Consider the following 72,089-nt stretch of genomic DNA (forward strand, 5'->3'; position numbering starts at 1 on the left):
AAGAGAGACCATCAGCAGAGGTCCAGCAGTGCCAGTACAACTCAACCAAGGAAGGTGTGTTAAGCTGACAAGAAAGGCCTGGCAGGGATGGACATGACTGAGTGTTGAGCAGTATAATGCTTCTTTTGAGCTTATTCTACTTCATATCCTCAAAATAATAAGTATTAACATCTCATACATGAAACATCATGAAAGAACCTCCTGAGAACTGTATAAGACATAAACCAAGGAAATGCCTAAGCTCCCAGTGATTTAACACTTGGCCATGTTGTTATCACTCACTTTCCTTATGGAGCACCATTGCTCCCCTTGCCTCATTCCCTACTCTAACATGTAGCCTAAATGAGTGATTTAGGACGTTTCCTCCCTTGCCATGGCACCTAACACTGGACATGCCAGTCACAAAGTCCTAACACCCTGGCCACACAGATTGGTTCAGAGGGTGAGCACATGGCTTAAGTCAATGCAACCAGAGTCCCTTGCCATGCTTGTTTAAGCTGAGGTAGGTGATAATAAGCTCTTTTTCTCAGGTGGTGAAGCTGGAAAGACATGAGCCTAGAACTGTCAGCAGCCAAGGTTCTTGACTTGTGGAGAAAGTCAGTCTGGAAGATGGATGCTAACATGATGAGAGAAACAAAAGCAAGAAACAGCGTGATTCCTGCTCATCCTGTGGTTCCCTATATCAAACATTACCCCTATTTCTAATATGGTAATAAACTTGGCATGTCCAAGGAACTGAAACCAAGTGCATGAGGAGACAGTGAAGCAGATTAGTAGATCTCAACAGTAATGAAATTTTGTGTATGTTAATATATGTCCATACTGGGTAAATATTAAAATCATCTGGAAGGTTTATAAAAACATCAGTATGGATTTTCACTTATAGTAATGCTGATTTGGCAATTCAAATCAACCTTCCCTCTTCTATTCAATATTCCTCTGGAGATTCTAGTAGTGCAATAACCTGAGAAAAGAAATAAAAGTCATTGAGACTAGAAAAGAAGTAAAACTCTCCTTGTTTGCAAATGACATGATCATCTATGTGGAAAATCCAACCTCTTCTATAAAACAGCTATAAAACTAATATGTGATTTTAGCAAGTTGCATTATACAATAACAATTTTCAAAAATATCAATCATACTTCTATACGCTAGCAAAAAATTGAAAAACTTTTAAAATGCCATTTATAACAATATCAAAATATGAAATATAGAAATAATATAACAATTGTAAAAAAAACTTGTACACTGCAAACTACAAAACATGCTATGAGAAGTTAGAGAAGACCTAAATAAATGGAGCAATAAATCATATTTATGCCAGAAGACTCAATATTGCTAAGATGATAATTTTCCCAAAAATTACCAGTAACTTTTGACAAAATCTCACCAGGTTTTTGGTAGAAAGTGAGAAGACAATCCTAAAACTTATGTGGAAATTGCAAGTAGCTAGAGTAACCAAATTTTTTTTTCTAAAAAATAAGAAAGTTGGAGGACTCACATTGTCTGATTTCAAGACTTACTACAATATAAAACAACAGTAGACTGAAAACTATAAGACATTGATGAAATTGAAGAAGACACAAATAAATGGAAAAGTATTCCATGCTAATGGACAGGAAGAATTAATATAGTTAAAATGTTCATACTACCCAAGCAATTCAGTACAATCCCTATCAAAATTCCAGTGGCATTTTTTTTACCAGAAATAGGGGGGGAAAGTTCTAAAATTTGTATGAACCACAAAAAGCAAATAACCAAAATAACCAAAGCAATCTTGAGAAAGAAGAACAAATCTGGAGACATCACACTTTCTGATTTCAAACTATATTCAAAGCTATAGTAATCAAAACAGTTTGGCATTGGCATAAAAACAGACACATAGATCAAATCAATGAATAGAAGGACCCCAAATAAACCCATGTATATGTATATATGTTCAATTAATTTATGACAAAGAGGCCAAGAATATAAAATGGGGAGAGGATAGTCTCTTCTATAATGGTGTTGGGAAAACTGGACAGCCACATGCAAAAGAATGAAACTGGATGACTATCTTTCACCATACATAAAAATCAACACAAAATAAATTAAAGACTTAAATTAAGACCTTAAACTATAAAACCAGAAGAAAATATAGGAAGTAAGCTCTTAATATTGGTCTTTGTAATGATGTTTTGGGTTTGACACCAAAAGCAAAGGCAGCAAAAGCAAAAATAAACAAGTGGAAACTATGTCAAACCAAAAAGTCTCTGCAGAGCAAAGGAAACCATCAGCAAAATGAAAGGTCAAACTACTGAGTGGGAGAAAATATTTGTAAATCATATATTTGATAAGGGGTTAACATCCAAAATATATAAATAAGTCATATAGTTCAATAGAAAAAATTCAATTTAAAAATGAGCAGAGGAACTGAATAGACATTTTCAAAAGAAGACATATGAATGACCAACAGGTACGTGAAAAAGTGCTCAACATCACTAACTACCAGGGAAATGCAAATCAAAACCACAATAAGATAACATCCCATACCTGTTAGAATGCTATCATCAAAAAGACAAGGGATAAGAAGTGTTGGCAGTGATATGGATAAAAGGGAGCCCTTGTGAACTGTTGAGGGTGGTGCAGACACTATGGAACCAGTATGGAGTTTCCTCAAAAAATTAAATATAGAATTGTCATATGATCCAGCAATTCCACTTCTGGGTATTTATCCAAAGGAAATGAAAACATTAACTCAAAAAGATATATGCACCGCCATGTTCATTGCAGCATTATTCATAATAACCAAGATATATAAACAATGTGTGTGTCAACAGATGAATGGATAAAGAAGATGTGGAAGGTATATACAATGGATATTATTCAGTCATGAGAAAGGACGAAATGCTGTCATTCGTGACAACACTGATGGACCTTGAGGGCATTATGCTAAGTGAAATAAGCCAGACAGAGAAAGACAAATACTGCATGATATTACTTATATGTGGAATCTAAATTTTTAAAAGTCAAAGTCATAGAAACAGAGAGTAGAAAAGTGGTTGCCAGGAGCTGGTGGGGGGGTGGGAAGTGGGGTAAATATGGAAAGGCAGGTAGAAGGGTACAAATTTTCAGCTATAAAATGATAGGGTCTGAGGATCTAATGTATAACATGATAAATATAATAAATAACACTGCGTTGTGTAATTGGAATTTGCTAAGAGTGTACAAACATAAATTTCTCACACACAAAAAGATAAGTATATGAGGTAATGGATGTGTTAATTAAGTAGATGAGGGGAATTCTTTCACAAAACATACATATTTTAAATCATCATGATATATCACAATTTTGCAAAATCAGAAGCACGCAACATAATCACAGTAGTAAGTCCTTATATATCAATAATCACTCTAAATATAAATGAGTTAAACTCACCAATCGAAAGGCACAGAGTGGCTGGATGAATAAAAAAATAAGACCAACTATATGCTGCCTCCAAGAGACTCATTTCAGCTCTAAAGATACATATAGGCTTAAAGTGAAGAGATTAAAGAGGATATCTTTAAAAGTGCAAACAAAAGAAGGTGAGTATAGCCATACTTATATCAGACAAAATAGATCAAGCCAAAAATGGTAATAAGAAAGAAAGAAGGTCATTATACAATAATAAAAGGGTCAAAACATCATGAAATACAAGAATTATAAATATATATGCACCCAACATCAGAGTACTAAAATATATTAAGAAAATGCTAACAGATCTAAAGGGAGAAAGAGACAACAATACAATAATAGGACAATACAATAGTAGGACACTTCAAAACCCCACTGTCAGCAATGAATAGACCATCCAAACAGAAAATGAACAAAGAAACATTGAAATTGAACCATACTCCAGAACAAATGGACTTAGCAGACATATATAGAACATTCCACCCAACAGCAGTAGAATATATTGATACATTCTCCTTGAGTGCACACAGAACATTGTCAAGATAGAACATGTGATAGAACACAAAACAAATCTTTGCAAATTTAAGAAGACTGAAATCATACCAACTATATTTTCTGACCACAATGGTATAAAACTAGAAGTTATCAACAAGAGGAAAGCTGGAAAACCCACAAATATGTGGAAACTAAACAATACCCTTCTGAACAACCAATGGGTAAAAGAAGAAATCAATAGAGAAATTAAAAAATTATCTCAAAACAGATGAAAATGGAAATAAACATATCAAAATTATAAGATGCAGCAAAAGCAATTCTGAAAGGAAAGTTTATAGCAATAAATACATATAATATTAAGAATTAGAAAGATCTCAAATAAACAACCTAACTTTACACTTCAAGGAACAAGAAAAAGAAGAACAAATTAAGCCCAACATTAGCAGAAAAAAAGGAAGTCATAAAGATCAGAATGGAAATAAATGAAACAGAGACCAGTAAACAATAGAAAGGATTAATAAAACCAAGAGCTTGTTTTTCAAAAAGATAAACAAAATCGACAAACCTTTAGCTAGACTGAGAAAAAAGAGAGAGAAAACACATATAAAATTAGAAATGAAAAAGAAAACATGAAACTGATACTATAGAAATTCATAGGCTCAAAGAGACTATTATGAACAATTATATGCCAACAATTAGATAAAATTCTAAAAGCACATAACCTGCCAAGACTGAATCAGGAAGAAATAGAAAATTTGAACAGAATGATAATTAGTAAAGAGATTAAATCAGTAATCAACCTCCCAACACAGAAAACTCCAGGACCAGGTGGCTTCACTGATTAATTCTTCCAAACATTCAAAGAAGAATTAACACCAATCCTTCTCAAACTCTTCCAAGAAATTGAGGAAGAGGGAATACTTCCAAACTCACTCTATGAGGCCAGCATTATGCTGATACCAAAGACAGATAAGGACACCACAAGAATGAAAACTACAGACCAATATCCCTGATTAATATAGATTGCAAAAATTCCCAAAATATTAGCAAACCCAATTCAAGAACACATAAAAGGATTATAAATCATGACAAAGTGAGATTTATCCCTGGTATACACGGATGGTTTAACACACATTAATCAATAAATTAATATATATCACATTGGTAAAATGAAAGATAAAAATCACATGATTATCTCCATAGATGCAGAAAAAGCACTTGACAAAATACAACATTCTTTCATGATAAAAACCCTTGGCAGACTGAGTATAGAAGGAACATACCTCAATATAATAAGGCCTCAAATAATAAGGCCATAATAATAACCTACACCTAATATTTATACTTAATGGAGAAAAAATGGGAAGCTTTTCCTCTAAGATCAAGAACAAAACAAGGATGCCCACTCCTATTCAATATTTTACTGGAAGTCTTAGCTAGAGCAATTTAACAAAAGAAAGAAATAAAATGTATCAAAATCAGGAAGAAAGAAGTAAAACTGTTGTTATTTGCAGATGATATGATTCTGTACATAGAAAATCCCAAAGACTCAACCAAAAAACTGTTGGCACTAATCAAAATTTCAGTCAAGTTGCAGGATACAAAATCAACATACAGAAATCAGTTGCATTTCTATACACTAGAATGAAACATCTGAAGAAGAAATAAAGAAAATTATCCTTAGAAAAAGAAAGCAAAAAAAAATCCCATTTAAAATTGCATCAAGAAGAATAGAAAACACAACATGTAAGTCAACTATACTTTAATAAAATTTTTTTAAAAAGATAGAATATTTAGAAGTAAATTTAATCAAGGAGGTAAAAGACTAATACTCTGAAAACTATTAAATACTGATGAAGGAAATTGAAGATGATATCCTGTGTTCATGGACTGGAAGTATTAGCACTGTTTAAAATGTCCATACTACTCAAAGCATCTACAGGTTTAATGCAACCCCTATCAAAATAACCCATGATATTTGTCACGGAACTAGAACAATAATCCTAAAATTTATATGGAACCACAAAAGACCCTGAAATGTCAAAGAAATCTTGAGAAAAGAGAACAAAGCTGGAGGTATCATGCTCCCTTACTTCCGACTATACTACAAAGCTACAGTAATCAAAACAGAATGGTATTGCACAAAAACAGACACATAGATCAATGGAACATAATAGAGAGCCCAAAAATAAACCCACACACTTATGGTCAATTAATCTATGACAAAGGAGGCAAGAGCATACAGTGGAGAAAAGACGATCTCTTCAATAAGTGATGCTGGGAAAACTGGACAGCTACCTGTAAAAGAATGAGATTAGAACATCATATCCAAAATAAACTCAAAATGGATTAAAGATCTAAATGTAATAAAGCCTGAAACCATGAAACTCCTAGAAGAGTATAGGGGCAGAACACTCTTTGAAAAAATTGCAGCAATTATTTATTTTAGATCTGTCTCCTAAAAAAAGCAACAAAAGCAAAAGTAAACAAATGGGACCTAACTAAGCTTAAAAGCTTTTGCACAGCAAAAGAAGCTCCTGACCAAATGAAAAGACACCTACTGAATGAGAGAAAATATTTGCAAGTGATATGACCAATGAGTTAATAACCAAAATATAAACAGCTCTACACCTCAATATCAAAAAAACAAACAATCCAATTTAAAAATGGGCATAAAACCTGAATAGACAAGTTTTCCAAAGAAGATATACAAGTGGTCAACAGGCACATGAAAGATGACCAACACTGCTAATCATTGGAAAAATGCAAATCAAAACCACTATGAGATATCACCTCACACCTGTCAGAATGACTATCAGCAAAAAGTATACAAATAGTAACTGTTGGCAAGTTGTGGAGAAAAGGGAATTTCCTCACAAAACTAAAAATAGAAACTATCTTGTCATTTGTAACAACATGGATGGACCATGAGAATATTATGCTAAGTGAGATAAATCAGAGAATGACAAGTACTGTATGATATCACTTATATGTGGAATTTCAACAAGCCAAAACTGTAAAAACAGAGAATAAAATGTGGTATTAGGGGATGGGGGTTAGGGGGACAGGACAGATGTTAAGGGTACAAACTTACAACAAGTAGTAAATAAACCCCAGAGATCTAATACGCAGTATAGTGATATTGTATTATAATCATCAAACTTGCTAAGAGGTTAGAATTTAATTATTCCAACTACTAAGACGAAGAATAATTGTATAACATGATAGAGGTGCTAATTATTGCAACAATGGCAATCAGGTTACAATATATAAATATATCTAATCAACATATATATATTAAATTACACAATTTAAATTTATATATACAATATATTTAGATTTAGATTTTTTAAATGAATAAATGAATATCTTACAACTCTGTTTGCCAATCATACCTCAATAAAGCTAGAGGGAGAAAAGGAATTGATCCACTGTCAACCAATCAATCAATAAAACTACAGTAATCAAAGGAGTGTGTGGTATTGGCAAAAAGATAGACACATAGATAAGTGTAACAGAATAAAGAGTCCAGAAATAGACCTACACAAATATAGTCAACTGATTTTTGATAAAAATGCAAAGGCAATTTAAAGGAGAAAGTACCGATTCAACAAATAATGCTGAAAAATTGGACGTCCATAGGCAAAAAAAGTAATAATATTTGTAATACATATCTAAGACCTTACACAAAAATTCTCAAAAATGGATCATAGATCTAAATATAAAACATAAAACTATAAATTTCTAGAAGAAAAGCAATTAGAAAATCTATATGCTTTTGGTTTGGAGATGAGTTTTTAGATATGAACCAAAAGCATGATCTATTAAAAAAATTTGATAATCGACTTCAAAAAAATGAAAAATTTTGCTCTGCAGAAGACACCCTGGGGAAAAAATATTTTAACATATTCAATAAAGAACTTGTAACTCAACATCAAAATATAAACAACTCAGTAAAAAGTGAGCAATAGAATCTGAACAGATCTATTCAGAAATAGATCACCAAAGAAGATATACAGGTGGTAAATAAGCACGTGAAAAGACAGGCTTGCCAGCAATAATATTACCATGATGTTCTAATGGTGATTTCCATTTTTTCATTCTTTCTATATTTATTAATTGCAATGCTTTAAATAAGATTTATCCTTTCTCCTTTCCCCCTATTTTTATTCATATCACATGGACTCAGAAATATTTATTTTATTCTTTAATTTATAATTGAATGCTATCATTAATTTTAAAAATTGAGTTAAAATTCACATAATATAAATTTACCAGTTTAAATATTTTAAAGTGTAAAGCCTTAACTATACATTAAGTAGGCAGCCATGTGGTAATATTTGAGATTAGAAAAACTTTGTTGCTAGAGTTAACTCCAGGTGCCATGGTCTTAAAATCCTACCACTGAAGACATATTCTTTTCAATTGATTTTTTTATAATGTAGAATGCAACTAATCCACTTCAGTGTCTTTTAGTACATTCACAATGTTATGCAACCATCATCATTATCTAACACTAGAACATTTCATCACCCCAGAAAGAAATCCTATACCCATTAAGTAATCACTTCCTATTTCTTCTCCCCTCACCTAACATCCTGGTAATGACTAGGCTACTTTCTGTCACCATGGATTTACTTATGCTAGACATTTCATATAAATGGAATCATAAAATACATAGCCTTTGTGTCTAGCTTCTTTGTCTTGGCATAGTGATTTTAAGGTTCATTTATATTATAGCATATAACAGTACTGCATTACTTTTTATGGCTGAATAATATTCCGTTGTGTGGCTAAATCACATTTTGTTTATCTATTCATCAGCTGATGGACATTTGGGTTGTTTCTACTTCCTCAGGATACTTTTGCCCTATATATCAGGGGTCCCCAACCCCTGGGCCGTGGACTGGTACTGGTCCTTGTCCTGTTAGGAACTGGGCTGCACAGCAGGAGGCGAGCAAGCAAAGCTTCATCTGCCACTCCCCCTCGCTCGCATTACAGCCTGAACCATTGCTCACATTACCGCCTGAACCATCCCCTCCCACTGTCTGTGGAAAACTTGTCTTCCACAAAACCAGCCCCTGGTGCCAAAAAGGTTGGGGACTGCTGCTATATAGAATTCTTAATCAGCAGGTTTTCTTCTTTCATCATGTTGATTAAATCATCCCACTGCCTTCTGGCTTTTGTGGTTTCTGATGAGAAATCAGCTCTTAATCTTATTGAAAAATTTCTTGTATGTTTCTCAGCATAAATCTCTGAATTTATTCTATTTAAGGTTTGATCTTCTTGGATATGTAGATTCATATCTTTCATCAAATATGGGAGATAAACTTCAAAAAACCCTTGAGCATTATCTACTCTAGTTGAACATATGTATACCCAATGACCCAGAAATTCCACTCCTAATTATATGCCCCAAAAGAACATGTGCACATGTGTACTAAAAGACTTGTTAAAAATGTGTTATTAGGCCTTCCCTGGTGGCGCAGTGGTTGAGAATCTGCTTGCCAATGCAGGGGACACGGGTTCGAGCCCTGGTCTGGGAAGATCCCACATGCCGCGGAACAACTGGGCCTGTGTGCCACAATTACTGAGCCTGCGCGTCTGGAGCCTGTGCTCCGCAACAAGAGAGGCCGCGATAGTGAGAGGCCCGTGCACCGCGATGAAGAGTGGCCCCCACTTGCCACAACTAGAGAAAGCCCTCGCACAGAAACGAAGACCCAACACAGCCATAAATTAAAAAATAATAATAATAATTAATTAATTAATTTTAAAAAATGTGTTATTAATAAAAGTCCAAAACTTTAAACAATTTTTTATTGTCCACTCAGAGTTTACACAAATGTTTATTGCAGTCCTATTCATAATAACCAAAAATAGGAGGAAAAAATAAATGTTCTTCTACTGGTAAATGGATAAGTAAATTGTAGTTTATTCATTCAGTGAAATTCTATTCAACAATAGATAGTAGTGAACAATATGCAACAATATGGATGAATCTCAAAAACATGCTGACTGAAAGGAACCAGACACCAAAAACAAAACAAACAAAACACCAAAAAACATAATGTACAATTCCATTTATGAAATTCTAGTGAGTATAAACTAATACACTGGCAGAAATTAGATTAGTGGCTGCCCAGGGCTGGGGTTGGGAAAGGAGAACTGACTAAAAGGGGATACTAGGGAACTATTTGACATAATGGAAATGTTCTATACCTTGACTGTGATTATAGTTACATGGGTGTATAAGTTTTCAAAATTTACAGAAATGTATGCTGAAAATGGATACATTTTTGTATGTAAATTATACTTTAATAAAGTTGATTTTCTAAATAGATCATTCTGGCTACCACGAGGAAATTGGATTTTGGCCAGACAATGGTGGAAGCAGGTACACTAATTAAGAGGTTATTGCAGAGATAATAGTAGCTTGGATGAGTGTGGTAATCACAATGATAATAGTTAATGTGTATATGACATTTATTATGTGCCAGGCACCGTTCTCTGTACTTTGTGTGCCTTGGTTTATTTCATCCTCCCACTAATCATATGAAGTAGGTACTGTCATGATGTTAAAGTACAAAAAGCTTAAGTGACTTGTGTAGTAAGTAGAAAAGCTGGTAGTCTGGCTTTAATTCATACACTTAACCATTATGCTCTACTGGATAGATTCAGAACAAATTTTGAAGGTACAGTTGCCAGAAGTTACTGATATGTAAGATGTGCTATGCAAGCTAAAGAGAAGAATCAAAGATGATGATGCCATAATGGGATGAAGAAAACTGGGAAAGTATCATGATTGAAGGGTGTAAATGAAGAGGCCTCCATTAAGCAAGTGAAAGCAAATCGGACTCTTGTGTGTATTAAGCAAAAAAGAGCTTTGTTTCCAGGTGAAGCCTCTGAAGAAAACAAACCACTATCATTGGGGTTTCCAAGAGCAAGTAGTTCAGGAAATGGTGGAATATCACAAGTGGGAGCATTTAGGGATTGACTGACCTATATAGCCCAGAGTATGGTCATTGAAGTTAGGCTGTTGCTGCTTGGCTGGCTTTTAAAGGTGTAAGTCCTAGTAGGAAGCTGTCACTGATCCACTGGGATGGGTATAACATCTGATCTGCTGTTACTGTTTACTGTGACCAAAGATCATCCATTTCTTTCTAAGAGAATAAGAATGTGTTATTGTCAAGAAATAAAAATACTTAAACTCTGTTTAGGGCATGTCAGGTTTAAGATACTTAATAGCCATTCCAATAAAGATGTCAAGAAGATAATTAGGTCATATCAGTCTGGAATTCCAGTACATACACATCAAGTCTGTGAGTCATCAGCCAACAAGACTGGATGAGACCACCTTAAGGAGAGAAAGGAGCTAAACAGAGGCCTAGATGGGGAGAAGTCTCCAAATTTTGTAGATCAGGCACAGTAGGAGGAAATAACAAACGTGTTTGAGAAGGATTCACCAGGAGGTCTGAAAAAATTTCTGAATATTCAACAAGGTATTTATAGAAAATATTTAAGTACTTAAAAGGATATAATTGGAATAACTTTACCTGAAAAATTCTGAGCATTCCATTGCAAATAAGTTATAAATAAAGAAAACATGTTTATGAAAATGAAATATAATGATATCATTGAGTTCCCACTCCATGTCTGGCATTACATAGACACAGAAAGAGTGAGGTAAGTGAGAAGGTTTCTCTCAAAATGAAGGCTTGAATTTAGCCTTGCATTCATTCTACCAAAAAAAATATTTAGCAAATGCCTTTGAAGTACCTGACACATGCTTGATTAACAGAAATATAACTGTGAACAAGGCAAGCATACTCATGAAACCTAATGGAAAAGACAGCATCAGATACACCATTTTAGTGTATAGAGTGCTTTGGGTGCTTAAATCATGGAGAACTAACCTAATCTAAGGGTCGTGGAAAGTCTCTCTAAGAAAGTAAAATTTTAGCTAAAACTTAAGAGGTGAGTAGAGATTCACCAAAAGGGTAGAAAATCATGTCCAAGGCAAAAGAGAACAACATGTGCAAATAGTTGGGGAGGAGATTCTCAGGCAGACTAGTCTCATCAGAGTGGGAGATGTGGCTGAAGAATTAAGTATGTGGATTTTAATGGGGTGGGGGCCTTACAAGTCTCACTAAGGATTTTGGACTTTATCATAAAGTAAATGGGAATAACATAATCAGAGCTTGTTTTCAAAATCTCACTGTTTTGAGTGATATAATCTATATAATTAAAAGTGTCTGTGGGATCACAGAAGAGGAAAAGATCAACTGATCAGGTAGGCTCCCAAGAGAAGAAACATTTGAATTGAGTTGTGAAGCATGGGAGAGATTCTACCAGGCAGCAAAAGAGAAAAGGCATTCCAGGAAGGGGAAGCAACAAGGGCAGAGACTCCAGTATACAAAAGGAGCTGGGCATGCTGGGGAACAGGAAGCAACCATGAAGGACTACAGCAGAAAGTGGAGAGAACACAGCAGAAAATAAGGCCAAGGGGCTCGTCCCTAACATCTATGTACTAATGGTACAGTATGGAACAAATACCATATATTTAAATATTTAAAAGTTATAAATCATGCTAACAAACTATTATATAAAATTTGTTCTCCTCTCTACATACCTTCATATTCAAAAATATGGCGAATAAGAGGTTGTTTAGTGTAGGTGAATATGGTAAATTTACATTCATTCAGGCCTTTATTTACACTTAACAGTCCAAGTATTATTACATCTTTACAGGAAGTTTGCCAAGTCACCCAGTTCTAAATCAAAGTTCATTAACCTTATGACTAAGAAAGTTACATAAATCTTGCCAAATAACAGTAATTAACAGGCAAGCGCTGGGTTCTAGGCCTAGTTGCTTTTTTTTTTTTTAAATGATTCCAGTAGTCACAGCATATCTGACAAGAGTAATCAGATATGGATATAAAACTGAAAAGTTTGTCAAACTCTTTACTAAATGTAAAAATTGTAAACTGCTTTTGAGTGAGGTTAGTCCCACTGGAATCTTATAGGATCTTACATGGCATAAAAACAAATTCTTTACTATGTAAACACAATTATTTAATGTTTTGTGATTCCAAAGTCTAACAATATCACAGTTTCCTTCATCATTTCTGTTGATTCTTCCTCAAAATTCAATATTGCATAATGTCTGTATAGAAAAACATTACAGCACTAATTTAAAATTTAAGAATATTTAAAAATCAGAATTGTACTAAAGTTTGCCTTTGCTACAATATTAATAAAACTTAGTATGCATTTTAGAGGTATAAGCAAGATTTCAAGGGAAAAGATTAATTTCCTGACAAAGAATTGATTAAAATCATTCTCATCATACCTAGCATAATGTATTGTACATAGTGGGAATTCACAAACGTCTATTAAATGCACGGCTGTTGAGTGAATTCTTATTCATTGATTAGTGAATATGTAACTCCTAAAATAATAATGCTTTCATACTGGGGTCTTTAGAGATCATTGGTTCTAACACTTTCACTGTCAAGATGCAGATGCAGAAGCCCAAAGAAGTTTAGTAAGCTGCTCAATATCATCCTTCTAGGTTTTTCAGAATGTTTAAGTCACAAGTTTCAGTTTCTAAAACTACTAGAACAATAAAATAGGTGTGTGTTAGGCCACTGTTAGCCAAGTAGTACAAATTTTGGGACATAATAGGAAAGAGAGCATATGTAGCAGAAATCTATTTATTTGTTTGTTCACCCATGATTTTATACATGTTGCTCCCTTAGAAGCTACCAGCCATCTCATAACCACTGATTGATCAATCTTGAGTCCTGAAACGTATTACCCCAATCCTTGGCCATAGTTGCTTGGCTTGGTTGTTGGGATCTTGCCCAAGCTAGGTCAAGCAAGTTTTTTCTCTGAGACTGTTTTAACTTCTCTGATGGAATAAGACAAAAGAGAGCTGTTGGTTACTACATTAACCATCACATGAAGGAAATCTATTTGAATTAAGGGAAAAAAAGTGGTCTCAGACCAGTAGTGCACCCAGATATCTGAAAGACACAAATATAAATCCTTTTTAGAGGAACTCTTTTTAAACTAAGACTTCAAAGCTCTTCTGCAAATAAAGGGAAAATGAGCAAATGAAAGTCAAACATCTCTAAACATAAAGAAAACAAGGCATCATGAGTCAGAGCCAATGGAAAAAATAGTATAATCAGACTCACAGAAAATATTACTATTGGAATGAGTGGACACAGAATACAGACCTAATAATGTTTAAAGTATTTTTAAGCTTAAACAAATAAAGGGTAGACTTAAAAGACATGAACAAAAGCAAGCAGATTTTCAAAAGAACCAAAGAGAATGCCTAAAAATATTTTTGTTTGTACAAAGTAAATTAGTAGCACATATAAACCCCAAACACTGGTCTCCTGGCTGTCTATAGAATACTTCTTAAAATATTCCCGTTGCCACTTTACTAAATTTCTTTCTCCAAAAGAAGTTTAATCATAATGCATTACAAAATATTTAATTTTCAAAATGCTTATTTTCCTATACTATAAACTGTCTTCCTAACCCATTATGCCAATAATATTTTAGTGTATATGTCTATGCGTGTATGTGTACATGTATCAAACTACTGAAATGAGTTAATTTCAGGGAAGTAGCAAATATTGATTCCTGATAGATAACTATGAAGAGGTGATTTAATACTGTATCCCTCCCTGGGTTTTCCTCTTCTTTCAAATTTTTTAAACTATTCCTCACTTGTTGCCCATAAGTTTAACAAATGTAACATCAACAAAAAAATTCTTTCCTGGCTGTTGAGGAATGAATGGTTAAAATGCAAGCCAATTATGGTTTCTTAGAAACAGTTTACTGTTTATTAACAGGGTTTCTTGAGTATTTAAATGAAAAGACACTACTAAAATCAATTATTCATTACTTGGCATTTAAATTTTTAAGTGATACTGATTTTACTGAAATTTTAGAAATAAGTGTTTTCAAACATCCACTGATTTAGAAAACATATCACAAATCAAGTAAATTGATACTCTTAAATATCACTTTGTGTATCTTATATTTTGAATGGATCTTTTACACTTGCATAATTTTTTAATATCATGCATTGATGATTTGGAAAATACTGGTTCACTGAGTTGTACAAATCTTCTAAATCTTGACACATTTCATTACACAATATCAAAAACTCACATCAATTAATACCACCCACCTCCAACCTTATGAGAAAAGTCTTTAAGTTGTCAAGTTTGCAATAACAGATACAGGTTTTCCAAATTCTAATTTTTAAAAGCTCTAATTTTATCATTGTCAACAAATATTGTTGGTTGTCTTCTTCTACATGACATTTTTGAGAAAATATTTGCCAAATATCTATGTCTGAATAACCATAGTTTGCTTGCCAATAGTTCTTTCAAGTAAAAAATGTTGCTTATGAAAAATGTGACTAGTTCAGCTTGCAACTTTTGTCCAAGTGGTTTTCCTGGAGTACAAACATCATACTTTGCTCTGCAGCAGAAGTGCTATTTCATCACAAAGAATATAAAAAGGGTGTGTATTCAAGGTTAGAAATTTAATAACATTAATTTTTACTGCTTCATCAATTCCACTCTTAAGTGAAACAGGCATTATTTTATACTGCAAGTGCTTGGCAGTGAATAATTCAATGATTATAAATACAGTTTAGTGTCACTGCTTATATTTGTGCTAAGGTCCCAGCAGTTTTATCCTCTATGTCTTTTGTATCATCATCAAATGTCAACAAATTCAAAAAGTACAAATACTGTAACTTCTTAGTATTACCATCAAAATAGTTTTGACCCTTTAGGTCCTCTGAAAGAGTCCTGGAGACCTTTAAAAGTCTGCAAACCACACTTTGAAGACCATGGACTTAGATCAACTTGGATTTACCCTTGAGCTTGAGATGGGCGTGACCTTCATTCCAGTCACATGAAAGCCGAAAACATCTGAACAAAACTGAAATTCTATTAGCAAGGGGGAAAGTGTAAGTGAACATTCAGGCAACTTAAAACAATGTAGTAGTTAACAAATTTGGCTATTTGGAGATACTGTTAAATTCAAAAATCACAGTAATAAATTGCATAATAATCAGAGTCTCTAAATTGAAATATTGCTCAGTGATGTAGGAAGAACAACAGAAAATCAACCCAAGTAATTATTAGTGTACAGGATGTTGAGTAGACTGGAAGCACCTTGAAGAAGGTAAGGATTATAACTTAATTAATATTATATTCCCCTGCCTAGCAGAGTGCCTGATACATTGCAAGTGTCCATTAAGTTTGTTGAATAAATGAGTGAATGAATGAGTGAACAGATTTATAAATTAAAAGAATGAAGAGAATATCACAAACACAGAGCATGAATATTGGTAGCAAATAAAATAACATTCCAAAAGTGATGGTATAAAAGAAGCAAAGAAAAAAGAAGGGCTAATAAAATTCTAAGGGAGTATCTACAAGGAGATTAAGCTACCAATTCACTGTATTCTTCAATTTAAAGTTTGTGTAACAGTTGGTTAAATCCAGCATAATCTCTACAGGAATTAACTATGACATCTAAGAATGGCTGGACTGTAGCATGAGTGGGTGTGTGAGGTTGTGATGGTTCATAAATCTCTGAATCAGTACACCATACCCGTAGGTGAACTCTTAACATTTCCTTCTTTATATCTCATGTTACAAAGGATGGCATTTGCTTTTAATTCATTTTATGTAACTCTTTGGAAGGTAGTATATATAAAAAATAATTTGCTATTACCTCAACACTTCCGTGAGGCGTCAAGAAAAATATCTTTCAGGAGGAAGAGGCAACAGGAAAATAATAAAGAAATAAGTTTTAATAAAGATCATGAAAAGAAACTTGGTTAGAGATTAAGTTTTTGGTATTTTATGACAATATGATTTTTTACCTCTGTTGACCATTTCAATTTCAAATACAACTTAAGAATTGTTTATTGAAAGGTTTTCTGTCCCCAAAATTATCAAAAAATGAATAATTGAATTCTGAAAGACTTGTACTTAAGTTTTCATGGCAAAACAGTCTTTTGAAAATTCCATTATTCAACCTAAACTTGAAACAAGATAAAAATTCTATTGATTTATAGCAATTAATTATAGCAATCCACGTTCTCTTCGATCTTGTACTGTCAAGTACTAGTCTGTAATAGAAATAAAAAGAAACTGCTTTCAAAATAATTTTCTAGGCTGATACTCACTGATTCACCCTTTTGAAAAGTAGTATATGTTGCATACACTTTAAAAACATGGATTCTGAAACTGGATTCATAGGCAGTGCCTATGTTTTACTCATTTCTGTACTCTAATTGAAAGAGCAGAACACTGAGCAGTATGGAGATTTCTCAAAAAATAAAAAAAATAGAACTACCGTATGATCCAGCAATTCCACTCCTCGATATTTATCCAAAGAAAAGAAAAACATGAAATAGAAAAGATATATGCATCCTTATGTTCATTGTAGCATTATTTACAATAGCCAAGATATGGAAGTAACCCAAGTGCCCATCAATAGATGAATGGACAAAGAAGATGTAGTATATATATGTAATGGATTATTACCCATAAAAAAGAATGAAATCTTGCCATTTGTGACAACATGGATGGATGTAGAGGGCATTATGCTAGGTGAAATAAGTCAGACAGAGAAAGACAAATACTGTATGATTTCATTTATATGTGAAATATAAAGAATACAACAAACCAGTGAACATAACAAAAAAGGAAACAGACTCACAGATATAGAGAACTAGTGATTACCAGTGGGAAGAGGGAAGAAGGGTCGGGCAAGATAGGGGTAGGGGATTAAGAGCTACAAACTACTATGCATAAAATAAGCTACAAGGATATACTGTACAACACAGGGAATATAGCCAATATTTTATAACTGTAAATGTAATATAATCTTTAAAAATTGTGAATCACTAGGTTGTACACCTGAAACTTATATAATATTGTACCTCAACTATACCTCAATTTTTAAAAAGAATCACATGACTGTTAAATGACCAAGGCAAGGGTCAGGTTTAGATTCATCTGACTCTAAAGCCAGCTTACAATGCTATGTGTACAACTATTTCAAGCTAAGGAATATTGGCAGATTTGTGTTCAATCCAAAAAAGAAATCTAATTGAAGCATCTTAAGTTTTCAAGTTATACAAGGACTTAAAGCATTCAGTGCTATTTGAAAACTGAAATACCCAAGAAGTCATCAGAGAAAGTAACAAAAAACCCCATTTCCCGCTTGACCCAAAGCTGTTCCCGACCACTGTGCTTATAATATGACTCCCACCTAAAGAAGAATAGAAATCCTAATTCACTGCCACTCCCACTCTAGTTTCTTTATTCATTTTTGGTTTGTTTTGTTTTTAAACGCGCCTTTTTTATCTGTTATTTCCTGGTGCTTTTCATTTCAGTTCCTCATCCTTCCACAGAGCACTTTTCTGTAAACAGATCCCAGAACTGGAAAATATCTAATACTATTTGATGATGATGACAATGAAGACAAAGAATGATCACCATGATGAGGATGATGACTACACAAACAATCTAAAATAACTGCTCAATTCAATGAGTATTTAACACCTTAGCTGTCTTAGAAAGTATCATAAATGTTCAGCATAATCCCCATTGCTACTTAACAATTAAAGAACTCTTTAGAATAAGATAAAGAAGTTCATCAAAATATTTTAGCAATAATATATATATATATATTTTAGTAATATATTTTTGCAAATATTTGGGTCTAGAGTCAAATTTCTGAGTTAAGCTGGTACATAAATACTCTCCTTATATTTCCAATAGGTTTATTGTAACATGCGAAAAAATGGTGCTCACTCTGAATGTTATTCTGTTCCTAACTTTGCATCTCTTGCCTGGAATGAAAAGCTCAATGGTAAATTTGATTAACAATGGATATGATGGCACTCTCATTGCAATTAACCCCAGTGTGCCAGAAGATGAAAAACTCATTCAAGACATAAAGGTAAGTGAAAATTTTATTATCCATTTATACTTATTTCATTGAGTATTTTCAACTCATGTTGCCTAGGCACATACACACATTCACACAGAGTTGTAACTTTCCAAAATTGCTTAGACAGTATTCGTCATTTATATAGCATGTATCTAAACTGTCAAGATTAATATCTGCTTAGTTTAAATATTATGTATTATATATTAATAGCATTAGTCATTCTCCAAATGAATTATTAAAAGGCCAAACTACTAATATTTTTTTCAACTCATTAAGCTAAAAGAAAGACCTTCAAGCTACTGGAGAATTATTTTCTAATTTGATCTTTATGAAGTTACTTTTATAATGTTTCAATAACTAACCTCCATTTAAGCCCTAGAGGTTCATTATCTTATATATTTTTTCAGTTTTTTCAGTTGTTCATACTTGTTCAACTCTAAAAATTTTGAAATTCTTAGGTATCTGATCTTAAAGAAAATATTACTTATTTTTGAAGCTGACTTACTTCCTAATTTTATCTGGGTTAGTCATTATAATAAAATACTCTATATATAGCACTCTAATATATACTACTTTCTTTGATCCTCTCAATATCCCTATGAGGTGGTCAAGAATAGAGATTATTAATTACCCTTGTTGTATAAATTGAGAGAAGTTAAGTGATTTGTACAGTCATACAATAAGTAGCAAAACTGGAATTTGAAGCCAATGACCTTCATATTTTCAGAAAATCACTGCTTGGTAAAACTTTGCCTTTTATGAACACATTCCTTATGAGAAGATAACTTAAAATAAATCTAGCAAAATAGTTTTTTCAATTAACAACAGTATAAAATCTACCAAACTTTAAACTCCCAACCCCATGTTAAGCACCTCTGTTCAATTCAATAAGCAACTTGCCAACAGACTGCCAGTCTTAATCACCTTTATATCTCACCTAGCACCCTCACTCCCTGCTCCAACCCATAACGCTGAATGCAGGTCTGGATAAGTGAAAAATAAAGAATTGATTTCTAAGTATATAAAAATGAGAGTTTACAGACTAGAGAAATATAGTAAAATGTAACCTATTTTTCAGTTAGTCTTTGCCAAAATATTTGGGGAGAGGGGCTTAAATTAGCTTCTTCTTGTTTGTATGTACACTTTCATGTTCATTTCATTGTGAAATTGTTACTACAAGGTATTTTTAATTTTGTCAGGAAATGGTAACTGAAGCTTCTACTTACCTGTTTCATGCCACCAAACGAAGAGTTTATTTCAGGAATGTAAGCATTTTAATTCCAATGACGTGGAAGTCAAAATCTGAGTACTTAATGCCAAAACAAGAAGCATATGACCAGGTAGGGTATTTTATCTAGCTCCTAAACTGTTTCTTTCTTCCTGTGATTTAAAAAAATTAATACTCATAATTTTTTAGTAATTACTAATGACTACCTTAGTATTTAAATTAATAATATTACTGGTCTTAATTTAGATGAAAAATTCCTTGTTTCTATTGCTCTTGGGATCTGTTTTGGCTTGTTTGCTCTTCTGCTTTTTAGGCAGATGTCATAGTTGCTAATCCTTACCTAAAATATGGAGATGATCCCTATACACTTCAACATGGAAAATGTGGAGAAAAAGGACAATATATACACTTTACTCCAAACTTCTTGTTGACTAATAATTTGCCTATCTATGGGTCCTGAGGTAGGGATATCTATTTTATACTTCTATTTTTATTTCCACTGGAAACAAATATAACATTGTGATTAATGGGGTTTTTTTTTTATTTTTAAAGGAAAAAATAGGTATTAATACCTTTGGAAATTTACTAGTTATGTTCAACCTAATTATATTTATTTTTGTGTGTGTTTAATAATAAAATTAACCATTTATTGATACTAACCCATTTTAACTTCTTTGGCCTAATGAAAGTTGTCAATTTCTAGATTTCCTTGACTCAGTTAGGTTGAGGATATGGGGAAGGGAGACTTAAAATATAAGGAAAATAGTTAAATACAGGTTTCCCCCACTATCCAAAAGAAGCGTTTCTATGAAACCTTTCATAAGTCAAAATTGTATACAGCAAAGAAGCAATTACCTTAGGACACATCTTGTTAACAGATGAACAAAATATGTCGAGATAAAGCACAGATGCTCACAGACACAGTTCAAATCTATGGGGTTTGAGGGTGAGATGCTGAGTGCAGTTCCCAGGGAAGGAGCTTGGTGGTGCCATTCTTCCTGCTCTGGGTGTGTGCTGTCTGTAAAACAGCTGGCTGCGAAACAAACGCTGATTGCTATTTTTACTTTTCGCCTTTTTTCATAAAAGCGAAAGTTCTCTTCAAACTTCTTTCTGTTAGCAAAAACAGGTACTAAGGTCTTTCGTAAAAGTGAAGCGGTGTAACGTGAACTTTCATAAAGCCAGGATACGTGTATTTTAAACATAAATTTATAAGTGGCAATATTCTCTCATAGGCAGAGTATTTGTCCATGAGTGGGCCCATCTCCGATGGGGAATATTTGATAAGTATAATGTGGACCAGCCATTCTATATCCAGAAGAAACACTACTGAAGCAACAAGGTATCATTCTATTAAACAAATCTGTTTTCAAAACTTTTCACTTATGACTTTTTAATTTTCTGTACTTGGCAAACAAAGGCTACCTCAGTGGTTGAATGCTCATAGAGTTAATTGCAATATCCAACCTGCCCCACTATATATCTATCCAACAATTTCTGGTATTACACCTTGGAATCAAGATCAATCAAAATTTGGGAAAAACTTCAGTATTCATGGGAGTTGTACTAAAAATATGTTATTGTCAGAGGAAAGAGGAAGAAAAAAGTTGTACCCTAAAACTTAAGATATCTGAGAGTTAGAGTTCAAGTTCCTACCCAATCTTTTATTCCGTTTGATTCATAACTTTTTAAGGTTAATCTGTTTCATTGAAATCAATTAAACTGTTAGAGCCTCATATTAAATATATTTATTTTTCATTTAATCTTGAGCTTAAAGAAAAGAAGTACTTTTCATAAGGATAAGTGAGAAAATTATTTTTTAAGAAGTATAATTCTGGGTAGATTTAGACAGGTCCTATTTATGAATAGATGAGATATTTAAATTAAAAATGTCAAGCACATGGAGTAGTTAATGAGTATTAAAGAACAATAGAAATCAGTGTAATAGAAAATAAGTCTTTAGGATAAAAAAACATATTAGAGAAAAGAGGTGTGGTAGAAAAATGCCTTTGTGTTGTTTGCTTTATCTCTCCTAAGCTGCCTGGAATCTTTCACACAGAGGAGGCTTTCAACCCAGGACACTCATTACTGTCACCTCCTCCCACGCAACTCCTCCCAGCACCATCTCCCTTATTCAAACAATGCTTGTTCATCCTTCAAGACTCAGTTTAAATGCTTCTTCCCTAAGTGTCTTTCCTCTCCCTCCATTTGGGGTTAGACATCCTTGACACTGTTCCCAAAGCAATGTGCATGGGCTTCTGTCACACTGGGCAGTAATTGTCTGTGTTTTAAGATCCTTGAGGGCTGATTTTTTTCTTTAATCCCCTAGCCTTGGGCATGGTACAAAGTAAAAGCTAAACAAAGAATGTATCAAACAACCAATTTTTAATAAATTAATGAAAAATAAATGTTTCCTTATCAGTCATAAAAAGAGATATATTAGTAAAAACAAGTATCTAATATAACATTTATTGAGCTCCTACTGTGTGCCAGGCACTTTGCTGGAGGCAGTGTAAGTTTAGTTTTCAGGCTTTTACTCTAGAGCTAACCCTCTTGGAAAACATGACTAACCATCTCCTTTAATCCTTGCAATACAAATAAATTTATTTAAATAGATTAATGTTTTGAAGTTTAATATTAACACAGAATGGGAGTAAATCCTGCAGATAAACAAGAACTCCTTTTATCTTTTACCCATACCCCACCCCACCTCATTCTCTGCCAGGACCTTGACAATTATCTTACTTATAAAGACCAAAATGTTGGAATGCACAAGCATTTCCATGCAGGGTTTATTTTCATTTCTTCTTTCAGTCTAGCTCAGTGATTTTCAAATGTAAATTGTAAAATGCTGTAAACACAAAAACCACACATGGTTTTGTATGTTTGGTATACATGCATATATGTATACACCTATATAGCAATATATATATTTGTGTGTATATATATATATGTACATATGTACCATACATAAGAAATTTAAGAGGGTTTTAAGCATAATATTGACTCTCCCCTCCCTGCTGGGAAGCAACTCCTCTGTATCTCTTAACTCACTTAATTTTCACAACATCCTTGTGAGTTAGGAATTATCATCTTAAGCTCAAGGTCACAAGGATAATAGATATATTAATCACATTAATGAGCAGTGAACATTATGAAATATGAATTAACATTACTGTTCTTGTTGAAATCAATGGTAAATAGGGGGAGGACACTGTGCCTACTTTTGTCAAAATGGAATTTTGGTACATGGTCTATAGCAATTATCACTGAGGGAATGATTTTAGGATGCTAATCTTTATTCATAATTTCTCTGGCCTTCATGTACAAATATAATCTAATTCGTTCATCACAGATGTTCAATTCATATTACTGGTATAAACGTGGTTTTCAAGAAATGCCAGGGAGGCAGCTGCATGACAAGGCCATGCAGAGGTGACTCATAGACAAGGCTGTATGAAGCAAAATGTATATTCATCCCAGAAAAATCCCAGACTGCAAGGGAGTCCATTATGTTTATGCAAAGTCTCCATTCTGTAAGTACCTTCTTTTTCTAGTCTCACAAAGGAACCCTTTAGGAAAAATTAATTAGGGAAGCTGGATTTTCTACTATGAAATTATATATACCAATAGAAATAAGGGAAATTACTAAGACAGTTAATTAATAGCCATTTTATCCAGTCCTGTGTATCCAGTCTCGTCAGGGTGTATCTGGAAATTATTCCACCCTTTCTTACTAACCTGCTTTTTTTTTTTTCTTCAGAGGTAGAACTGTACCCTTCTCATTGGCATCACAGAATTTCTTATTACATCCCTTCCCTCATTTGACTTCTGTGGACTTGTGTCTAGAACTACAACCTTACTTTTAATTCTTTCTTCTAAGTGTTATTCATATTACTATTCCAAAGTAATTCATTCTGTAGCTTGGGAAAGTACTGACAGTCTCTATTTTCCATTTTCTTCACACTAAAGCACACTAAGTTTTGCAGAGTGATATTGTGAAAACATAAACAGCTCTGTCTCTACAAAACAACAAAAGAGGAAAGGTTCACAATCACCAATCTGACCGATTAAAAAATAACAACACAATAATTCAAGTTCCAAAGCCAATGTTTGACCTGAAATATTTGGTTAAATGTATAAACTTCAGTAGATAAGAACAGGTGACTTAGAGTCAGACAGATCTGATGTCAAAACCCAGTCTGTCATTTTCGAGCTGTGTTACTATGAGCAAACTGCTAAATCTGAGATTTAATTCTCTAGTCTTTTAAATAGGAATTATAAAACTCACTTTACAGTGTTATTGCTGTTAGTTTTATGAGAGCTAATATAAAGAAAGTACGATTACAGTGCTTAGCACAAGGTGAGTATAAAATAAACTTAAAATTTTTTATTTTTTAAATTTATAAAATATTTGGATAATAGGAAATTGTCTCTTTCCCTGGATAAATCCAGCCTTTATTAATGCAAACATATTATAGCTACCTAATGAAAGTTTCCAAACATGTAAAAAAGACTTTAAAATATGAAACATATGAAAGTTATCAAAAACAACAAATCAAGATAAAGTATACTATCTCTAGATAGTAAACTAACATTTAAAAGAAGCAAATTTTCACATACCAAATTACTAGCAACATAGGCTTCTATGCGTAGAGGTTTGGAAAGGCCTATTCTTTCCAATAAGATTTAAAATTGTTTTGGAGTCTAGGGCATTAATGATGAAGGACCTGAGTAAAAATATAGACTCGATATTTTTTTCTAAAACTCCTAAATGAATCCAATGAGATATTTAAGTAGAAATTGTTTTCCAGCTTAATAAAACTCCCTCCTGGGAATATTTGAAACATGAATCTAGAAGTTTCACTTTAACCTGCTGAATCTGGATCCACAAAGGCAGCCAAAGTTCAGCATCCAAATAGAATATCAGATCATGTGACACAAGAGGATAATTGGAATATATACTGTCTGTATCAAACTATAAATTCCAAAAGCATTTGACTATGAGGAGATAACTCATGCTGCCTACCTGAAAAATAAATAATAATGAAAGAAAATCATGTAACTGAAATATGGAGGGCAACTAATTATGTAAGATATGGCTCAGAGATAAATACTGTAGTTTAACCATATATCTTGTGCATAATAACACAACCTTCTAATTATCGTAACATAGACTAAATATATTGCATAGCATCTGTACCCAGGGCATAAGCTCAGACCCAAGAGAAATATGATCTGAAATAATGAATATTCAAGTCCATGCTTTTCTTTCTTTAAAATTCATTATTCCCACTTCATGTCCAGCACCATGTTAGGAACTGAAAAAATATAGAAATAATTAAAAATAACTGTTCTTGAAGAACTCAGTTTAGTGAGAGAGGTAGAGATAAAAGAAAAATAAATATGAATACAAAGTAGGAAGAAATAGAAACTAAGTGCCATGAGAGTACAGCAAATGTCTCCAATTGGGGGTCAGAAAATTGTGTCTAATGAGATGAGTTTTGAGCTGGAATTTGGAAATAAAATTAGTATGAACTTGCTAAAGCAGGAAGGGGAAGGGTATTCTAGGCAAAGAAACAGGTTTACAGAAACAAAGATGGAAAAATACAGGGATGAGAGGGAGGGGATAATGGGATAATATGTATACATATAGCTGATTCACTTTGTTATACAGCAGAAACTAACACAACATTGTAAAGCAATTATACTCCACTAAAGATGTAAAAAGAAAGAAAGAAAGAAAAAAGATTTAAAAAAAGAAGAAAAATACACGATGCCACATATGACTGTACAAGTTGAGCACTGCCCAAATTACTTGCATCATGGTCACTAAACATTTTCGTATTTATTAGAACACTTTTCAGTTAGACAGCAGTAAAAGAACTTGAGAAAAGGGCACCTTTTTCTAATTTGCACAAATTTCCTTTTCCATTTGTATTAGCGAGAGCCTTGTGAAAGTTTCTGGCATACTCTAAGGACAGGAGAAAGTTCAATGTTCTATAAGCAAAGCATACATGGTGAGGAAGAAGAAGCAAGAAATGAGATTGAAACACAAAATTGGAACCTACAAAACTAAGGTGTTTGGATTTTATTTTATCAACTTCAGACTAGTGGTGTAACCAGCTTATCCTTTCAGGATGATAATTTGTTTTTGACTGTGAAAAACAAAAGGAAGTGAGATAGTGGAGGCAGGGAGACCAGTTGGAGGGCCATGGCAATAGGCAGATAAGAGACCTGAAGGCCCTGAATAAAGGCAGTGACAGTAGCAAGAGGAGCCACATTTGGTAGGCATTTCATATCATCAAGTTGATTATAAATCACTGTTTTGACTGAAAACTATATTTTTCTCCCATCCAATATAACCCCTTCTGAAAAATGTAGATCAGAAACTTAACAGAAGGAAAACAAACTCTTAAAACTTGAATAAAAGGTATTCAAGTTTAATAATTTAGTTCTAAATCTGAGCTTACAGCAGGAGAGTTATATGAGGAGGGCATTTAAAAAAACAAAATGATATTTATAAAGCTGAGGCTTTACTGCAAGACGAATTCTTTCCTGAATGCTACTAGTTTATGCTAGTGTTTTTCCAAGTTCCTACGTTTTCAAAACTTGGAGGATTTTCATAGATTCTATAGTAATGAAATATTTGGCAGAATTACTGGATACAACTCACCATTTGCAACTCAAAGAGAAGCAATCACATTTCCTCATTTTCTTCCCACATTTTCATTATTTTTTGGGGAATATTATTTTATTTATGTCTAAGTTCACCAGAGCCAATTACATTTGAGATTGTTAGAATATCTGTTCTCAAGTTTTTCAATAAACTATAAAGAGATAGAAAATACTTAGGCAATTAAAGAAGGCCATTTTCTTTACCCCACTTTTAGGGGGAAGCTAGAAATTACTGCAAATCCTGTCCCTTTTTCCATTAAACTTATTTCAAGGCTTGAGTCCCCCGAGAGTCTAGAAGGGAAAGTAAGAAGTTAGCTTAAGCAGTTGCGTCAGCCGCCATCATCCCCCAGTGCTATGATCTACCTATACCTAAAAGAATTACCAAATAAATTTCCAGTGCATAGTGATGGTTTTAATTTGCTTTTTCTCCATTCAAGTATGCAAAATGGATGTGAGAATGTTAGATTATGAAACAATTTTTAATTGTCAGGAGATAAAATCTGTGGAGGATGTATAAGGCAGCCAACTGTATATTTGGAAAGGTAGGTAATGCCTCGTCAGTTACCGTACTATTGTCTTTCAACTGATTTTTCCCAGGTGACTGAATTTTGTACAGAAAAAACACACGATACAGAAGCTCCAAACCTACAAAACAAAATGTGCAATGGCAGAACCACATGGGATGTAATCATGGACTCTGATGACTTTCAGAATATATCTCCCATGACAGAAATGAATCCACCGACTCATCCTACATTTTCGTTACTCAAGTCCAAACAGCAGGTAGTCTGTTTGTTATTTGATAAATCTGGAAGCATGAATTCAGTAAGACGTTTATTTGTTAGCTCTCCTAAATTAGGTATTTAAGCTAATAGAAATATAATTTAATCTTAGGTTTAGTTCTACTAAGCTAACTAAAAAATATTTTTATTATTCTAATAAATTTTAGTACAGTGATTTTATATGGACAAGCACTAGAAGATAATATACTAAAATAAAAATAATTGTTATATTAAGGTTATTGGATTATGGATGATGTTTATTCTTTAACTTTTAGTTCTAACAAACTAGAAATAACATAACTGAACAAAAAGAAAAGACAAAAATCATCCATAATTCTACGGAGCATATGTCATTCCTATCTTTTTTCTGTTCATGTATTTTGGTTTTCCTCCTCAGAAATGTGATTATATCTTATATAATGTTTTATAATATGATTTTTTTACTTACTATACCTTAAACACTGCCCAAGGAAAAAAACGATTCCATGACACAAGTTTTAATGGTCATATGGTATGCACATATTATAATTTAGTCAAATAACCCCCATTATTGGACATTTTGGTGATTTTCAACTTATCAAAAATTATGTTGCAACAAACATTTTTGTGTGCATTTTTAAAATATTTCCTTACTGTTCAAGAAGAAGGTATAAAATTTTAAGGCTTTTCCAAGTATAACATGACTGATTTTTAAAGTTTTTCTTTCATATTATTTCCTTATAATATAATGAAGAAGTTAAACGCTAAAATACAGTAATCAATTATTATTATGATCTCTGGCCCATGAACTTTGTTTTTCACCAATCTGTCAAGGTTGGAGGAAACTCAGGAATTGTTCAGACATCTTTTTCTTACAGGAAGACCATCTCTTTCTTTTTTTTTTTAATTAATTAATTTATTTTTTTTATATTTATTTTTGGCTGTGTTGGGTCTTCGTTTCTGGGCGAGGGCTTTCTCCAGCTGCGGCAAGCGGGGGCCACTCTTCATCACAGTGCGCGGGCCTCTCACTATCGCGGCCTCTCTTGTTGCGGAGCACAGGCTCCAGACGCGCAGGCTCAGTAGTTGTGGCTCACGGGCCTAGTTGCTCCGCGGCATGTAGGATCTTCCCAGACCAGGGCTCGAACCCGTGTCCCCTGCATTGGCAGGCAGATTCTCAACCACTGCACCACCAGGGAAGCCCAAGAGCATCTCTTTCGAATGAATCAAGCAGCAGAACTACACTTGATTCAAATTATCAAAAAGGGATCCTTGGTTGGGATGGTTACATTTGACAGTGTTGCTGAAATCCAAAATCATCTAACAAAAATAACTGATGATAATGTTTACCAAAATCTGCCTCAAGAAGCTGATGATGGAACTTCAATTTGCAGGGGACTCAAAGCAGGATTCCAGGTAAAATAAGAATGCTTTTCTAAATATCACTTGCCATTTATCATTGCTTTTAATTTTGTCCAGCTCTCTTGGAACAAGGGTCATGAGCTTAGAGGTCCCTCACTTAAATAATTTTTAAAGACCTTCTGTTGACTATTGTTCATAGTTGGATCCTCTCTGAGTGTGGTTATTTCACCAACATGCCCTTGAGGAACTGAGCTGTGCTGAGGAGTGGTTAAAGGGAAGAAAAATCCTGTGTGCACATAATCATCATTACTTACTTAGGAGCTCCTCATTTCTTTATCACTCCCATAGTCTGAATTTCTATGAGGAGAAAATAATGCTGTTAAGGGGATTGTGGAAGAGGGAGATTACTAATATTTTTATATTACGGATAAAGAAAACCCCAGTTCATCAAGTTAAATTGACATTTAAAAATCACAAAGATAGAGGTAGTTCCTCAAGTATAGTACCAAACTCAAGACAGATACATAGAAGTTTAATGAAATAAAAATTGTGAACTATATTAAAACACCTTCAGTATTCATTTGAATTTCTTCCAACCTAAGACAGCCTCTATTTAAGCCTATTTATATTCTTTTTCAGTGAAAGGAAAACCGTTTCCTTTCACTGATCCTCTCATTGCCTCAGCTAAAAAGTGGAGACTGTTACTCTTATTTTGACCACTAGTTAATATCATCTCTTAGCTTTCCTCATGATATCTGTTTGCTGTAAATCATATTGCTTTAAGAAAACACACAAGTTCTAGATCCAGACAAACCTGGAATTCTGGTTCTATTATGCCTAGCTAAATGACTGTGGGTGAGTTACTCAACTAAGAAAGTCTCAGTTTCCTCAATTAATGAAATGTGGAAAGTAACAGAACCTATTTCATTTAATAGGAACTATGTCAGATAAATAAGGGCTCCCCTAATGTTCATAGCAACATCATTTACAATAGCCATGATATGGAAGCAACCCAAGTGTTCATCAAGAGATGAATGAATAAAGAAGATGTAGGGTGTATGTATGTATATATATAATACATATATACAATGGAATATTACTCAGCCATAAAAAAGAATGGAATTCTTCCATTTGCAACAATGTGGATGGACCTAGAGGGTATGATGCTTAGGAAAATAAGTCAGACAGAGAAAGACAAAAACTCTGTTATCAATTATATGTAGAATCTAGAAAATAACACAAACGAATGTATATAACAAAACAGAAACAGACTCACAGATATAGAGAACACTCTAGTGGTTACCAGTGGGGACAGGAAAGGGAAAGGTGCAAGATTAGGGTATGGTATTAAGAGATACAAACTACTACATATAAAATAAGTAAGCAACAAGGATATATTGTATAGCACTGGGAAATATAGCCATTATTTTGTAATAACTTTAAATAGAGTATAATTCATAAAGAGTGAATTACTATGTTGTACACCTGAAACTAATATAACATTGTAAATCAACTATAATTCAATAAAAAAGATAAACAAGTGCTCAAGAAAGGATTGCTATTATTATAAAAATCATAATTCTTATATATGTCTACTCACTTCTAAAATATGACAGTACTATATCTTGGGAATATGTTATAATGTTTGCACATGTTGGTTCATATATGTTTTTCTTAATGTTTTGATATATATCTATGACATTTTGACCACAGAGTCTATTACTGAAGAGATTATATCAAATTACATTCAAACATTAAAAAACCTCTGTTACTCATGTAAAGAAACCATATCAACATATAAGCTTTTACTTACAGAATCATAATAATATCTGAAATTTATTGAGCATATACTACATTAGTGCCTATGTTAAATGCTTTACATTCATGATCTTACTTTATCGTTACCATTAATTTTTTAGTCAGGCACTGTTTTTATGCCCATTTTGCACATAAAGAAACTGAGGTTCAGAGTAATTAAATATCTTTCTCAAGATCATAGAGTCAGTAATTGGTAAATCTGGTCTTTCTTACTCCAAAGTTCAAAAAGGTAATCATTACAGTGAGCTATTTATAGAACTCTATTATAAATATATATTCATATATAAGAATGATAGAGAAACTAAACACTAGCTATTCTATTTAGCAAATGGCAGAGCAAGAATTTACTCTCAATTTGTCTGAGTAAATTGTCTTAGCCACTACTTTTGGTAAAAATCAGGAAAATACCCCCAAAATTATAATACTTGATAAATTCAGGAACTTCCTTCTTCATGACAGGTCAATGTTTTTTCCAGGAAATCCTGAGATTCTTCAATTAGCAACTAAAATGCGTTAAAAGGCACGTCACATCATTTAACTTTGAACACCTGCCTTCAGTCACGGCTTTACAAATGTTGTCTAGTGTGCAACCTTCCAAACTGCCTGGGTCATTTGCCTCTACCCCAAGTATCTCCTGGGATAATAATAATAGCTAACATTCATTGAGTACTTACTATGTGTTAGATATTGTTCTCAGTGTTTTATTCTTTCTCTCTTGGGTAGCTTAAGTATATGTGAAAGCACTGTTAACATTCTGCCTTTGGAAACCTCCAAGACCATTGTATGTTACACTCATTTCCAAACCAACAAAACCTGGAATGACAATACAAGCAAAGTTTCCTTTTGCCTACTCTGATGCATAGGCCTAAAGACTTCTACAAGACTAAAGAACAGATTTATTCTTAGTTTAATTTATTTAGATATTATATTGTATAATTAATAATCTGGTTTTTTACTATCAGGCAGTTATCCACAGTAACCAAAGCACTTCTGGTTCTGAAATCATATTACTAACTGATGGGGAAGATAATGAAATAAACTTATGCTTTGAGGAGGTAAAATAAAGTGGTGCGATCATCCATACCATTGCTCTGGGACCTTCTGCTGCCAAAGAACTGGAGACACTGTCAGATATGACAGGTTAACCTTTGGAATAGAGTTTGAATAGAAAACACTTTTTCAGTTTCTCTCATTCCAGGGGCTCTTTCCCCTTAAACTACAAACTGCTCAAAATTTTCCTATCCTAAAAAATTAATCTTTGTCCTTTCCTTGTCCTTGTCCTTCAAATTAATATATTTCCTCTCCCCACCCCCACTTCTCTCCATTTCTACCTATATTAACTTTTTCTGATATTAGTCAACATTTTCTGTCTGCATTCATTTCTCACCACTTTCTACCAATACCACCAAAATGAAACTTCTTTCTCCATGGTTACTAATGACATTCAACTGCAGTTCCAAAATTCTGGCTCAGTATCTGTCCTGCTCAATCTTAAAGTAGAGATTCAAATAGCCCTATTTCACTGAGGAAGAAATATAAACCTAGAGAATAGAAATGATTTGCCCAAGGCTAGAGTTAGAGCCCTGATTACCAAGTCTTGCTCTCTGAAATCAATTCTTTTCCAGCTCCTGACACCTAAGTTATCTCTCTCTTCATTAACTCCTGTATCATTTATTTTCTGCACTTAATCAATTTTTACTTTATTCTAAACTGTCATTCTCTAATTGTTTTGGTATATCTTAGATACAACTAGAAAATAAGCAGCTAGTTTAAAAATTGTCTTTAATTTTCATAATGTTATTTGGTGATTAGATCAGCTTTACTAATGTAGAAAGCACTTAAATCTAATGATTGATATAAAAATAATATTTGGCTAGTTTTTTTCTTTGTTCTAACATATTTTCAGCAAGGTTTAGTTATTGTAGGATTACATCTAGGATACTGATATACTAAAAGTTCCTAAGGTCTGGGAAATTCATCTTCTGTAACTTTAAAAAGAAATTTTTAAATGTATTTTATAGTATATTGATAAGAGTATAATAGCAAACATGGGCTTCCCTGATGGCGCAGTGGTTGAGAGTCTGCCTGCCAATGCAGGGGACGCGGGTTCGAGCCCTGGTCTGGGAGGATCCCACATGCCACGGAGCAACTGGGCCCGTGAGCCACAATTACTGAGCCTGCGCGTCTGGAGCCTGTGCTCCACAACAAGAGAGGCCGCGATAGTGAGAGACCCGCGCACCGCGATGAAGAGTGGCCCCCGCTTGCCACAACTAGAGAAAGCCCTCGCGCAGAAACGAAGACCCAACTCAACCATAATTAATTAATTAATTAATTTAAAAAAAATAGCAAACATGATTTTCCCATTTAAAATTAGTATTATATGGAATATTACTCAGCCATAATAATGAATGAAATAATGCCATTTGCAGCAACAAGGATGGACCTAGAGATTGTCATACTGAGTGAAGTCAGACAGAGAAAGACAAATATCATATGATATCGCTTATATGTGGAATCTAAAAAAATGGTACAAATGAACTTATTTACAAAACAGAAAGAGTCACAGATGTAGAAAACAAACTTATGGTTACCAGGGGTGAAAGCAGGGGGAGGGATAAATTGGGAGACTGGGATTGACATATACACACTACTATATATAAAATAGATAACTAATAAGGACCTACTGTATAGCACAGGGAACTCTACTCAACAGGGAAAAGAATCTAAAAAAGAGTGGATATATGTATATGTATAACTGATTCGCTTTGCTGTATACCTGAAACTAACACAACATTGTGAATCAACTATACTCCAATAAAAATTTAAAAAATAAAATAAAATTAGTATTATAAAGGTAAATAAAATTCCATTTTGGGAGGACATTGTTTTTATGCCAATAAAGACATAAATGGCCTTACTAATGCGTTCAGTAGAATTTCATCTAGAAGGGGCAGCATCACTCAGCAGGCTATTCAGGTCAGTATCTTTAAAAAAATTCTTTGCCTTTTCACACTTGTAATAACTTTTTTTTTAAAAATAAATGTATGCAGCCATCCCATTCTGGTTTAGCGACCCTTTTTTTTTTTTAAATTAATTAATTTATTTATTTTTGACTGTGTTGCGTCTTCGTTTCCGTGCAAGGGCTTTCTCCAGTTGCGGCGAGCGGGGGCCACTCTTCCTCGCGGTGTGCGGGCCTCTCACTATCGCGGCCTCTCTTGTTGCGGAGCACAGGCTCCAGACGCGCAGGCTCAGTAGTTGTGGCTCACGGGCCCAGTTGCTCCGCGGCATGTGGGATCTTCCCGGACCAGGGCTCGAACCTGTGTCCCCTGCATTGGCAGGGAGACTCTCAACCACTGCGCCACCAGGGAAGCCCTGTAATAACTTTTTATTATCCTAAATAGTAACTTCTTTCTCTAATAAATAACTATTCTGCCTGAAAACATTTCAGGTGTAATATCCTTATTGAATTTGCTTTTTGTGACACTTATAGTCACTTTTTCTTTTGATTTTTCTATTTTTTATCAGTATAAATGCTTTTTATTGGCAAAATTCTTCAAAATCATTCGTAGTTATTTTAATTGAAATCTTAAAAGTATATTTAGAATTACTCTGAACTGACTAAACTTTGAAATGTTACTAACTGTAATAACAAATCAGTTTCACATGTTTGTTGTTTTTATTTATGTAACAGTTGGAAAGCAAAGCCTTGAAAATTACAGGAAGGAAATGGATAAATGGTACAGTGCCTGTGGACAGTACAATTGGAAATGCCACTTTCTTTGTTGTCACATGGACAATACAAAAGCCAGAAATTCTTCTCCAAGATCCACAAGGAAAGAAATATAAAACCTCAGATTTCAAAGAAGATAAGCTAAATATTCGATCTGCTCATCTTTGAATACCAGGTATTGCAGAGGTAAGAATATTTTTTTATTTTCTCCATGCTTTATCAACCAATTTTGAGGAAAAAATGAAGATAACATCATACACAGGAGTAGGAAGATATTACAAAAGCTCTCAAATAGCTATTTTTAAAATTTTCAGACAGGTACTTGGACTTACAGCCTTCTAAATAATCATGCCAGCCTTCAAATGCAAACGCTGACAGTGACTACTCGAGCAAGAAATCCTACTACACTCCTAGTAATTGCAACAGGTCACAAGACAAAATACAGCCCATTACCCTAACCTACTGATTGTTTATGCACAAGTCAGTCAAGGGTTTTTGCCTGTACTGGGAATCAATGTAACAGCCGTTATAGAAACCGAAGATGGACATCAAGTAACATTAGAGCTATGGGACAATGGTGCAGGTAATAAGAATCTGTGTCAATTTCCATTGAACTTAAAATCCTACTATAATCACATGACTTAGAAGTCAAAATTTCCTATATATGCTAATGAAACATATTTTAAGTGAATTTAATTTTAATGTTTTTAAAACTTTTTAACTTTTCAATTAGTTATCTTGTCTAGGCATAAGCATGAGCACATTTATCTTCTTTAAATTTTATGAACAATTTTGTCTTTCCCATGTAACAAGAGTACAGTTTTTCTCTATTTTCATTAGTGTCAGTGTTTTGCATATGCTTTCTCCAGTTTAGTTATATTTTCCTTATTTTGTTAGGATTCTCTTATGAAATAATAGTAGCTAATATTAATTGAATGCTTACCATGAATTAGACTTTTCCAAAGTCAAAGGTTGGCAAGTGGCTAAGCCAGGTTTTGAACCCAAGTAGTCTGATTCTAGGGTTCATGTGCTTAAAAAATTGTGCTATACTATCTCCCAAAATAGCTTCCATCATTAGTGCTCATGAACAGTTGATATTGTCATTTTTACTTTGTTGTATGTCTAATATTACATTTCAATATCAAGGTGCTGATATTGTCAAGAATGATGGCATCTACTCAAGATATTTTACAGATTATCATGGAAGTGGTAGATACAGTTTAAAAGGACATGCCCAGGCAAGAAACAACATGGCTAGGCTAAGTTTAAGACAACAACAGAACAAAGCTCTGTACATACCAGGCTATGTTGAAAATGGTAACTGGCATTAAAATAGAAATGTGTCATTTATTTAGGTAAATTATATGTGGCAAGCATTTAAATTATAATGTACTATGGAAAACCTAGTTATATAGTTATATAATCACCTTTATGTTTCAAAACCATATTTATGTTAACAGACCTAGCATAGGACTATGCTTGCAATATGTTTTGTTTACGTCTCCTTCGGTTCATTTACATTGAAAAAAAAAATTACTGAGCACCTCCTAGGTGGCAAGCATTTTGCTAGATACTGGAGCTACAAAGATATATAAGGCACCATCCTTGTCCTCAAAGAATTTACAGTCAAGAAGTAAAGACAGATAGGTTAAAAGATAGTACTAAGATTGCACAATGTCTCCTCATTAATTTTATTTATTTATTTTTTAATATTTATTTATTTATTTGGCTGCATTGGGTCTTAGTTTCAGGATATTCATTTGCAGCATGTGGGATCTTTTGTTGTGGCACACGGGCTCTTTGTTGCGGTGCAGGCTCTTCGTTTTGGGGCACGAGCTCCTCTCTAGTTAGAGCCTGTGGGCTCAGTAGCAGCAGTGAGCGGGCTCTCTAGTTGTGGCATGCAGGCTCTTGAGTGTGCAGACTTAGTTGCCCCACAGCATGTGGAATATTAGTTCCCAGACCAGGGATCGCACCCATGTCCCCTACATTGGAGGCAGATTCTTACCCACTGGACCACCAGGGAAGTCTCTCCTCATCAATTTTTTTTTTTAATTAATTAATTTATTTATTTATTTTTGGCTGTGTTGGGTCTCCATTTCTGTGCAAGGGCTTTCTCTAGTTGTGGCAAGTGGGGGCCACTCTTCATCGTGGTACGCAGGCCTCTCACTGTTGCGGCTTCTCTTGTTGCGGAGCACAGGCTCCAGACGCGCAGGCTCAGTAGTTGTGGCTCACGGGCCTAGCTGCTCCACGGCATGTGGGATCCTCCCAGACCAGGGCTTGCACCCGCGTTCCCTGCATTAGCAGGCAGACTCCTAACCACTGCGCCACCAGGGAAGCCCCTCATCAATTTTTAAATGACACTGATAAAACAAGCTTTTTTTCATTAAAAGCTGTTACTTTTTCAATGGCTGCTATCAATCAATATTAACCCTCTACAGCTACAAATGAGATTATGAAATAAACAATAGGTATCACAATATGACAAGTTACAAAATTGCTTTTTTGGTAGGTAAAATTATACGGAACCCGCCCAGACCTGGAGTCAAAGATGACGTGGCAAAAGCTGAAACAGACTTTAGCAGACTAACCTCTAGAGGGCCGTTTACTGTATCAGGAGCTCCTCCTCCTGGTAATCACCCTCACGTGTTCCCACCTGCCAAAATTACAGACGTTGAGGCTAAGTTTAAAGAAGATCACATTCAACTTTCATGAACAGCCCCTGGCAATGTCCTAGATAAAGGAAAAGGTAAGTTTGACATAACATTTTAAAATATTATATACTAAAAGAAATCCCACTGGTTTTCATTTGCTAAAAATTTTCTAATGTCCTATTTATAAATAACATGTATAGATTGTCTACTATGGGCCACCTATTTTCATATGTGAAAACTTAAGCTCCAAGAGATAATGAACTGACCCAAAGTACTTCACATTAAATAAATTAGAAGACTAACTCACTCTCGTCAGATTCTGTTGTGCCAAACTGCCTCTCACAGTATGAACCATCTTAGAAATTACTTTGAGAAGACTGACTTAAGAGCTTTCTGTTGCGTTCCTTTCTCCCTAAGAGGGAAAACATTTTCTAAGTATTTCCGTACTTGCACAATTTCCTTCATTCATTGACCATTTGTTGAATTTTCAAATACTATTAGGTTTTTTTTTTTTTTTATAAGATTTGTGCACTCAGAGGGCAGACAGCAAAAGCAAGAAGAACTACAGTCCTGCAGCCTGTGGAACAAAAACCACATTCACAGAAAGATAGACAAGATGAAAAGGCAGAGGGCTACGTACCAGATGAAGGAACAAGATAAAAGCCCAGAAAAACAACTAAATGAAGTGGAGATAGGCAACCTTCCAAAAAACAATTCAGAATAATGATAGTGAAGATGATCCAGGACCTCAGGAAAAGAGTGGAGGCAAAGATCGAGAAGATGCAAGAAATGTTTAACAAAGACCTAGAAGAATTAAAGAACAAACAAACAGAGATGAACAATACAATACCTGAAATGAAAACTACACTGGAAGGAATCAATAGCAGAATAACTGAGGCAGAAGAACGGATAAGTGACCTGGAAGACAGAATGGTGGAATTCACTGCTGCAGAACAGAATAAAGAAAAAAGAATGGAAAGAAATGAAGACAGCCTAAGAGATCTCTGGGACAACATGAAACGCAACAACATTCGCATTATAGGGGTCCCAGAGGAGAAGAGACAGTGAAAGGACCCGAGAAAATATTTGAAGAGATTATAGTCGAAAACTTCCCTAACGTGGGAAAGGAAATAGCCACCCAAGTCCAGGAAGCGCAGAGAGTCCCAGGCAGGATAAACCCAAGGAGAAACACGCCGAGACACATAGTAATCAAACTGACAAAAATTAAAGACAAAGAAAAATTACTGAAAGCAGCAAAGGAAAAATGACAAATAACATACAAGGGAACTCCCATAAGGTTAACAGCTGTTTTCTCAGCAGAAACTCTACAAGCCAGAAGGGAGTGGCATGATATACTTAAAGTGATGAAAGGGAAGAACCTACAACCAAGATTACTCTACCCGGCAAGGATCTCATTCAGATTCAATGGAGAAACCAAAAGCTTTACAGACAAGCAAAAGCTAAAAGAATTCAGCACCACCAAACCAACTGTACAACAAATGCTAAAGGAACTTCTCTAAGTGGGAAACACAAGAGAAGAAAAGGACCTACAAAAACAAACCCAAAACAGTTAAGAAAATGGTCATAGGAACATACATATCGATTATTACCTTAAAAGTAAATGGCTTAAATTCTCCAACCAAAAGACACAGGCTTGCTGAATGGATACAAAAACAAGACCCATATATATGCTGTCTACAAGAGACCCCACTTTAGACCTAGGGACACATACAGACTAAAAGTGAGGGGATGGAAAAAGATATTCCATGCAAATGGAAATCAAAAGAAAGCTGGAGTAGCAATATTCATATCAGATAAAATAAACTTTAAAATAAAGAATGTTACAAGTGACAAGGAAGGACACTACATAATGATCAAGGAATCAATCCAAGAAGAAGATATAACAATTATAAATATATATGCACCCAACATAGGAGCACCTCAATACATAAGGCAACTGCTAACAGCTATAAAAGAGGAAATCGACAATAACACAATAATAGTGGGGGACTTTAACACCTCACTTACACCAATGGACAGATCATCTAAAGTGAAAATAAATAAGGAAACAGAAGCTTTAAATGACACAACAGACCAGATAGATTTAATTGACATTTATAGGACATTCCATCCAAAAACAACAGATTACACTTTCTTCTCAAGTGCGCACGGAACATTCTCCAGGATAGATCACATCTTGGGTCACAAATCAAGCCTCAGTAAATGTAAGAAAATTGAAATCATATCAAGCATCTTATCTGACCACAACGCTATGAGATTAGAAATCAATTACAGGGAAAAAAACGTAAAAAACACAAACACATGGAGGCTAAACAATACATTACTAAATAACCAAGAGATCACTGAAAAAACCAAAGAGGAAATCAAAAAATACCTGGAGACAAATGACAATGAAAACACGGTGATCCAAAACCTATGGGATGCAGCAAAAGCAGTTCTAAGAGGGAAGTTTATAGCTATACAAGCCTACCTCAAGAAACAAGAGAAATCTCAAATAAACAAACTAACCTTACACCTAAAGGAACTAGAGAAAGAAGCAAAAACAAAACCCAAAGTTAGCAGAAGGAAAGAAATCATAAAGATCAGAGCAGAAATAAATGAAATAGAAACAAAGAAAATTATAGCAAAGATCAATAAAAGTAAAAGCTGGTTCTTTGAGAAGATAAACAAAATTGATAAACCATTAGCCAGACTCATCAAGAAAAAGAGGGAGAGGACTCAAATCAATAAAATTAGAAATGAAAAAGGAGAAGTTAAAACAGACACCGCAGAAATACAAAGCATCCTAAGAGACTACTACAAGCAACTCTATGCCAATAAAATGGACAACCTGGAAGAAACGGACAAATTCTTACAAAGGTATAGCCTTCCAAGACTGAAACCAGGAAGAAATAGAAAATCTGAACAGACCAATCACAAGTAATGAAATTGAAACTATGATAAAAAATCTTCCAACAAACAAAAGTCCAGGACCAGATGGCTTCACAGGTGAATTCTATCAAATATTTAGAGAAGAGCTAACACTCATCCTTCTCAAACTCTTCCCAAAAATTGCAGGGGAAGGAACACTCCCAAACTCATTCTATGAGGCCACCATCACCCTGATACCAAAACCAGACAAAGATACTACAAAAAGAAAATTACAGACCAATATCACTGATGAATATAGATGCAAAAATCCTCAACAAAATACTAGCAAACAGAATCCAACAACACATTAAAAGGATCATACACCATGATCAAGTGGGATTTATCCCATCGATGCAAGGATTCTTCAATATATGCAAATCAATCAATGTGATACACCATATTAACAAATTGAAGAATAAAAACCATATGATCATCTCAATAGATGCAGAAAAAGCTTCTGACAAAATTCAACACCATTTATGATAAAAACTCTCCAGAAAGTGGGCATAGAGGGAACCTAACTCAACATAATAAAGGCCACATATGACAAACCCACAGCAAACATCATTCTCAATGGTGAAAAACTGAAAGCATTTCCTCTAAGATCAGGAACGAGACAAGGATGTCCACTCTCACCACTATTATTCAACATAATTTTGGAAGTCCTAGCCATGGCAATCAGAGAAGAAAAAGAAATAAAAGGAATACAAATTGGAAAAGAAGAAGTAAAACTGTCACTGTTTGCAGATGACATGATACTATACATAGAGAATCCTAAAGATGCCACCAGAAACTACTAGAGCTAATCAATGAATTTGGTAAAGTTGCAGGATACAAAATTAACACACAGAAATCTCTGGCATTCCTATACACTAATGATGAAAAATCTGAAAGAGAAATTAAGGAAATACTCACATTTACCGTTGCAACAAAAAGAATAAAATACCTAGGAATAAACCTACCTAGGGAGACAAAAGACCTGTATGCAGAAAACTATAAGACACTGATGAAAGAAATGAAAGATGATACCAACAGATGGAGAGACATACCATGTTCTTGGATTGGAAGAATCAATATTGTGAAAATGACTATACTACCCAAAGCAATCTACAGATTCAATGCAATCCCAGCAAATTACCAATGGCATTTTTACAGAACTGGAACAAAAAAATCTTAAAATTTGTATGGAGACATAAAAGACCCTGAATAGCCAAAGCAGTCTTGAGGGAAAAAAGCAGAGCTGGAGGAATCAGACTCCCTGACTTCAGACTATACTACAAAGCTACAGTAATCAAGACAATATGGTACTGGCACGAAAACAGAAATATTGATCAATGGAACAGGATAGAAAGCCCAGAGATAAACCCACGCACCTATGGTCAACTAATCTGTGACAAAGGAGGCAAGGATATACCATGGAGAAAAGACAGTCTCTTCAATAAGTGGTGCTGGGAAAAGTGGACAGCTACATGTAGAAGAATGAAATTAGAACGCTCCCTAACACCATACACAAAAATAAACTGAAAATGCATTAGAGACCTAAATGTAAGAGTGGACACTATAAAACTCTTAGAGGAAAACATAGGAAGAACACTCTTTGACATAAATCACAGCAAGATCTTTTTTGATCCACCTCCTAGAGTAATGGAAATAAAAACAAAAATAAACAAATGGGACCTAATGAAACTTAAATGCTTTTGCAAAGCAAACCACAATCAAGACGAAAAGACAACCCTCAGAATGGGAGAAAATATTTGCAAATGAATCCACAGACAAAGGATTAATCTCCAAAATATATAAACAGTTCATGCAGCTCAATATTAAAAATACAAACAACCCAATCCAAAAATGGGCAGAAGACCTAAATAGACATTTCTCCAAAGAAGACATACAGATGGCCAAGAAGCACATGAAAAGCTGCTCAACATCAATAATTATTAGAGAAATGCAAATCAAAACTACAAGGTATCACCTCACACCAGTTAGAATGGGCATCATGAGAATATCTACAAACAACAAATGCTGGAGAGGGTGTGGAGAAAAGGGAACCCTCTTGCACTGTTGGTGGGAATGTAAATTGATACAGCCACTATGGAGAACAGTATGGAGGTTCCTTAAAAAACTAAAAATAGAATTACCATATGACCCAGCAATCCCACTACTGGGCATATACCCAGAGAAAACCATAATTCAAAAAGACACATGCACCCCAATGTTCATTGCAGCACTATTTACAATAGCCAGGTCATGGAAGCCACCTGAATGCCCATCGACAGACGAATGGATAAAGAAGATGTGGTACATATATACAATGGAGTATTACTCAGCCATAAAAAGGAATGAAATTGGGTCATTTGTAGAGACGTGGATAGATCTAGAGACTGTCATACAGTGTGAAGTAAGTCAGAAAGAGAAAAACAAATATCGTGTATTAACACATATATGTGGAACCTAGAAAAATGGTACAGATGAACCGGTTTGCAGGGCAGAAATTGAGACACAGATGTAGAGAACAAACGTATGGACACCAAGGGGGGAAAGTGGCGGGGGGGGGGGGGGGGGGGGGGGGGGGTGGTAGGATGAATTGGGAGATTGGGATTGACATGTATACACTAATATGTATAAAATAGATAACTACTAAGAACCTGCTGTATAAAAAATAAATTAAATTAAATTAAAACATTTTAAAAAATATATAACTTGCACTTAGTTGAGTGCACAAATCTTTTTTTTTTTAATATAAGCAAAAGATACTTCCTGCAAATAAACAGACAGTTTTACAGAATATGATGAGATATGCCATTGGATGGCCACTTCTGCTTGAGGGTTAAGATCACAAGGTATATCTTAAAAGGCTTTTCAGTGCAGACTATCCCTGACCTATGTCTTGAAGAATGAGAGAAGTTAGCCAAGTTAAGTGAAGATGTCCCAGAGAGAGAGAGGATCACGTGCAGAGATTTGGCTATGGAGTTTGAATTAGAGTTCAAGGCCAAAATATCTCATTCATTCCAAGTTCCTTAGAATACATTGCCATCATTCCAGGAAGCTTAAATCACTTTCAGCTTTGCTTTAAATTTAACAAATTAAATTAGTATTTATTGAATGCCTACCATATTCCAGTATTGTGCTAGACTAGTAGATTCTTTTTTTTTTTTTTTAATTTATTTTTGGCTGCATTGGGTCTTCATTGCTGTGCACGAGCATTTCTCTAGTTGTGGCGAGTGGGGGCTACTCGTCATTGTGGTGCGCGGGCTTCTCATTGCAGTGGCTTCTCTTGTTGTGGAGCACAGGCTCTAGGCACGCGGGCTTCAGTAGTTGCATCACGTGGGCTCAGTAGTTGTGGCTCGGGGCTCTAGAGCGCACGCTCAGTAGTTGTGGCTCACAGGCTTAGTTGCTCCACGGCATGTGGGATCTTCCTGGACCCGGGCTCGAACCCATGTCCCCTGCATTGGCAGGCGGATTCTTAAGCACTGTACCACCAGGGAAGCCCTAGACTAGTAGATTCTTATGGGGTAAAGCCAATCTTGCTATTTTCCCTTTAAGGTGGTAAAATGAAAGCAATATGCATATCAATAGACACATATCTCAGAGGTTGTCAGTGCTGAAAAGCCACTTTCAATGCTCTTTCTCCTGGGTTATAATAAACCCCTTACTATATGCTCTCAAAAGAAATGATGCTTTTTAATCTTTCATTTCCCGTGTATCTATATTTCTTTTTGTCATTATTACACAATGGAAAAAAATCATTCTAAAGCCAAAGGAAACATAAAATACCCATGAAATGCTCTTTGTACTTCAATATTGAGATTCTTATCATGACAGCTCTGAAATACATCATGACCCTTAAACCCTTAAAAATACAGTGAAATTAAAAATATGCTTTTCCACTGAAAAAGACATAAATGACATTATCTGACCAAATGTTTAATTCTGAGTTGAATTCAGTTAAGACCAAGACTTCAGTTCATGATTGGCTTCATAATAAACATCCCTTACGCTGATTATAGGAACTAAAAGAAGGAAGAAAGTATTTCATATGTACATTGGGAGAGAAAACAAAAATCAAAAAAAACTTCACTGTGTTTAACCTCAAATGCCTCAAATAGGTGGGATCTGATCGTCCTCTTTCCTTGTGACAAGTAGGAAGGTACTGTAGTTGCTATCAAATTTTACCCTTAGGCATTGCAAAACGAGGTAGTAGAAGTATCTCAAAAAATAAATATCTATATAATTTCGAATTAAAAACAAATTTTCTGGGACCCAATTTCCATACCTGTCAAATATGCAAATCAGACTATATGACCTAGAATTACTAAAACAAGTAGATGTAATTCTAATATTTTATGATCTTCTAATTTTGTCATTTTGGGCATCAACTGAATAACTCTATTGTTGGTCAACAAGTAATATTTTTATTAAGGTGTAATTGACCTACAACACTATGTTAGTTCCAAGTGCATAACATAGTGATTTGATATATCTATACAATACAAAATGATCACCACTTTAAGTCTAGTTACCATCTGTCACCATACTAAATTACTATAGTATTACTGACTATATTCCCCATGCTGTACATTTCATCCCCATGACTCATTTATTTGGTAAAAGTTTGTACCTCTTAATCTCCCTCACCTATTTCACTCATTCCCCCCACTCCCCTCCCCTTTGGCAAATACTTATTTGTTCTCTGTATCTATGAGTCTATTTCTGTTTTGTTATGTTTGTTCATTTGTTTTGCTTTTTAGATTCCACATATAAGTGAAATCATGTGGTATTTGTCCTTTTCTGTCTGACATAATTCACTTAGCATAATACCATCTGGGTCCATCCATGTTGTCACAAAAGGCAAGACTTCATTCTTTTTTATGGCCGAGTAATATTCCATTGTATATATATATACCACATCTTCTTTATCCATTCATCTGTCAATGGACGCTTAGGTGGTCCATATCTTGGCTATTGAAAATAATGCTGCAATGAACATAGAAGTGCATATATCTTTTTGAATTAGGGTTTTTGTTTTCTTCAGAAAAATACCCAGAAGTAGAATTGCTGGATCGTATGGTAGTTCTATTTTTAATTCTTTTAGTAACCTCCATACCGTTTTCCATAGTGGCTGCACCAACCAACATTCCCACTAACAGTGCAAGAGGATTCCCTTTTCTCCACATTCTCACCAACACTTTTTATTTGTTGTCTTTTTGATAAAATACATTCTGACAGGTGCAAGGTAGTTTTGATTTGCATTTCCCTGATGATTGGTGATGTTGAGCATCTTTTCATGTGTCTGTTGAGGCCTAGAAGTAATTAAGGAGGTCAAATACATGCCCAACACAGTATCAGATACTCTAGTTCATACAAAAGGAGTACTCTAGTTCATACAAAAACATACTTTTGCTGTCAAGAATAATATGTTCAAATTGAAAAGATAAACTGAACCTCTATAAAACTGGAAAACTCCTTTCCATGCAATGAGAGTTCATGGAAGATAGTCATAAGGGGATGAAATACATGACCAGGACTTCGTGAAGAAACTGGACCTCCTGTTGGGCCTTGAAGAATGAGTACAAATTGTATAGATAGGGAGAGGGAGGCACATTCCAGGGAGTCATGACAGGGAAAAAAGGAACTAAATAATATGATCAAAGTCAAGAAAGCAAAATTTCACAATGAAATATTTGAATTAAAGTAAAGGATGGATGGATAGATAGATAGATCCACCTCAATGGAATGCAGAGAGGATGTAAAGAGTAGTGGAGTAGGTCAGATGGATAAGGCCTATTTATTGAAAGACTAGAATTTTAAGGCACAGGGCCTGAATTTAAAAAAAAAACAAAACACTAAATTGAAGTTATTCACCACATGCTTAAAACATCTTCAACATTTCATGAAAAAAAAATAAAGTATTCATTTCAAAGAAGACATCTGATGTTTTATTGTTCATGGCATTTCATAATGTGAGAATATATTTCTATATCGATGGCCCTTGTAGATTTCTAAAAGCATTTTGAAATGAAACATTTATCAGCATCTTTCTTTCCTTTCTTGATAAAGTAACAGTAATAATAGCTAATATTTCAAACACTTATTAACTCCCAGACATTGTGCTAAATACTTTTCATGCATTATCATATATAATTCTCATCACTAGCATTCCGTAGATATTTGTTGAATGAATTGAATGACCGATTCTCTATTTTACAGATAAGAAAACTAAAGGTAAGAAGGGGTAAATAAATTTTTCTTTGTTACAGCTAGAAAATAGTAGAACTAAGGTGCTAATCAAAGTCTGCCTAGCTCCTAAACATGTTTAATTGGTACACATTCCAGCCTCTCTGCCTCCCTTTGCTCTTTATCCTTATCCCTGGCTCCCACTCTACTTATCTGCTCTCTTCCTCACCCGTCCCATTACTCTCTCTCTCAGCTTAATGAGAAATAATACAGGCATAGAGTACTAAATATCTTTACTATGCTCAAACATTATTGTGTTCCTTGTTCTAAATCAAAAGTGGACTCAGTTCTTCATATTTCTATTTCTAAAAAGAAATCTAGATTCCATTTTTAGTACTATACAATTTTGAATTAAATTCTTTGTGATTAGATAACTAGATAAAAAACTGTTCCCATATTTTTTCTTAAAATAAAGATGGAATAACCAGACAAAAAACCTGGTGTGCATTTCTGATAGGCCCCTACATGCAAGGCAATGTGGTTGCAATAAGGCATCCTAGTGATTCTAACATACATGAAATATCTGTTTGTTTTCCAGCCAACAGCTACATTATAAGAATAAGTAAGAGTTTCCTGGATCTCCGAGAAGATTTTGACAATGCTGCTTTAGTGAATACTTCTAGTCTAATACCTAAGGAGGCCAGCTCAATAGAAAATTTTGAATTTAAGTCAGAACCTTTTAAAATAGAAAATGTCACCAAATTCTATATTGCAGTCCAAGCCATCAATGAAGCCAATATCACCTCAGAGGTTTCTAATGTTGCACAAGCAGCCAAGTTTATTCCTCTGCCGGAAGACAGCGTCCCTGCTCTGGGTACCAAAATTTCTGCAATCAGCTTGGCAATTTTTGTATTAGTTATGATTTTATCTGTATTTTAAACTAGGAATTGTATCAGAACTGAAGTTCAATGTTATACATATTTGGTAAACATTTATTTAGAATTTAATTTGCTATATTCATAGTCTATTATAAAGCTCTTTGAAATATACAAGTGAATGTACAAAAGTAGCAAATTTCCTAAGTACTTGAGTTTAATAGTTCTAATTAGTCTCAATGTAAGCAAAATGAATATACCATTTCCTATCTTTTAAAAATTCCATTTATTAACCCAACATAAAATAAAATGCAGATTTTACTTGATGGCATTTTTTTTTTTTTTTTGGCCGCACCTTGCGGCTTGCGGGATATTATTTCCCCAAACAGGGATTGAACCCTGGCCATGCCAGTGAGAGAGCTGAATCCTAACCACTAGGCCACTAGGGAACTCCCTACCTGTTGGCTTTTTAAGAAATATTTTCAAAGTGTGCTACAAATTCATTTGGTATTGTATATTAACCAAATCAAAATTTATCCAAGCCATTTGAAAAATATTTATGAATCCACAATAGAAAAAATTTTATGGTAGAATTATTTAGGTTTCATTTTTATTATGAATGAATAATTCATGTTAATATAAACTATAATCAAAAAGAGTATAAAGATAATTTTTCAATGAAATATGGTCCAAAGCAGTAAGGAGGTCAAATTTGTTTTTTATCATTGATTAAAAGTGGTCTATCACATGGGGAGGGGGAAGGGTAAGCTGGGACAAAGTGAGAGGGTAACATTGACATAACAAGTGTAAAATAGATAGCTAATGGGAAGCAGCTGCATAGCACAGGGAGATCAGCTCGTTGCTTTGCGACCTAGAGGGGTGGGATAAAGAGGGTGGGAGGGAGACGCAAGAGGGAGGGGATATGGGGATATACGTATGTATATAGCTGATGCAGTTTGTTATACAGCAGAAACTAACACAACATTGGAAAGCAATTATACTCCAATAAAGATGTTAAAAAAAATCAAAGTGGTCTATCAAAGCTTTGACCCTAGGCATGAAATGACTATTAGAGAACAAGAATAATTTTTTTTTTGTATGAACTGTGGAACATCACTAAAGTCCCATTTATATTCTGAGACCATTATTATTAGGTCCTAAGAATATCACCAAGATGCTCCATCAAGGCAGGGATCTTTTTTTGAGTGCTATATCCTCAGCAACTACAATAGTACTTGACACATAGTAGATATTCAATAAATATTCATGAAAACAAACTAATGAACATTTTCATACCATCAAAGAAATTCAAATTTGACCAATTACATCAAAAAGTATCCACAAGATATCATGTGCACATGGTATTATATAAGGATTTGATATAATGAAAACTAACCACTTAATAATAGTGACCTGAAACAACACATAGCATTTCAGGAAATTAACTGTATCATGTTAATAGAACTTATAAACTACCTAATAAAATGTAAATTAAGCTATGAATATAGCAATAGTGTGATTTTTTCTGAGCGAGAAAGAGACAGAGTAACAGTTATATTAGAGGAAAATCCTTTGTTTACAGGCAGAAATATTTCAAAAAATCTTTGAATGTCTGAAAGGAGTAAGTTATACAATACATCTGGAAAAGTTGGAAAAAAATTATAAGACATTAGCAAATCAAATCCAGAAGAATATATAAAAAATAATAACATATTATGACCAAGTTGAATTTATCCTAGGAATCCAAAGATGGTTTAATATTAGAAAATCAATGTAATTTACCACATTAATAGATTAAAAAGGAAAACTATATTATCATTTCAATACACATATAAAATTATATTATAATTCAACCACCATTATTCATTAAAAATGAAACCTTTGAAAACTTTATTAACCTGATACTATGAACCTTAATGTCCAATCTTAATCTTTAAAAGAATTTTAAAACAGGGCATTAAATCTTCAAGTAGGGATGAGAAATTAGACACAAAAGAGGAAGAATTCTAAATTCTGAGGAAAACAAATCACTTAAGAGTCTATAAATCATAAAAAATTACTGTTGATTATGAAAGTCTCAAAGGGTCAAGGAATAATTTATTCTATCTACTTGGCCACTGTACTGAGAAATGATTTACAAAGCTTTAACAGTCACTGAGGAAAGTAAGATTCCTATGCAGTAAAAAAAAAAAATAGAATATACAATACTTGGGAAGAAAGATACAAAACTGTAATTACTTTCAGGTGACATATAAAATCCAACAGAATTAACAAATAATTAAAACTAATAAGAGAGTTCTGTAAAGTTACCAGACACAAGATCAATTTATAAAAATCAATAGCACCAGTCTGACACATAAAGAGCTAGATGTCATCACTACCATCCTCCCAAGAAAAAAAAGCTGAATAACTGAAAATCAACAATTCTTCTTAGATCCATCAAAGAATTAAGGCCACATCACTATCTGCTGCCCCATTAATATAGAGAATCACAGCTTACCAAGAACAGAAGCCCAGGAGCTGAACCTTGCCACTGAAGCCAGTACCAATAGAACACAAACTATAAATGATGAACTGCAAGAGGCTCAGTGCAGCTAAACTTAAGAGTTAAAAACTCCAGGGGGCCTTAGAGGGACCTCCACACTTTCCTGAGCTTTTGCTCCAGGAGCCCCACCAGGTTCTCAGAAGTGAGAATTGGTGAAAAATTCTTTCAGATTTTTAGCAGGGGAGATGGAAAAGTAATCATTTTGAAATATGCCCAGAGCATTCTGTTCTCCTTAACAAAAGGCTGTCCTCAAGGGAAACAATATTACCTAACCATACAGCTTGGGTTTTACAAGAGCCCAACCAACTTTGAGGAAGAGAAATACTCAATTCCAATCTCCCCTAGACTCTCATGTGGGGAGAGGAAAATACCCAAATCCAACCCTCACTAGCCTTCCACATGGAGGAAGAGAAATACCCAACTCCAGAGCCATTTAGTTGTTCCTGTCTTATCAAAGGAAAAATAAAATCTATAAAATGTGTGAAGGTCACAGCTCAGGGGACAAGCACACTAAAAATATGAGACCTAATTATAGGACTATAAGATGCTTCCCCTTCCCTCACACCTTATCATCACATGAATAAGGCTGCAGTATAATAACAGAGGATTACAGATAGAAGAAATGGAAGCCTCAGATCCAATTTAAGAAGGAGTCTCTAGGGAAGACGAAAACATCCAAGGAGACAAAAATAGACACTAGAGGAAATTTTTGTCTCTGACACCTAAAGCTACAGCAGTAAGCATACCCTAACTAATAGCCAGATAGTGTAAAACCTCAGATGAAAGGCCTATTTACCTCAGTTCCTTTCACCCAATACACAGTGTGTGGCTTTCAACCAAAAATTACAAGGCATGATAAAGGCAAAAAAATAGTATGAAAAGACCAAAAGCATTGGTACCAGACTTAGATATAGCAGAAGTTTTGGAATCATCAGATCAAGAATTTAAAATAACTGGAAAAGGGGAGAAGGATAAATTAGGAGATTGGGATTGACATATACAAACTACTATATATAAAATGGATAACTAATAAGGACCTACTCTGTAGAACAGGAAACTCTACTCAATACTCTGTAATGACCTATATGGGAAAAGAATCGAAAAAAGAGTGGAGATTTTATATATATATATAACTGATTTACTTCACTGTACACCTGAAACTAACACAACATTGTAAATCAACTATAATCCAATAAAAATTTTAAAAACAGAATTTAAAATAACTATGATTAATATCCTAGGGCTCTAATATAAAAAGTGGAAAACATGCAAGAACAGGTAAGTAATATAAGCAGAGACATGTAAGCATTAATAAAGACTCAAAATTAAATGCTAAAAATCAAAAACACTGTAACAGAAATGAAGAATGTCTTTGATGGACTCATCAGTAGACTGGACATGGCCAATAAAAGAATTAGTAAGTTTGAAGATATGTCAATAGAAACTTCCCAAACTGAAAAGCAAAGAGAAAAAAGAAGAGAAAAAATGGAATAGAATATCCAAGAACTATGTGACAATTACAAAAAGTGCAACACACATTCAATGGGAGTAGCAGGAGAAGGAGAAAGAGAAAGGAAAAGAAACTATAAATAATGGCTGAGAATTTTCCAAAATTAATGACAAATATCAACCACATATTAAGGAAACTCAGAGAACACCAAGTATAATAACTTTCAAAAAAAAATCTATAAGTAGGCATATCATATTCAAATTGCAGGAAAAAAAGACAAAAAGTCTTGAAAGAAGCTGGAAATAAAAAACACCTTACCTACAAAGGAACAGGATAAGAATTCTCTTCAGAAACCCTGCAAGCAAGAAGTGGGTGGAGTGATACATTTAAAGTGTTGAAAGAGAAACCACCAACCTAGAATTCTCTATCCAGCCAAATTATTCTTCAAAAGCAAAGGAGATTATTTTTGTATATGGTATTAGAGAATATTCTAATTTTAATCTTTTACAAGTAGCTATCCAAAAATAAACTCAAAATGGATTAAAGACCTAAATGTAAGCCTGGATACTATAAATCTTCTAGAGGAAAACATATGTAGAACACTCTTAGACACAAATTGAAGCAGTGTTTTTTTGGATCCGTCTCCTAAAGCAAAGGAAACAAAAGCAAAAATAGGCAAATGGGACCTAATTAAACTCAAAAGCTTTTGTACAGCAAAGGAAACCATCGACAAACAAAAAAACAACCTACTGAATGGGAGAAGATATTTGCAAATGATATGACTGATAAGGGGTTAACATGCAACATATATAAACAGCTCATACAACTCAACATCAAAAAAACAAACTCAATTAAAAAATGGCCAGAAGAACTGAATAGACATTTTTCCAAAGAGAAAATGCAGATGGCCAACAGGCACATGGAAAGATGCTCAACATCGCTAATCATCAGGGAAATACAAATCAAAATGACAATGAAATATCACCCCACACACATCAGAATGGCTATGATCAAAAAGAACACAAATAACAAATGTTGACAAGGTTGTGGAGAAAAGGGAACCCTCATACACTGTTGTGGGAATGTAATTGGTGCAGGCACTGTGGAAAACAGTACAAAGGTTTCTCAAAAAACTAAAAATAGAACTACCATATGACACAGCAATTCCACTCCTGGGTATATATCCAAAAAAACCAACAACACTAATTCAAAAAGATACGTGCACCTCAATGTTCATAGCAGTGTTATTTACAATTGCCAATGTACAGAAGCAACCTAAGTGTCCATCAACAGATGATGGATAAAGAAGATGTGGTAGATAAACATACAATGGAATACTACTCAGCCATAAAAAAGAATGAAATTTTGCCATTTGCAGCAAAATGGATGGACTTGTAGGACATTATGCTATGTGCAATAAGTCAGACAGAGAAAGACAAATACTGTATGATATCACTTACATATGGAATCTTAAAAATATAACAAACTAGTGAATAAAACACAAAAGAAGCAAACTCACAGATATAGAGAACAAACTAGTGGTTACTAGTGGGGAGAAGGAAAGGGTATGGGGCAATATAGTGGTAGAGGGTTAAAAAAAGTTTATTATGGGATTATATGAAATCATGTATGTGACACTTGAAAATTGTAACGCACTATAGATTTTAAAGAATCTTTCATTCAGAAAAAAAAGTGGATCTGTGTAATTGTTATAGCGAAACCCAAACCAGCCTTGCAGCTTCCACAGCTGCACCCGTAGCGGGGCGGGGCCACGCGACCGGGACAGACAGACACCCTGGTTGGAGACCGTCGCTCGAGACTGGCGAAAGGGTCCGCACCCGGGAGGCAGCCCCACCCTGTGGGCTCTCTAGACCGCTCGACAGGTTCCGTCATCCCCCCAGCCCCCGACCACCCGCCCTACCCTCCACCCCGTGACCGGTCGTCACGGGCCGGGGGAGGAACTGCCCGGCTCTTCGATCGCTGCCTGCCATTGGCAGGGCCTTCCATCCATCACGTTAGGCTCCGCCCATGATGCTGACGTCTCCCAGGCTTCGTCTCTTCCCCAGGCCGCGGCGTAGCTGGCGGTTGGTGGAGAAGGCGGCATCCGTCCCAGAGGAGGCGAGGACGAGGCGGGCTCAGGGAGTCGGGGCAAGCCCGAGCTCGTCACCCCCTCGTGCTGCGGTGGTCGAGCGCGTCCCGCCGGCCCGCTCCGTGTCGTCCTGCACTGCTGCGGCCGCCGCGGAACCATGGCTGTGCTCGTCGTGCTCTTGTCCTTCTTGGTGGTGGGTGTCTTAGGGGACGAGTTTAGTATATTAAGATCACCAGGGTCTGTTGTTTTCCGGGATGGAAATTGGCCCATACCAGGAGAGCGAATCCCAGACGTGGCTGCATTGTCCATGGGCTTCTCTGTGAAAGAAGACCTTTCTTGGCCGGGACTTGCAGTGGGTAACCTATTCCACCGTCCTCGGGCTACCGTTATGGTGACGGTGAAGGGAGTGGACAAGCTTGCTCTACCCCCAGGCAGTGTCATTTCGTACCCTTTGGAAAATGCAGTTCCTTTTAGTCTTGACAGCGTTGCAAATTCCATTCACTCCTTATTTTCTGAAGAAACTCCTGTAGTTTTACAGTTGGCTCCCAGTGAGGAAAGAGTGTACATGGTGGGGAAGGCAAACTCGGTTTTTGAAGATCTCTCAGTAACGCTAAGACAGCTCCGCAATCGACTGTTTCAAGAAAACTCTGTTCTCAGTTTACTTCCCCTCAATTCTCTGAGTAGGAACAATGAAGTTGATCTGCTTTTTCTTTCTGAACTGCAAGTGCTACATGATATTGCAAGTTTGTTGTCTCGACATAAGCATCTAGCCAAGGATCATTCTCCTGATTTATACTCACTGGAGCTGGCAGGTTTGGATGAAATTGGGAAACGTTACGGGGAAGACTCTGAACAATTTAGAGATGCTTCTAAGATCCTTGTTGGTGCTCTACAAAAGTTTGCAGATGACATGTACAGTCTCTACAGTGGGAATGCAGTGGTAGAGTTAGTGACTGTCAGATCGTTCGACACATCCCTTGCGAGGAAGACTAGGACTATCCTTGAGGCAAAACAAGCGACGGACCCATCAAGTACCTATAACCTCGCATATAAGTATAATTTTGAATATCCAGTGGTTTTCAACATGATACTTTGGATAATGATCACCTTGGCCTTGGCTGTGATTATCACCTCTTACAATATTTGGAACATGGATCCTGGATATGATAGCATCATTTATAGGATGACAAACCAGAAGATTCGAATGGATTGAACTTTCCTTATGCCAACTTAGAAAAGGGGTTTGGAAATCAGCTGTCTCGTTATAATAAATCTTTTAGTGTAAAGTAGATAGTATGAATTTATAAAAAAGCAGATTGTGTTCTCTCTTTTGTGTGCCTGTGATGATGTTCTTTTAGAGTGAATTAATTATAGTATTGATGTGAGTTGATTTGTGTGATATAGGTTTCATAATATGCTCAAATACTATGATTGATATAACCATTTAATATAATGAATTTCATTCCATTTAATATTTGGAAACATGCACTGAAATAACAGTTTGTGTTATTTATGTTGGGAAAATGCACTGACTTTGAAATGCTTAACTTACTTCCTTACACAGGACAGGTGAAAGTTATAATTGGACTATTATATACTATGAACATAAACATCTTAATCTGAAACGAGTAAAGTGAAGGTTTTTAACTTCAAGCAACTCTAAACTATGTATGTGCTTATATAGTCACTTACTTAGATTTGGACTTCCATCTGATTGACAAACTATAGCTGTTTTTTAACCTCTTCTGAAAGTTTGGTGATCCGAATGGTCAGGTGTGGATATTAAAGATACTACATTGATCTAAGAAGGAACTAGCTTTGTGGAGTTATAGACGCTTGTAATTATACACACAAAAACATTTGGGGGACATCTTGGGGCATGATTTCAGTAATTTTTCCCCTTTTGTAAGTAAGTTACTCTGGTTTGCAGTACAACATCGTTCTATAGAATGTTAAGTGGAAGTAGATGCTCCCTAGTTTTCATGTGGAAGTGGACGAATGTCTATAAAGAGTGGCAAATAAAGTTAATAATGATTCCAAATTTGTGTCATTTCAATATTAAATCTATTTTATATTGTAAAAACCTAACTGAAAAGGGTTTTAATCTAAAAAAAAAGAAAAAAGTGAAGGAGAAATACTTTCTTAAACAAAGATTGAAGGAATTTGACTCCAAAAGACCTGTCTTATAAGAGATGTTAAATGAAATTTTGTGGTAGCCATCCTTTAAGACTGGCCCCCAATGATTCTTGCCTCCTGATATACATGGCATTGTTTGGCTCCCTCTCTTAAGTCCACAAGTTTTCAGATCAAAAGAAACTGTACTCAAAGAACTGTACTTAAGGAACTATACCCAAGAAGCCTCATCACCTCTGGACCTTATTTAGATGAGATTCTGGACTTTAAGCTGATTCTGTAGTGGGATGAGATTTAGGGGAGTCTTGTGAGAAGGATGAGTCTATTTTGCATGTGAGAGCGACATTAATTATTGGCAGCCAGAGGGTGAACTGAGGTACTCAGCCTCCAAGATGGCCCCCAGTGATTCTTGCTTCTTGGTGTAGTCCCCTCTCATACTGAGGAGAGCTGTCTTGTGCGATCAATAGGATATTACAGGAACGTTGGAGTATGACTTTTGAGACTAGGTTATAAATAACGTTGCAGCTTCTACCTTGCTATCTCCTGGATCACTTGCTCTAGCATACATCAGCCTCCATGTTGTAAGGATATTCAAGAAGCTCTGTCACAAGATTCATGTGACAAGGAACTGATGCTGCCAACTGTCAACATCAACTTGGTAGCCATGTCAGTGAACCTACTTGGAGAGGAATCTCCCAGCCCAAGTCAAGCCTTTAGATGACTGTGGCCCCAGTTGACATCTTGGTTGCAATCTCATGAGAGACCTCAAGACAGAAACCATTCAATTAAGATATTTTGAATTCCTGATCCACAGAGCAGAGCGATAATATTTATTGTTGTTTTAGCCACTAAGTTATGGAGTAATTAGTTATACGGCAATAGATAACTAATTCAGATTTCAATAAAAATTCTAGAAGATTTAACAATCACATCATTGAAATTACATGAAATAAAGGTTCATGAAAAACTCATCTAATTTTGAAAAAGATAAGTAAAATGGAAGAACTTCTTTCCCAGATATTAATACAATCTACAAAGCTATAGTAATAAATGTAGTATGCAATTACACAGAAACAAATACACAATGTAACAGAATAGAAAGTTCAGAAACAGAAACTGATGTCTGATAAAGGCAGCACCATGAATCAACAGAAAAAAAATAGATTACTTTCCAGATAGTGTTAGGAAAACTAGCTCAATATATCCAGAAGAATAAAGTAATATTCCCTGATTTATGCCATACACACAGGGGAATGCCATCTGGAATAAAGTCTCAAGTGTAAAAGGCAAATTTTAAAAGCTAATAGAAGAAAATAAACGGAAATATCTGAGTGATTTTAGGGTTGAAAGGACTTCTTAAGCAAGACCTAAAAACAAAACATTTTTTAAAAATGGATTTATATACATCAAAATTGAGAACTTCTGCTCACAAGGACGTCATAGGCAAAACTGACAGTTGACAGACCAAAGAAAATATTTTCAGTGTTTAAAACCTGCTAAGGAATTAATATACGGCATGTATAAGAAACAGTTGCAAATGAATAAGAAAAAGACAGGAAACCTCAATAGAAAAACAGGCAAAGGATATAAGTAGGTAAATCATTTAAAAGGAAGCCCAGGGACTTCCATGGCAATCCAGTCGTTAAGACTTCACTTTCCAGTGAAGGGGGTGTGGGTTCAATCCCTGGTCGGGGAGCTAAGATCCCATATGCCTCATGACCAAAAAACCAAAACATAAAATAGAAGCAATATTGTAACAAATTCAATAAAGACTTTAAAAAATGGTCCACATCAAAAATAAATAAATAAAACTTAAAAAAAATAAAAATAAAAGGAAGCTCAGTGGCAAGTAAGTATAGAAATCAGAGAAACACAGTAGAATCAGAGAAATGCCAATTTCAACATTGATATATACCTTAACATTCATCAAATTAATAAAAATTAAAAATCAGGGACTTCCTGGTGGCACAGTGGTTAAGAACCCGCCTGCCAATGCAGGGGACATGCGTTTGATCCCTGGTACGGGAAGATACCACATGCCGCGGAGCAACTAAGCCCATGCGCCACAACTACTGAGCCTACACTCTAGAGCCTGCAAGCCACAACTACTGAGCCCATGTGCCACAATTACTGAAGCCCGTGCGCCTAGAACCTGTGCTCCGCAACAAGAGAAGCCACCACAATTAGAAGCACGCACACCACAACGAAGAGTAGACCCCGCTCACTGCAACTAGAGAAAGTCTGAGCGCAGCAATGAAGACCCAACGCAGCCAAAAAAAAAAAAAAAAAAAAAATCAGATAACAGCAATTGTAGGTAAGAAAGTAGAGAAGTAAGATTTCTTCTACTCTACTGGCAGGAGTGTAACTGAGGCAGTATTATGGAAAATAATCTGGTGGAATTTAATAAAATCAATGTACAAATTATCTCATGTTCCAACAATCACATACCTGGGTATAAGCATCAAAGAAACCAGGGCACAAATCAAAAAGCAACTTACATGAAGATATTTATCACAGTGTTATTTTATAGTTGCAGAAAGTTGAAAGTTGATAGTTACTTTAGGTGCCCATCTCTGGGGGAATAGATAAGTAAATGCAAAGCGTACATAATCTGAAATATTATACTATATATTACTAATATACTATACTTAAAAACAATACAGCAGATGCATATCTAGCAACAAAATAGAGTTAAACATACAGTGTTGAGTGAAAAAAAGTTGAAACAAAGCAATAGCTATAAACCAATAACATTTGTATAAATTAATGCATAGACACACACACACAAATAACACTTTATTATATCAGGATATATAACAAACGCACTAAAGTAAAAGTGTGGGTAGAAGAAATGGAACAGAGCTGTGGATAATGAAAATAAAAATAAGTAAAATGATACAGCAGAGGAGACATGGTCAAATGATGATAGAGTATCATCAACTGAGGAAAATTATTAATTAAATTATATATCTGAGTTCCAAATGAAATGAACTAATAATAATAAAAAAACTGGAATAATAAAAAAGCAAAACTGATAATAATGACAAAAAATAAAAACTATCAGTGCAATTTACCATATTAACAGATTAAAGGAGAAAAACAGAAGTATCTCAATAAATGCAGAAAAGGCATTTGATACATTCAACTACTTATTCATGATTTTTAAGAAACAAAAATTTGGAAAACTGGGATTTAAAAGAAACTTTAGCAAGTATCTAGACAATTCTATACCAAGCATCATAATTTATAGGAAATATTAGAAGCATGCAGATTAAAGTCAGGAGTGCACCAAGATACCTGCTAGCATTGCTCCTAGTCAGTATTATACTGGAGGCCCTAACCAACGCAAAAAGACACGATAATGAATAAGTATGAGTATTTTAAAGTGACAAAATTGTCATTATTTGAAAATCATAATCACTTTCATAGAAAATCCTGAGATGCAACCAAAACTCTAGGAATATAAGAATTCAATGTATGAAATTCAATTATATTACTATTTATAAGCAAATAAATTCATAATAGTAATTAAAGAGCTGGAAAAATGAAGAAATACATCATATTCATGTATTAAAATACTCAATTCTTTGAATTTTAATTACATATAAATTTAAGATAGTTAAAAAAAAAACAATTTAAAGACACTAAAGGTTTATGACAGGGGCTTCCCTGGTGGCGCAGTGGTTGAGAATCTGCCTGCCAATGCAGGGGACACGAGTTCGAGCCCTGGTCTGGGAAGATCCCACATGCCGCGGAGCGGCTAGGCCTGTGTGCCACAATTACTGAGCCTGCTCGTCTGGAGCCTGTGCTCCGCAACAAGAGAGGCCACGATAGTGAGAGGCCCGCGCACCGCGATGAAGAGTGGCCCCCACTTGCCGCAACTAGAGAAAGCCCTCGCATAGAAACGAAGACCCAACACAGCCATAAATAAATAAATAAATAAAATTTTAAAAAAAAGAAAGGTTTATGACAAATAAGAAGCAGATATTTTTAGATTCAATAAAAAAAAGAGGGGGAAAAAAGAAAAAAATGTCAACAATTCAACAACAACAACAAAATGGGCAAAGGACACGAATTGTCAATGCACAGGGAAGGAAAATTAAAAGGCCAATCACCTTAGGAAAAGAGTCTCAATCTCGAAGTCAGCCAAAGAAATGCAGATTTAAAAAAAAAAAAAAAACCCAGAAGATACTATTTCCGCCTAATAATATCTATCAAGCTTTCGTGAAAATGGGAGGAAACAGGGACTTTCTGCTGAAGGCAACTGGTGGTAGTTAGTAAAATAAAAAGTATGCAGACACTTATATGTAGACCTCTTAAAGAAACTCTTAATATTTGTGTTCTAGGATACATGAAGATGTTCACTACAGCATGATTTTTAAGAGTGAAAACTGGAAGCAATCTAACTATCCCCCAGTAGCGGACTGGACAAACAAAATGTGGTGTATTCGTAAGATGGGTCTATACAACGGCCGAAAGAAATAGGTCATGTCTACCTACCTCTAATCAATATTAAACAGATTTCATATATATAATATTGAGTAAGGAAAACTACCGAATTATAGGTACAGTATGATACCATGTACATAAACCACACAAAACATACTATATTTGTTTATAAACATAGATAAGTACTTTTATAATTGTTAGTTTGTGTGCTCACATATCCTGATCCGGCTCTGGATGTACACAGGGGCATATCGTAAAGTAAAAACGGGGAAACAGTCTACAATATGACTCCAACCAAGATTAGTGTATACTTACATTGGTAGGCAATGGAGACTGAAGATACTTGAGCAAGCTGTCACATGGTTTGAGCTGTAATTTGTGGAGTATTCATCTTTCCAACTTGAGCAAAGGAAACTGAAATGGAGAGATGATTTGGGAGGCTATTAAAGGAATCTAAGCAAGAAGTAATGTACTATATTAGTAAATGGTAAGTAGTGATAAACATGGAAAGAAGATAGTGAATCTCATTTCTCTCTACCTCCTTCATCATCATACCCAAACACCAAAGGTACTTGAAAAATGTCAACTGAGTACAAAATATATGATCTTAATCCTTAGCTCCTCAATAAAAATATTATCAATAATTTTGCAAGTTAAATAATTAATCTTTGTATGTAACTGTGCATAGATGAATTTTAAGTCATTCGGGTATGAACTTGGCATTGGTATTTTGCATATTCATCTACCATCACAAAAATATAAGGGTTTGTTTACCCATAGTATCCACAAAATTAATATCTATTGTTCTCAGATTGAGACATTTATAAAAAAAATAATAAAAACTATGACTTATTACTTGCCAGTCACTGTGGTAGGCACTTTCCATATACTTTCCTATCTAACCTTTACTTCAGCACTGTAAAGCAGGCATTATATTATAACCCCTCTTAACTGACAAGGCAACTGAGGCTCAAAGATATGAAATAACCTGCCCAACATCAGAGTAAAGCTACTAAATGGTGATACTGAAATGCAAACCAAAGTCTGTGTAATTCCAAATCTGTGCTCTTTCCACAACCATCCTAATCTCTTCCACTAAACAACATCATTTATTTAGCTGTAATATAAACAAAATCCTCAGTTCCAACTGGCAATGAATGTTGACAAGTCCCCCATTATTAAAACATCTTTGGGACTTCCCTGGTGGTCCAGTGGGTAAGACTCCAGGGGGCCCCAATGCAGGGGGCCCAGGTTCGATCCCTGGTCGGGGAACTAGAGCCCACATGCATGTCGCAACTAAGAAGTCCACATGTTGCAACTAAAAGACCCCACCTGCCGCAACTAAGACCCAGTGCAGCCAAAATAAATAATAAAATAAATAAAATTAAATAACAACCTCTTGACCGAAGAGTTTTTTTTAATCTTTATTTTTTATAAATAAGTGTTTATTTTTAATAAATAAGTAATTATGACACGTTATGCTATCTCTTTTGGAGTTTTTAAGAACAGCTACTTAACCTCTTTAAACTCCAGTTTTTGAGTGGTGTTAGTAATACTATTTATCTCACAGGATTCTTTAATCATTTGAGATAGTTTTAGTTACTGTCCTAATTTAGAAATCAATTGAGATTAAATGAGATAAAACATTTAAGCATTTAGCAAAGTGTCTGGCATGTAGTTGATGCCAAATAAATATTAGCAGATTTTATTACCTTATTATTATATTTCATAAATATTTTACTATTAATAGAGTTCTTTGACAAAGAATCCAAGATCGCTATAGCCTTTTAGAACACAAGAGAATTATATTCTCAGTACTCAATATACAATCATGGAGCATCCACAATCTCAAATTCAAAGGTATTTACAAAAACATTATCTCTTCATTTAATTAAAAATATGGGAATCATCTAACAGCTCAACGGAACACTGGAATCATGCACAATACTTGAAGTTCATAGCAATTAATTTTTTCAGTTAGGCTGACATCTAGTGGACATCTGTAGCCATCTGAAAGATTTAAAATACATACTTTTTTTAAAAAAAACCTAGCAACATTCCATTAAATAAAAGACCAAAATCTAATGTAAATGTTTAAAATGAAAAAGGAAAATCAAGTTGAGTATTGTCTGCCAGGCACTGAACTAAAATGCTTCCCCCAACATCTCACTCACTCATTTGTTCAAAGTAAGTATTTGGTATCTGCTATATGCTAGACAATTATTATACAGAATTTTTAAAAAGTAGATACAATCTCTTTCCTTTTAGAGTTCACAGACTAATAGGGATGAGTTATCAGACAATTATATAAATTAATAAAATTATAAATTGTGTTTAGAGCTATGAAGGACATTAGAAGAGAATCCTTAACCCTCTGAGGAAGTGATTTGTGAAACAACTTCTTATTCTTTAAAAATATGGGAATCATCTAACAGCTCAACTGAACACTGGAGTTAAGCACAGTACTTGAGGTTCACAGCAATTAATTTTTTAGGTTAGGCTGACATCTTCTTATTCTTTAGAAGTTGGTTCACATATCCCCATCACAAATTTAAGACAGAGGGACAGCATGAGTGCAGGTCCTGAGGTGGGAAAAGGTTTGGTGCCAAAAGAGTTGAAAGAAGGTCAGTGTAGCTATACCTGTAAGGGAGACAACAGTACCAGATTAGATTAGACAGGCGTATATGGGGGCCAGATCAAGCAGGGCCTTGTGAAAGAATAGGCCATGTTACGAATTCAGGATTTATCATTTTATCATAGGTATCATAGAAGCCATTTGAAGTATTTAAACAGGGAAAGATATGTGATAAGATATATGGTTTTAAAAGAACATTCTGACTCCCTGGGGAAATGAAATGGAAGGAGATGAATGTGAATGTAGGGAAAGCAATTAGGGCCAATTAGGAGAGTATTTCAATAGCCCAAACAATACATGGTGTGGGCTCAGACTATAGTGGTTGCTGTCAAGATGTATTGTGAAAGCAGATTCAGATCTTGGTGATGAATTGGATATTGGGAAGGAACCAGGCATGAGGGACAAGAAAGCATTGAATATATTCCCAGATTTCCATCTTGAAAAACTGAGCTGGTGGAGGTATTAAGGTGAGAAAGAGTGGAGAAAGAACAAATTTGAGAGTACAACTAAGTTTTTATTATCAAAGAACAACTCAGAGACATTTAGTTATTTACCTCCAAACAAAATTTTTAACATACAGGGAGACAGTCATTAGACTGCTATCCAGGAACAAGGGCAAAAACTGTACTTATGAGGAAAAAACTGCAGACAGTCTCAGAAGACTGAGTTGTGTTTGCACATCTTTAGTGGTCAACGAATTAGCTGACAGCAAAGAGGTCCATCTAGGCAGTCTGTCCTTGTGAAGGTTGTCCAGGGATAACAAAGAAAACAATTTAAATTGTATTGGATTTTCCCCAAACCCTGAGAGTTTGCTGTGTAGCATATGTGGCAGGCTGTCCAAGGGTAATGTCTATCAGGACCCTTCCATTAGCATCTCTACCTTAGCTGAGCCAGGCCTGCATCATTTCTCTAATCAGTATTTCTCAACTCCCTGGTTTTGGTCAAAACAAACTCCAAAAGACAAAAATTTCACCATGAGTGTTTCAGTTCCTTTTTTTGACTTATTATTATCAATTAGATGTCAACTCAAGATAATAGATGTGAAATAACATTGTAGGTCTCTAGATTCAATTCTATTGGTCTGGCTGACTAGATAAACAAGGAAAAATTGTGCAAGATCTGTAGGACAGGTTACAGATTTTGTTCTTTATTCTAAGAATATTGAGAAACCACTAAAGGTTTGCAATCAAGTGAGTAACTTGATTAGAACCTGAATTTTATAATATTTATGAGACAACTGGAAAGTTGCCACTGACCCAGTATTTGCCAATATTAAGGAATTATTATTAATTTTGTTTTGGGTATGATAATGGTATTGTGGTTACGTTTAACCAAAAAAAAAAAAAAGAAGAGTTCTTATCTTTTAAAGAATTACATGCTGAAATACTAGTGGATGAAATGAAAATAAAATTGAAAGTCATCTGTGTATATATAGACATATATGAGTGGAAGCAGTATCTGTGGTATAAAGTGAGAAGAACAGAGGAATAAGGATGATGACTTGAGGAACTTCATCTATTAAAGATGAAGAGACGAGGATGAGCAAAGAAACCAAAGAGTATCTATTTGAGAAGTAGAAGGAATATCAGAGGGGTGTTATGTCATAGAAGCCAAAGGAAGAGAGGTTTCAAGAAGGAAACAATACACATAAAGTGCTTAAAACAGTGTCTGGCATATGGTAAATGCTCAATAAATACTGCATTTATGATGATGATGGATAAGAAGGAAATAGTGCGGAATAAGTAATGGTAAGAGGTCAAGACAGAGAAATCACTGGTGACCTTAAGGAGAATAATTTTTGTGGAATGGGGGTCGGAAGAGGAGCTACATTAGAGTGGTTTCAGAGGTAAATGGGAGGTACAGACATTGAGACACTAATTGGAGATAATTCTTTTAAGATGTTTGACATGGGAAGGAGATAAAAAAGGCAGTGGTCGGAATAGGATTGTGAGAGTGAAAAGAGGCAGTATTTGGTTTCGCAGCAATCAGGGGGAAGAGGAGTTTAAAAAAAGGAGAGACTTAAGCATGTTTAAATATTGGAAAGGAACTTGTAGAAAGGGAGAAAATGAAAATATAGGAAAGAAAGGGGTAAATATATGGACCCTAAAAAGGTGGGAGAGGTAGGATCCAGAACACACAGGGAAAGGGCTGATATTTGATGGGCAGAGGGACATCTCTTTTACTGTAACAGGAGGGGAGAAATGATAGGAACACATGTAGGCAGACTGGAATGGACGTTTTCATTCTCTCTTCTCTAGGAAAACAATTCTCTGGAGCATATTCAGTGGGCTTTAAGTATCCAAATCTGTGGAATTTCCTGTCCTCATTTTCTCATGCAATATTTGATATTGTAGATCATTCCTTTTCTTAAAACTCCCTACTTCCTTTTTAAATATATTTCAAGTAGACCAAAAAATGCCTTAAAAAATAGAATGAACGCCTGTATAACTAGCTTAAAAAATACAAATGAAGCTCTAATTCAATTCTCTTCTCTCCTCTCACAGATAAACACTATTTTGAATTAGGTGTTTTTTCATACCCATGCTTGTTTTTATTTTTTTTATTATTTTTTTCCTTATTTTTCATTTATTTTTTTTATCATCTTTATTGGAGTATAATTGCTTTACAATGTTGTGTTAGTTTCTGCTGTATAACAAAGTGAATCAGCTATACGTATACATATATCCCCATAAATGCTTGTTTTTATAATTTTACCACTTACATGTACTGTATATGATACATATGTAAGACATATGAATATATCTTTAAACAATGTACAGAATTAATGTGGATATTTTAGTCTTTCAATGACAATCTGTGAGAGGTAAATTTTCTCAATCTTTGTCTGAAAAGTGTCATTATTTGGAACTATTAAGCGATACTTTTGTTGTGTACTAAATTCTAAGTTTATTGAGTTTTCCTCAGCTCCTTGAAGATACTGTTTAATTAACTTCTGGCTTCCACTGTTGTTCTTGAGAAATCTGTTGCTACTCTATTGCTAATCCAATAGTTATTTCTTTACAAGTAACCTATCTTTTATATCTGATTCCTTTCTAGATTTTATCTTTCTTTTTGCAGTATTCCAATTTGCTACAATGTGCCTAGAGTATACTTCCTTTTATTTTGCTTGAGACTTCTGATTATTGACCTTGAGACATTATTTCATCAATTCTTTCAAAGTTTTGAAATTATCAACCATTATCTCATCAAATTTGTCTCTCTCCTTCTTTCTTATCCTGCTTTCTGGAAATCTTATTGGATAATATATTGAACTTTCTCACCCTATCCTCATTTTTCTTAATTCATACTTTTCATTCCCTATTTCTTCATGCTGCCTTTCTGTATAATTTCCTCAGAACTATCTTCATTTACTAATATCTCTTCATCTGCATCTAATAAGCTATTAATCAGTCAGTAAGATTTTTATTTTAATGACTGTATTTTAAATTTCCAAATGTTCTATTATTTTTTTAAATCTGTCTTTTCTTATTTTCAGTGTCTTACTCTTTTCCTCAAGCTTTAACTTTCCTTTCCTTCTCACTGTATATCTCCTGATGGAAATCTTATCTATCACATCTACGCAAATACTCAAACAATTGTACCTTTAACCTGGTGTTCTTTCCCAAGCTTTAGTTACATATTTCCAACTGCCTTCTAAACATTATTAGATGTCTCCTGTCTCATGCTGTAGGGTTTACCTGACTACTCTATGTGTAGTAGAGTAATAATGTGTCCTTTCTGTGACTTTCTATAACACTTATCTGTTCTGTTCAATTAATACTTGGCATCACACAACCTCACAGTGTAGGTTTTCTTTGCATGTGAACAAAACTAGATTACATGCCCTTGGAGCACAAGGATCACATTTTGTGCTTCTGAGTAAGACTTCTGGATGTCCTTAACTCCAGCACAACCACTAGAATGCATTCAAAACTAGACTTTCTTAGATTTGACTTTCCATAAAATCTTATGTGTGTCTGTCCTTTGATAGAAGGGGCAATCTTATATTGGTTGGTGTCCTGTATTGAATTTACCAAAGGGATTGCTCATAATAGGTGTCTGTTAGTTGATCTGATTGGTAAGCAACAGGTAAGTGGGTCTTTTGAAATTTTCCTTGGGAACTTAAGAGTTTAAACTTACACCACTGAATTTGACGATATTGTCTCCTTATTCCCATACTTCAAAGCATCAGTGAATAACTGATATGTACCTTTCAGTATAGGAAGCTTATTGCTAGTAAGAGTCATATTAACCTAAATTACAACAATGTGGGTCAACCTGTTATTTCACTCTTTCTTTTAGTCTTCATCTCAAGTCACAAAGTAGTATCATTAACTAAAGTATAAAACAAAAGTATAATCAAGCAGAATGAGTGGAATGAGTATTCAGTTCTTCCAGTGAAAACTTGGGCATAAAGACCAAGATATTTCTAGAAACACTTTGAAAGAGAATAACATTGCTGTTAACCTAGCACTTTTACTCAGGAACAAAGAAGGTGGCAAATTAAATTATTCCAAGATCCTAAGCATAACAGGAGAGAAATTATGTCATTTTGAGGTGAGCGAAAGTTTTGACTTTTTGGCCAATATCTATGGCAAGCCATATGGATTGTGTCAGAAGCCGGTTTGTTTTTTTCACTTGAAATATAATGCAGATTTAATTATCATATTAATCCTTAAATATGAATTACTAGACAAAATTAATTAGGTACCTTACTCTCACATATTAAATTTTTGAGAAGAAACTAGTTATTTTTTTCTTTTTTTTCCTCCCTGTCTTTTATACAACATATACATTCCTATTGTAAAACACTAAAGCAGTTTTTAAGTATATACAGTTAAATGTTAAAGTTCCTCTTTATCCACCCAGTCTCTTCCTCTTTGTCTCCTTCTCTATGTGTACCATTCTGTACCAATGTGGGTATGTAAATTTTATGCTTATGTACAAATATATATATTCTTTTATAATAAATGGAATCACACTGGAGGTATAATATATGACTTGCTTTTTTTCTCTTAACAACAAAATTGAGACATTTTTTTCCATTTTAGTATATATTTATCTCCATCATTCTTTTAACAAGTGTATAGTATTCCAAATTATGAATGCACTATAAGTCATAAAACTATTTCCTTACTGATTAATATTTAAGTTGTTTCCAATTTTTTAGTATTAAAACAGTGTTACAAAAATATCTTTGTATACTTATCTCTGTACAAACATGTCTTTGGATAGATTCCTACAGGTAGAATTGCTGGGTCAAAGACCTTATACATTTTATATGTTGATAAATAATTATCATCCTAAACGTCTTTATCAATGTATAACTTCCTTCAACAGTATATGAGAGTGCTTGTTTTCCTACATCCTCTAGTGACACTGAACATTAATCCTGACTCTCTGTTTAATTCTCTACTGAAAAGTAGAAATAATAAAAGCAGTATAAGTTTGTAGGGAGACAAAGGAAAGGTAAAAAAATATGAGTTCTCATTATCTCATCTTTCATATAATAAGTTAATAGACAATGTCTAAGATTGAAACCAGTAGTCAAAGGAGGGGGGAAAAAAAAACTCATACAAAAAAGATTCCAGGGCTTCCCTGGTGGCGCAGTGGTTGAGAATCTGCCTGCCGATGCAAGGGACACGGGTTCGAGCCCTGGTCTGGGAAGATCCCACATGCCGCGGAGCAGCTCGGCCCGTGAGCCACAATTACTGAGCCTGCGCATCTGGAGCCTGTGCTCCGCAGCAAGAGAGGCCGCGATAGTGAGAGGCCCGCGCACTGCGATGAAGAGTGGCCCCCACTTGCCGCAACTGGAGAAAGCCCTCGCCCAGAAACGAAGACCCAACACAGCCAAAAATAAAAATAAATAAATAAATTAAAAAAAAAAAAAAAAAAAAAGATTCCAATGACTCCAAGAGGGGTCCTTTAGGATCTAATACCTCTTGCAGAAAAGAAATAATGAAGTTTAGCTTTTCATTCCAGTTTTTTGTTTCTGTAAAATTCAAGTAAACTTAATACCTTTTATAACTGTCCCTTTCTCTTTTTTATCTTTCCTTCTGTGTCGCTCTCACTCATTCTTCATCTGTATTTATATAGAAAGAGATTTTCACCAAATGTTTACACTGGCTATTTCTGGGTGGTGGTTCTGGGTTGCTGGTTACTTTCTTCCTTGTCCATTGCTTTGCCATTTGAATATTTTTAATGAGCATGCATCATATTTATTAAATCAATAAAACTGCTACTCTAAAATTAAAAAATTAAAATATGAAAGAAATGTTATATATAAGTGTGTATACACACACACACACACACACACACAAGCAAACAGACACACACAGGCTGAAAATCCAAGCGGTAAAGAAAGATACAAAATGAAAAGTGAAAGCCTTCAACCCTTCCCACTCCTTACTCCACTGTACTTTTTCCCCAAAGATAACCACTGAAAAAAAGTTTCTTAAAATTATTGCATATACAAAGTACTTATATATACATAACAAACACATTCATTTTTTATTTACACAAAGACTCACACACTGTTCCGCATGTTTTTTTTATTATTATGTCTTAGAAATCTTTCCATATCAGCACTTTCAGATACACATATTCACTGCCAGTCCTTGCTGCCACATTCACATAGTGTTAACAACACTTCATGAATAAAGAATTCCAGCAGACCAATGAGAGAATAAGGTAAGTTTATATGGAAGCTTCCAACCACTGACACTGAAAATGATGAGAGAAGGAAAGGGCAATCTATAGTTCATCTTCCTTTCAGTCCTTCCTTATTCATCATTAAGCCAAAGGTACAGAATATTGGTAGAATGTGCATATACCAAGAAATGAAATTTTAAAAACTGACTTAGATTTGTGCAGCATTTCTACTACTTTGGTAAGAATGAAATAGAAATGTACAGACACACTAAGAATTACAAATTGTGTAATTTCAATGATTATGCATACATGTTAAATGGTCTTATATTTGCATTTTATTTTTTAATTAATTTATTTATTTTAAATGGAAGCTTATTTTTATTTATTTATTTATTTATTTATTTATGGCTGTGTTGGGTCTTCGTTTCTGTGCGAGGGCTTTCTCTAGTTGCGGCAAGTGGGGACCACTCTTCATCGCGGTGCACGGGCCTCTCACTATCGCGGCCTCTCTTGTTGCGGAGCACAGGCTCCAGACGCGCAGGCTCAGTAGTTGTGGCTCATGGACCTAGTTGCTCCGCGGCATGTGGGATCTTCCCAGACCAGGGCTCGAACCCGTGTCCCCTGCATTGGCAGGCAGATTTTCAACCACTGCACCACCAGGGAAGCCCTATATTTGTGTTTTAAAACTGGCATTTACAATATGAAGATGCAAGGTAAAATTCATGCTAATAATCTAAATTTTTATTTATTTTTTGCTTAGAATGACATTAAGTAGCAAATTAAAAACACTATGAAAGTTGAGAGACCACAGAAGAAAGGAAAAAGTTTTCTACTTTTGCACCTTTGGCACTTTTCTCCTATTTCTTGAACAAGGGGTTCCATACTTCCATTTTGTACTCTGCCCTGCGAGTTATGTTGCCTACCCTGTTCAGTCTAAAAACTGAAAGGAAGTTGCAGTGCAGCAGAAAGAACACAGGAGACTTTCAGTTCTTGCCGCACAGAAGCATGGCAGATATTGATAGTTGCTTGTCCTATAACTCTTCTCCATTTCTTCTTTGCTAACAGTACCCCCCGTCTTGTTCAGCATGACAATGTGCCTTGTTAAAAAAAAAATGGGTATTTTTCAACAGCGCACACTGCATTTACCAAACTCTATTGCTTTTAGAAGGAATCAAATGACCCACGTCTGGTCAAAGAGATGCAAATAAAAGTTTACTAAGTGGGGCTTATGAAAAAGCTATTTTCTTGATTTAAAAAAAAAAAAAAGAGAAAGCAGACTCAGTTGCAAGTACCTTTTGATTTCACCTTTCATCTTTTTTCTGCCTTTAAGACATATGTGATGCCTAGAAGTATAGGAACCATCCTGAGATATGGGGATGAAAGCTACATGCTACAAATAGCAAAACAGAAACATAGAAAGCTGCCAACCTCTGAACTTCTTAGCAGGTGAAAAAATGAATCCCTATTTTGGTAAGTCACTGTACCCAGGTTTCTGTAACTTAAGCTGAACACAATCAATTCCTAACTAATACAGGCAGACTAGATAACATGAAAGCTCTTCCATTACAAACACCTAGTAATGCTACGTAGAGTGAAAAAAAGTATTTTAATACATATTTGAGTTTACAAAAAAAGACAGCGAAATACTTAGGTGCCAGAAATAAAGAAAGAACTGAACACTGGAACTCTGAGCACACAGTATGATCCTACCTTGAGTGGGAAGGGGGTTGGATGAGGAAGGTAGCTTTAAACTCATATGGTAGCTGGAGATAAGAATTTGGGCCCTTGGTGCAAGCAGAAATTAGAAACTATGAGCCCCTCCTCATGCCCTTCCCCCATAAAAAGATCTGGGAAGTTCTGTACCCTCAGCGAAAAGTCAATCCCCGGCACAGCAAGATGACAAGGACGATTTTCTATCATGGAATAAGCTCTGAAAAGGGCGGAGAGAAAGGTCTCACAAGAGAATTTATAATCATGATTTGTGTTCCTACTGATAGGGTTTCAAATTTACCATATCTGAATGATCTTGGAACTTCTAAGTCCAGAAAGAAATTCATATAAAAATTGGCCACTGCAACATTTTTTGTAAGTTTGAAACTGTTTCAATATTTTTTAAAAAATGTTTTTATAAAGAGGATGGGTTACGGTTCAACACAGCAATATAAGAAGATCATGAACTCACCTCCTTCCATGGACATACAGTCTACAGCTACATATGGAACAATTTCCTCTTTAAAAAAAAAAAAGCCCTAAAGCCTAGTTGAACAATGACTACACATCAGGAAAATGAGAAGAAAAACACATTGAAATGGGTAGGAGAGGCTGGGACACAATCTCACCATAAACCCCACCCCCAGCATGCAATCCAGAATCAGGAGGGAATTCAAACCCAGAGCTTCTCACTGAGGAGCACAGGGTTGGAACCCCACATCCAGCACCCCAGCTTTTAAGACCTGCACTTGAGAGATGAGCCCCCAAAATATCTAGCTTTGAAAACCAATGAGGCTTGCATTCACTGAACCCACAAGACTCAGAAATGGCTTTTAAAAGGCTCGAGCGCTAGGACTCATCCTCCCCAGGGCCCAGCACAGAGACAGACAGTAACAAAGTGCAAGAGGCTCACTCTACTTATGTTAAAGCATTAGCCTGACGGGCAGGCATCTAATTTAACTCACACGTGTAGGAGACTGTTGAAACCTTTCCTGGGGACAGAGACTGGTGATGCCATCTTTGTACTCTCCCTCTGCCTTGCTCTAGCCCCCTAGGGGACACAATCTCTCTTTTTTTCTTTTTCCAGTGGGTACCATCTTTATTCTCCCCCCTCTGCCTCACTACAGTCAGTGGGCACCATCTTCACGCTGTCCCTCTACAGTGCTCCAGAGTACCAGTATCTCCCAGAAGGGAGTTTTTACACATGTCTGCAAGTCTGATTTGTACAGCTACTGCCCAGGGGATGCCCCTTGATTGCTGACTCTGGAGGCCAGGGGAGTTTGTGTTC

The 72,089-nt window shown here is 34.9% G+C and overlaps 1 protein-coding gene and 1 pseudogene across 1 annotated transcript; both read left to right on the plus strand.

Annotated features, from left to right (window-relative positions):
• Positions 1–18,787: 18,787 nt before the first annotated feature.
• LOC118898439 lies at positions 18,788–47,203 on the plus strand (annotated as a pseudogene).
• Positions 47,204–53,168: 5,965 nt separating this feature from the next.
• Positions 53,169–55,264, plus strand: LOC118898556 (renin receptor-like). Its single transcript, XM_036859102.1, has one exon. The coding sequence runs from the start codon at positions 53,381–53,383 to the stop codon at positions 54,434–54,436; it is 1,056 nt and encodes a 351-aa protein (XP_036714997.1). The 5' UTR covers positions 53,169–53,380; the 3' UTR covers positions 54,437–55,264.
• Positions 55,265–72,089: the final 16,825 nt, after the last annotated feature.

The sequence above is a fragment of the Balaenoptera musculus genome, chromosome 1 (assembly GCF_009873245.2).
Source record: "Balaenoptera musculus isolate JJ_BM4_2016_0621 chromosome 1, mBalMus1.pri.v3, whole genome shotgun sequence".
NCBI classification, from domain to species: Eukaryota; Metazoa; Chordata; class Mammalia; order Artiodactyla; family Balaenopteridae; genus Balaenoptera; species Balaenoptera musculus.

Bases quoted from the DNA above. Each gene is read 5' to 3' on its own strand.
- LOC118898556 (XM_036859102.1), top strand. From the start codon at position 53,381: ATGGCTGTGCTCGTCGTGCTCTTGTCCTTCTTGGTGGTGGGTGTCTTA.